This window comes from Melanerpes formicivorus, unplaced genomic scaffold, assembly GCF_026170545.1.
Source record: "Melanerpes formicivorus ecotype bairdi unplaced genomic scaffold, bMelFor1.0.p_v2 SCAF_316, whole genome shotgun sequence".
Classification (NCBI taxonomy): domain Eukaryota; kingdom Metazoa; phylum Chordata; class Aves; order Piciformes; family Picidae; genus Melanerpes; species Melanerpes formicivorus.
This window is the reverse complement of record NW_027142668.1, coordinates 92,175-163,717: the sequence shown is the minus strand read 5'-3', so window position 1 is coordinate 163,717 and position 71,543 is coordinate 92,175. Positions and strand designations below refer to the sequence as shown.

Below are 71,543 nucleotides of genomic sequence, written 5' to 3'. Positions count from 1 at the left end.
GTTGCACCTTTATTTTCTCTAGGATGGTCAAAAATCATAATTTGTTTAAGGGTAGCAAGATTTCTTTAATCTGTAAAGGTAGATCTGGCCAGGCTCTAGCTTCACAGACAGAAAACTTGCAGGCAATCAGCAAGAGCAAAAGAGCTTCATTGCTTTGCCCAATATAAAATTATCCATAATAATGTGTTTTTGCTCATCCTAGTAATACTGATCTCTTATTGGTACCATTTGTTGATGTTTTCAACCGAAAATGAAAATGCATGTTGTGTTGTTATGAATTTTGATTTTCCCTCTAGGTGTGTAAAATTATAGCGAACTGGTGAGATAACATATAAATCCCTTCTCCCTACATTCAGTGTGGTAAGGGTCAAAGCATCCACTTTCACACATGCTCAATTGTGCAGGCTTCTTATCTGAAGAAAACAAATTCCCAGTTCTGAATGTTTATCTTTAAGACAGCTCCTTCTCAGCCGTGATGTCTCCAATTAACCAGACAGTGTCCTTGCAAGTCTGCAAGAGAGGTTTCTTTCTCTTTACCCTCTAAACAGGCCTCACAAGATCCTGACCTTAATCCCAGTGCACTCTAAGTCTTACAATTTTAACACAAATCACCAGTATATTCATCACAATTCCCCTTTTTTTTTTTTTTTTTGGTCACCATTGATTTGTGTTAAAATTTCCAGATATTTCAGAACCTTCTTAATTGGATCATAATTAAGTTCATCTGTTCTGATCACATTCTGATCATAATTCTCAACTTGTAACTCGTTGACATGAGCAATCTTACTTAAAGGTCTTAGTATTTTGTAACAACAATTGCAGAGTATTATGCATAGCAATATTACAATTATTCCAACAATATTACAAACAAATGTTTAAGCCAATTTAGATTTGGTAACCAGAAAGTTAATTTATCCCATATTTCTTTAAATCCACAAGAAGTATCATCTAAAGAAATCTGATGAAACATCTGATTGTGGTTTACAATCGCCTGTAAATCTGTTTCCACTCGTTTATCTAGATTAACATAACTACAACAACTTACATTTATGACTACACATACACCCCCTTCCTTAACATATAAAAAATCCAAAGCTAATCTATTCTGAGTAGATATTTTCGAGAGACTATTGATTTCAATTTGCTGTGCTTTTATTGCATCTATGCTTGCATTTACTATGATTTCAACTGTAGCAGAAAAATTTACTATTGCTTTTTCAAGTTCAAGTCTTTTCTCTCCAGTCTGATCAAGATTCCACACATGGGAACGTGGTTTTTGATTTCAATTGGACTCCTTATGTGCAAATAGGGTTAGGATCAAAATTAGGCTCCACCAGTATATGTTAACTCTGCCTCCCCGGCCTGCTGGGGTGCAACCAGCAGCCGGGTGTATTTTCTTCTCGGCAGCAGTTACATTCTTCAGGAGCCCTACAGATTTTTTAACTCCTTAACCCACTTCAAAATTCCATTTGGAGTCTCTTCTCTACTTCCTTGGTTAGTTTGTTTACCATTTCCCATTGTGCTTTTGTTATTTCAATTCCTCTTCCTTCAAAATCTTATGTCTCTTACTTTTCCTTTTACTAATCCTTTTAATTATTCCTGATATTTCCCAACTAAAATTTCTCTAGTCTTTATTTCCCATTTATGCCAATCCCTTTCAATAATTTTCCATGGGGATTTAAATCCTCTTTCTCACCACAAAATAGGTTTTCTGTATTTACCAGCCCAAACTGCCTATTTTCAAATTCAGCATTCAGGACAAAATATTTTTTTGATTGATGCTTTTGACCCCAGATTATCATAACAGTTATTGTGATCGATGTTTGACTTCATGGGAAATGCTGTTTCCTCTCAGTCTTGGTTCTTCTGCACATTAGTGAAGGAATAATTGTTAAAATTAATACCTATTTACTACAAACCTTAACTTATGCTAATACCAAAAAATCCTTAAAACCTTAAAAAACTATGTTAAAATTAATCCATCAAATCAGTGTCTAAAAAGAAATAAAATTGTTACATTAACGAAAAAACACTTTCCAAAATTAAAACCTGTTTATACATTCCTTAACTATATTACATGGAGCTCCTTTGAAATGCCTAGGCAGACAACTAAGAGGGTTCGAACCAACAGAAAATCTTACAATTTGAACTCTTAACTAAGTGCATACACCTTACTGCAATTACTATGTACTAAATACCTGTAAATACCAAATGTTTACTTATTCATTATGCTTATTAGAAAAACTTAACAAAACTCTAAATAACAAATCTCTGAAAGACGTTACAATCAGAAATGACAAAATGAGTACTGTTGCTTTAAATCAAAACAGAGTGGTGCGGCTAAAGCCGCTGCGGGGGAAAGGGGTGGGGGCTGCTGCCGTGGCAGCTGCTCCGCTGCTACTGTCGGTGCTGTCGGTGTCGGTGGTGCGTCAGCCGGTACCGCCTTGGTCGAAGCCGTCGGTATCCGTGGGGGTCGGCAGGGCTCGCGGGAGGAGTGCGGTGGCAGGAACGCTGTAACCGCGAGCCTCCAAGCGCTCCATTTTTTCTAAGAGGGGCTGTAAAGCAAAGTCGGCGCTGTTTGAATTCCTCGCTGCCGGTATTGTCTTCCGAATCCGAGCCGTCGCTGGCGATGTCAGAGGAAGGTGTTGATAAAAGGGGTCAAACACACTGAGCTGCCTTTTTCTGGCTTTTTCCCCGCTGTGTGCAAACGGCAGTGGTGACGGCTGGTAAATGCGGTGTGGTCGCCGCAAGATGTATCGGGGGCGGCCCCGGTCGATCGGTCGACAGTTCTCAGACACATCTTTCAGCTGCAACTCAGATACACCTGGCGCTGCATCTCGTCCTGACAAAGTTGCTCTAACTGCAGCAGCCATTCGCTGTTTCAGTTCGTAGGTTTTAAGACAGTTCATGCATTCTCGCCACGACTTTTGCAGCTTTATAGCAGTTTTATCACCATCTATAACCAAGTCCCACAACTTGTTCCTGTATTTTCTCCAACAAGCTTCATCAAAATAACTATCTCCGCTAGGGAAATGCCCTAAAGCGGATCTATGGGCCAAAAGTCCAGGCATTACTTTAGATGATATCTCCGCCTTACGCTTTTCGATGACACTGTATTTCATCTGATGACTGCTTATAGGGTCGGCCTTGCCCTTTCGAGTCTGTGCGCAAAGGTACTAAGGCTGCCATAACCTGTTGACTATGCTCAAGCTGTTTTGTCATTGTCATTAACAACACCTCAGCCTGTTTTTGTAATCCCTTATCAATCACCTCCATCAACATGGCCATCGGATTGCTTGGCAAGTCCTGAGCCCTCTGCAACAATTCGGCTACCGTCCATCTAGGATCTGCTGATGTAATAAGCTGCTGCGTCTGCTGGTTCCCATTCTGCATTAAACACTGCCTTAAAATTGCCTCTCGGATACCTTCTCCTACGCTTGCTGCTCTAAGTGCGGCAAGCAACTTATCTACAAATTCACCAAGAGGTTCCTGTCTACCTTGCTTAATTCCCATATAGTGAGGATTTGCATTTCCATCCTTCTGCTTGTCAAAAGCCCTCCTTACTATCTGGGCTGATGCTTGCAAAACAGGCGGCTGTAAAAGTGCCTGTAACTCTGGTCTCTCATACTGTCCCGTTCCACACAACTGATCTACTGTTACATCAAATAGTGGGTCGCTTTGCTGTCTTTGTACTCCAGCTGATTGTCTAGCTAGGTGTTCCCACTCATTCAAAAATGTCATAAATTGAGATGCTGTTAGGATCAGCTTCGTAACATTATAAGAATCTCTAGGCAACATATTATAGTTCATGTAAATAAAATCAATCATCTGTCTAGCTGGTTCAGATTGAACCCCAAATTGACTCGCAGTTTGTCTTAATTGAGATAACAATTTCCATGGCAATTGAGTTACATCAGCCTGAACAACATTTTGCTCCCCAGGGACCTGTGTATACATCACTGGAAAAGCTTGATGTGAAGCAGCCAGCCGGCTAAGCCCTTCCTGATCTCCTTCGGCGTTTAAGTGCTCTGCAACCTTTCGCCAATACTCTGTGTGCTTTCTTGCATGATCTTTAACACCACCTCCAGGATCTACCGCCCTGTTTCTCTCCTCTCCCTCACCTACTTTCTTCTCCTGTACAATTTGCTCAGCTGAAAGAGACGGGGAAGGCTCCTCAGAAGAGTCCTGTGTTACAGATTGTAATTCGACTCTGCCACCTAACCCTTTTACACACGCAGCCTTCTCCTTTCTTAAATAATCCTGAACCTCTTCTGACAAAGGCAACCCAGCATGTGTAACACTTGCTCCATTTGGGTCCGTATAATCTAATCGTACCCTGGCTTGATAAACTGCCATTTGCTCAGCACGATGCTGATCCAATGCTGTCATAACCATCTTCCACCATTTTCCACACTCCTTTGCTCGTTTTTCATCACCTAAGCCATGCAGCCACAAGTCTTGTCCAGACTTTTTCCACTGCAATCTTTCAAACACCTCATTTGGGTCCTTAAAATATCCTAACTCTTCTGCATAGCTTAACAGCGGCACCAACTCCTTTGTAAAATTTAACTTACACTGTCGCTTTTCTAAAAAGCATATAAATAAATCATACGCTGCCTGCCTATCCATGTCCGTATTTAAACGTTAATACCTGTGCGCACAGACCTCGTTTAAGCAGTTTCCGGCTCTACAGCGTCTTCGGCTTCAAGGCTGTCTTCCCTTTTCTTGCAGCCTCCGGTACTGCTATCCCGGGCCGGCCTTCTTCTTGCCTCCCGGCTTACTGCGAATCTCCCAAGTCCTGAAGAACTTCTTAAACCCTAACGTTTGTCTTCATTAGGGTCCCGTGTTCGAGCGCCACTTACTGCAAGAAGGGGGCCGCTTTAACGACCAATTTGATCAGCGGAATCCAACTTTATTGAGCATCAGACACATCTTATATACAGTTTGCTATAATTATGCCCACTTGGCAACATACTATTGGTTGCTCTCTAAAAGGTTACATCATTGTTTTCACAACTCTGTGGAATTCTTCTATCCGGTCTAATTGCTCTCTTCCCCGGATCTCGCCTCCTCCTTATCTTGCTTGCCTCCCTTCTCAGGGGCAGCTGGACTTTAGCATACCAAGCAATCAGCACTTTCTCACATCTCCTACTCCGCCACTATATTATCAACAGAGAATTCTTCAAGGCCTGAATTGCACAGGTGTTCCTGGGACCCAAGGCCGCTCTTGTTCAAAACAATCCTCAACATCTGAGCTGGGTTAGGATCTGGCTGGAGGCTGAGCCCAGAGGGTGGTGGTGAATGGTGCCACATCCAGCTGGCAGCCAGGCACCAGTGGTGTGCCCCAGGGATCAGTGCTGGGCCCTGTGCTCTTTAACATCTTCATTGATGATCTGGAGGAGGGGATTGAGTCAGGCATCAGCACATTTGCAGATGACACCATGCTGGGAGCAGATGTTGGTCAGTTAGAGGACAGAAGGGCTCTGCAGAGGGACCTCGACCAACTGGACAGATGGGCAGAGGCCAACAGGATGGCATTCAACAAGTCCAAGTGCCAGGGGCTGCACTTTGGCCACAGTAACCCCAGGCAGAGCTACAGGCTGGGGTCAGAGTGGCTGAGAGCTGCCAAACAGAGAGGGACCTGGAGGTGCTGATTGACAGCTGCCTGAACATGAGCCAGCAGTGTGTCCAGGTGGCCAAGAAGGCCAAGGGCATCCTGGCCTGCATCAGGAAGAGTGTGGCCAGCAGGAGCAGGGAAGTCATTGTGCCCTTTGCTCAGCACTGCTTAGGCCACACCTTGAGTCCTGTGTCCAGTTCTGGGCCCCTCAGCTTAGGAAGGAGGTTGACTTGCTAGAAGGTGAGGAAGAAATTCTTCCCAGAAAGAGAGATTGGCCACTGGGATGAGCTGCCCAGGGAGGTGGTGGAGTCCCCATCCCTGGAGGTGTTCACAAAAGGCTTGGATGTGGCACTTGGAGCCATGGTTTAGTTGCCAGGAGGTGTTAAGGATTAGCTCATAGGTTGGACTTGATGACCTCTGAGGTCTTTTCCAGCCTGGTTGGTTCTGTGATTCCCTGCTTTCTACCCCATTTCCCTACCTGTTCTTGCCTTTTAAATCCCCTTTTGGAGTCTCACCCCCTGACAACCCCCAGTCTCTTTCCTTTCAAGGCTCAGGTGGAGATGCTGCTCTTGGAGTTCTTCTGTGGAAGCTCAGTTCAGCAGACACCAAGGGGAGGTGCTGAATTCTGGGCTGCTGTTAGGATCTAGTGGATGAGAGAAGCTGTTTACCTCTTAATGCCTCCTTACCCCCCAGAGTCCTTTCACAGCAATCTCTGTGACCACAGAAAGACTCTTTTTATATCTGGCTTCAGAGCTAAACCTCCCTCCACTGGCTCCTTCCAGCAGCTAATTGAACCAAAGCACATTGAAATGAGTCCCTGATGAGAGACCCAGGGCTCACTCTTTTATTCCCCACCACCCCTCTGCTTTTAATAGCCCTGTTAGTCCTCCTGCATGCTAAAATGCCAGCAGTGGCTCTTCTTCTGATGGCAGACAGCTATTATCTGGCAAGCAGGGGCATTCTCTTCCCTGCCTCTCCTTGGGGGATCCCCCAGTTGCCTCAGCACTGGCTGTGAGCTGAAAGGCAGCCTTTGGAAATGGGGTGTTCCTATTTCTGCAGTGGCTGGGGGTCCTGTCTCTGAGGAGCTTGTTTAAAGCAACAACCAAAAAGGGAGAAGAATCTTCCTTTCAACCAGGTTAATCTCCAAACCTCAAGGAATTCCAGGGAGAAGGCTTTGCAAGGGAAAATGGTTTCATGTTTGCATCCTATGACACAGCCCTGGGAAGTCCCAGGGCTGCTGCCTCCAGACACTCCTGCAGCTGCTGGAAATGAGGTTGGATCACAGAACAGAATCACAGAACTGTCAGGGTTGGAAGGGACCTCAAGGGTCAGCCAACTGCATGGCAGAGCTGGGCCCAAGCCAACCTCATGAGGTTCAGCAAGGCCAAGGGCAAGGTCCTGCAGCTGGGGCAGGGCAATGCCAGGCACTGATACAGGCTGGGCAGGGACTGGCTGGAGAGCAGCCCTGGAGAAAAGGCCTTGGGGGTGCTGGGGGAGGAGAAGCTCAACAGGAGCCAGCAGGCAGCACTTGCAGCCCAGAGAGCCAAGCAGAGCCTGGGCTGCAGCAAGAGAAGTGTGGCCAGCAGGGCCAGTGATCTAGTTTTAATAACAAACCACGGTCTGGATCCCTTCCTCTCCCGACGCAGAGAAATGAGCAGATACACGTTAATTATCACCCAGAGCAGGATTATACACATCAGGTAAATCACCTTTGCATCCCAGCCATCACTTAAAGTTACTCTTTCCTCTACTGGGATCTTAAACCCTTGTATCTCAATGGGGAGAGTGCTAGAGGTCACGTTCCTGTATCTGGCTGGCCACAAGGAATCCACACCTTTTCCATACCATAGTCTGACCCTGTACAGAAGCCACAGATAAATTGTCCGCACCAAATATTTACCCAGGGAATCCAGAATCAAACCCAAACAATATCTGCAGACCAGAGCCCCAAAACTTGAAAACAATAAATGCTCCATTATCCCCAGCACCTCCATGTTTGTTCATCTGGCTGTAAAACACTAAAGCAATAAAGCAGTAAAGCAATAAATTAAGCTAATTATCGGCTGCATGTTGGGAAGCCAAGAAAACAAAATGTCGAGGGTTGAGGGGAAGGCCTCAAGACTTCTTCCCCCCCTGTACGTAAAGGGAAGAAAATTGAAAGAAAGGGAAAAAAACCCACAGCTGGATTAGCAAGGGGATGTGCTATATTTGCAAGCAGGGCTGCAGGATATATATATGTGTACACAATTTACAGCATTTACAATATATACACAGAAATATACAACAAAGTAACACAGGAATGAGATTCCCCTCCCCCACCAGGAGGAAGGGTTTCCCCCTGTACCCCCTTCTCTTCCCTTTTTCCCCAAAGAGGGTTAGAAAGAGAGAAAAAGGAATAATTGTTAATGAAAAGCAGAGTATGGTTAGAGCAGATGTGTTAGCAGAGGCCTTATCTTTTTCAAGGTCAGTCTGGCCGAAAGCCCAGAAGCTGTGAGCTGCAGAAGGAGGGGGAGAAAGTGTGAGACTGAGTGAGACCAGTCTCACTGGGAATCAAAACTGAAGGCAGTGCTTCTGCTTCTCCACCAATGATATTAGTTTAGACCTGTCTTGTTTCTAAAACATTCGGCCATGGTGTCCCTTTGTTAAAGGCACAACCTCAAACGCTCACATTTTGTTCTGACTCTAAGGTCATGAGTTGCAGGATCTTGTTTCACCATACACTAGGAAGTTCAGGCTCTGTGGTCATTTGCATATGTGTTAACTAAAGGACAGGCCTCTGGAAGTAACATTTATTTTCATGTTTGCTGCTGATAAATAAGTTGTCTTGAAAGGATGCAGTCTGCTTGTATTGTTCTATGCACTACTGCTTGATTTAGACCCAGCATGGATTTTGCTCTTAAAATATGAGTATTCTCCTTCTCTATAAACAGAAGCAATGCCTCAAATAGAAACCAGAGTGGTTTTGGTTCAGGAAGCAGGGAGATGTGAGGAGCTTTTGAAGGCCTTGGAGGTGTGTGAGTCTCGGGTAAAAGAAATGAGATGGTGTGCTTTTAAATTTCCAATAACCAGTTTGGTTCTACACTAAAGCTCTCCTCTTCCACAGACCCTTAAGATAATGGAAGTACCAGTTATAAAGATAAAGACAACTAGTCCTGATAAATCAGAAGAAAAACTAATGACAAGTATTATTCATCTGGTGTGTCATGCAATTAAGCACAGGTGGTTGCGGGCAGCGCTGGGACTGAGATGTGCACATGCTTTAATATCTATTAATTGGGCATAACAGTCACAACATGTGCTAATGGTTCTTATGGTGTCACCTAAAGCTTGTGAAAACTGGCACTTACTTTTTCTTTTCAAACACTTTCTCCTCTATGGAAGTAATATCTGCAGCTCCTAATTCGTGGTGTTTTCTAACAGAGGAGTGGAAATAGCAATGCAGACATTCGACTGCATGCTTGTGTTCAGTCAGCACACACGGTTTTGCTAGGAACCAACCCTGATTGGTTAATTGACTTCCCTTTCAATTAAAAGTTGCATTGAAAATGAAATGTAAGAAGTGGTTTTCTGTTTCTTCATGTGATGAACATAGGAAATAAAATTTGGACCCAATCATTGAAATTGGAACAGACCAATATTTTAGAACCCTTACAGATATCAAGCAATGGACAGAAGCCACTCCTGTTCTTTACAGCTTATGCAACACTGCTGCAAGCTGGATACTACTTTCTAGTAGCATCCAGAAGTACCTTAAGCCATTCTGACAGTCTGAAATCTCATTTCTTTTTTTGTGCTTAGTTTGGGGTTTTCTCCTACCCAGATATTTCCAATACTATATTATCACTGTGAACTGCTCTGTAAACTGCTGAAGTCTCTAGAATTCTTATTCATCAGAAACAGACTTTTTTGGTAGGTGCAGTTCATAGCTATTCTTATGCTAGAGAGCAGTGCATCTCTTTCAGCTTTCCCAAATCCTAAGAGTCTGTCTGTCTCTGAAATCTGAATCATACATTTTGTTCCAAAGGTCCAGAATAAAAATCTGGATAAGTCTGTTGCCTGGATAATGCTTTCTCATTCATCTCCATCAAGGAAATTAAAGTGCCCTACCTAAAGACAGACACAGTAGAAGAGCTTGGAGAGTTTGATTCCCTGGAGTTTGAGACTGTCTTTGTTGTGTCAGAATTCCAGGATCCTCTCTTTAACAACCTCTGCAAAGCAGACCGCCGAGTCATTGGACCTCCAGTAGTGCTGCACTGTGCACAAAAGGGAGAGGTATGTGCCCTCTGAAAGCACCAGAGTAGTTCTCTGGTGCATTGAGTTGTAAATATTAAGCATTCAAAATAGAATCCATGTTCCTTTGGTCAATCATAAATACTCTCAGCAAGAGAATTTCAAGAGAGGCAAACTTCTAATAGCATTTTAGAATGTTGCATGTAGTAAGAAAGCACAGGCAAACAGGAATATGGATGCAGCTACTGCAGTAATTGTGACAGTTGTTGACCTGCTAGCTGGGATGGTGCCGTTAGGAAAGGCAGCACATAAATGATGCCCCAGCAGACACTCAGTATTTCCTGGGTTGACTTCTAGATGGGGAGGGATTGGGGAGGGAAAAAAAGATGGAATCCTACTTGTGAATGGTGTGCTTCAGTTGCTTTAGCAGAACACTGGCAGGTTAGGAACTGAGGTATAACTGAGTACATAGACTTGCACTAGTGCCTGGTGTGTTTTTAAACTAGTAACAATAGCACCATTACAGTTAAGGTTACAAATTGAGTGGAAGCAGTATTTTTCACTAATCACCTTACTTCTTACTTTCAGCCTTTACCTTTCTCTTGTCGTCCACTGTACTGTACAAATATGTTGAACTTGGTACTGTGCTTTACTGGATTCAGAAAGAAAGAGGAGTTGGTAAGACCTTTGCCCTTTGGATTTCAATATATTCTTCTGTCACCCATAGAGTTTAACCATGACTGAACTTGTATGAGGAGAATGAATTATTGTTCTGTTTTGTTGCAGTTCAGAGGCAGCAATATTTGAGGATGGGAGTAAAACTGTTTCCCTGGTCAAGTCATTTTGTGGATGATGCCATTTTTGGTCACTTTTTTTATCTGTTGAGTGACATCAAACATCTTTAATTCAGTAGGACTTAAAGATTTGCAGATTGAGGCTTCAGATAAGATGGTGTTTACCCAATAGTGTCCTCTTTCTTGCACAGGTGGTAGTGAAATCATGCAAAGCATTGTAGTCCTGTTCAGAGCACTTGCAGATATTATCTTGCTGCCATGCTATCCTGCTGTTGTGCTATTGGGACTTCATTCTTCACATGTGTAGGTCTGATGTGGTTTGATCCTCTAGCAATTCTCTTTTCCATGTCAGTGATGCAGCTGACATGCAGTTTCACTCTTGGACACTTGGGAATCAACAATCCACATCTTTATCTGGGAAAAAAAAATCTCAAACCTGAAGCCTTTGCCTAGTGTTAGGGATAGTTAAGTTTGATCTGCCAGTTTTGGCTTGGACAAATCACAATCCTATGTCAGTTCTGGCAATTTCCCCTTCAGATAAAATCGACTACATCAATGGGGAGAAATGTGCTTCAAATCTATGGTGTGTGGAAAAAGTGGAGGCATATGTATGGTGTTCACAAGAGTACTGGTGGCTTGGGTAGTCTTCCTCAAGCTACATAGTCAGGCTGGATTAAATGTTTAAAAACAAACAAAAACCCAAACACAAATAGTAAAGTTAATAGTTCTTCCCCTGTAGGAACTATTTCTTCTCCTGTAGATGTGTGAACAAGTTGTTTTAAGAACAAATTGGAGCATTTCTATTCCTAGGCACTGAATGTAACCTTTTGTAGCTTTGCTTTGTAAACTGTTTTTGTACTGCTCTCACTCTGCACTGTAAGCTTCACAAGATTCTAAAAACTGATTTCACCTTTCTTATTCAGGTGAAGCTGGTGACCCTGGTTCATCATATGGGTGGGACTATTGGAAAGGACTTTTGCTCAAAAGTTACCTATCTGGTGGCTATCTCAACACATGGAGACAGAGTCAGAGTATGTAAGCTGGAGCTGGTGCTTCATGGAAACTTACAGAATTTGGTTTTTTGTAGACCAAGTGTGTAAATTATACTTCAGCTTGTCAATTGCAGGGGTTTATTCCTGTACGAACAAAAGTGACTTGTAATGGTGAGTTCACCTCCATCTGGTGTTGAGGTTTGACATGTTTTTGTCTCTGTTAAAAGATCTAAATAATACAAATTGCCTGAATGCAGAGACTGTGAAACGGACAAGTAGAGTAAACGGCAAGAACCAAAATGTTGAAGTACTTAAGCTATTGATAAACATTGGTTCAGCCATGAACAAGTGTTTATGTATCAACACACCTAGTTGGAATTGTCTGTCCAAACAAACTTCAAGGTAACTTGAAAAAGCTTTAGTACTCAATTTGCCTGCATCTTCTTTTTTACAAATGATTTTTAGCTTGTCTTGTGTGAACTTTCAAATCTTCCTTTATGTGTAAATATTTGTTAGGGGTGGGAGTTTTTTGACCACACCAAAAAGGAATCTTTCAGGACATGTATGTCCAGTTGACACAAGTAGGAGTTTTACAGGTTTTTGTACAGTGGAACTTGACATAGAAATGCCTCTGTGCCTTGACTCCCCCCTGTTTGAATTGTTAGCTGGCTCTTGCTTTTTTCTTAGTCTGTCTTTCTAACCTTCCATTTGGAAGAGAAGACCTACTTTCTAACTCTGTTCAAACACTTTTCTGCCTACCCAAAGGGGAAAAAGTGGGAAAACTTTAACGTAGAAGTTACCTTTGGAACAGTTGATTTCTCTTTGGTAACCTCAGGCTGGAATGTTTGTCGTCTTAAGTTTCAAAAGCAGGAGGAGGATTCTGTATGCCACTGAAACAGAGCTTTGCTTCTACGTTGTTTTTCTGAGTGATGAGACTAAGAAGATGGTGCACTTTTGAGTAGGTGTTAAAATAGCTATTGAGCTATTGATCAGCTCTACTAGTCAGTGAAGAATTAATACGTTAACTTTTTGTAGTGTCTAAAAGCGAAAGCAAAGATAGAAATTTTTCTTGGTGTGGGAAAGACAAATGGAAATACTTTCTTGGTAGAACTTTGTGCTTTTTGTCTTTTGTAGGTTGCTGGAAGTCTTGGTAAGCCTATTGTGAAACCTGAATGGATTTATAAGGCTTGGGAGAAAAGGAATAAAACGCAGGTATTTATTTTCTTTCAGCCTTAACCTTGCACCCTGTTCACTTGCAGTGTGGGAAGATGTTTAAATAGTCCTGATAGTGACATTGTTGGGAATTGTTTTTCTTTTGTTTGTTTTCTTGCAGTGATTTCTGTGCAGCTGATGTTGACTTCAGGAATAGTATCACAGTATCATAGTATCATTCAGGGTTGGAAGGGACCACAAGGATCATCTGGTTCCAACCCCCCTGCCATGGGCAGGGACACCCCACACTAGATCAGGCTGCCCAGAGCCTCATCCAGCCTGGGCTTAAACACCCCCAGGGATGGGGCCCCAACCACCTCCCTGGACAACCCATTCCAGGGTTTCACCACTCTCATGGTGAAGAACCTCCTCCTCACATCTAGCCTGAATCTCCCCACCTCCAGCTTCATTCCGTTCCCCCTAGTCCTATCACTACCTGAGATCCTGAGAAGTCCTTTCCCAGCCTTCCTGTAGGCCCCCTTCAGATACTGGAAGGCCACAATTAGGTCACCTCGGAGCCTTCTCTTCTCCAGACTGAACAGCCCCAACTCCTTCAGTCTGTCCTCACAGGAGAGGTGCTTCAGCCCTCTGATCATCCTTGTGGCCCTTCTCTGGACCAGTTCAAGATTCCTCCCTTCCAGGATTGCATGTTAAGTTTCCTTGTATTCTCTGATGATGAGAAAGCTAACATGGAAGAAATGACAGAAATGCAAGGTTATTGTTTATGAAACCTGACTTGCAGAGAGAAGGGGGTTTATGGCTGATAAATTTATAGCTGAAGCTGAAATGCTGGACCATGAATCCTGAAGTATTGATGAAGACTCTTCAATTTAGAGCTATAAATTGATTTTCAGATACCAGTGTAAGCACAACTTCTGGTAGCTCTTGAAGACTTCACACTTCCTAGGCTGTTTGAAACCAGGCAATTAAATAAAATAAGATGCTTGAAGACATCCTGGCAAAGTTGCTACATAGTATATATGTTCTCCTTCAGTTTTCATAATCAGTTTTCTGTGTTTTATCTTTACATAATTCACATTGTACTATGTTTGCAACTTTGATACAAACCATCATAGGTAAAAGACTTGGAATTGTTAGCCCAGCATCTGGTCAGCTCACGGAAGGAGTTCATCTCTTGTTTGGCTCTACTCTTGGAGATAGGTGCTACAGAACTGTCACGTGAGCTATTGTTTTCTAATGATATTCTTCAGTCTTGCTAATTTGGCCTATTTTTAATCTAGGAGGACATTATTTACCAGTTGGTGATGAAAGATGTCCGCACTTAGTGGTTGAAGAAAATACAGTGAAAGATCTTCCGTTTGAACCTTTAAAAAAACCTCTCTGTTGTGAAGCAAGAGGCGAGTGCTAAGCAATTCTTGAGAGAATCTTGATATGTAGTGCTTGGTGTGTGAGATACATTTTGGGATAAGCCAAATGCTTGCATTTAGCATGCAAACTACCTTACTGTCATACATGTACTCTTTGAATAATTTTAATGTTGGGTAAAGCTCTGCAACGTGTTCTTCATGTGCATTTTCTGTTTTCCTGTAGTGGTTCTGGGGAAGCATTCACAGTATCACAGTATCACAGTATCGCTTAGGTTGGAAAGGACCTCGAGGATCATCGAGTCCAACCTATCAACACAGACCACATGACTAGACCATGGCATCAAGTGCCACGTCCAATCTCCACTTGAACACCTTCAGATATTGCCCTGCTGTCCCACAAGGGATAGGCAGGAGAAAATATGAATTAATAAGGGATGAAGCCTTGCAGTGGACTCCCTTGCTTTAGAAGAAATAAAATCTAGCATTCTGGCTCTACCCCAGTTCTCTGTAGAGATTTTCTTCCTTCCAACAATTGTTTTCAAATTCTAATGTTCTGTCTTCATTGTGATACAGCACTGCATCTCATTTATCATGAAAACACAAGTCCTGCACTTTTGTGTCTACCTCATAGAAAAATACTTTTTTCACAAAATGATAGGAACTTAGAGTGGTAAAAACTACTTTCCTGTTTCAAATCTTTCCCAGAATTCTCGGACCTTTAAGATAGTAAACTGTAGCTTGGCAGCAGATCCCGTGTTGTGTGAGATGGTGTGCAGGCTGTTTTTTTACCCATCTCACACACCAGTGAACTTGCACAAAGCCTTTTTAGTTGAATCATAAAGTTGAGGAGAAAAGAGGTTTGGCTGCCAGCCCCTCAAGTTGAGATACCAATGCAGTTCTGAAGTAGGAAGCTAAAGCTGCAGGAAACCTGAGTCCATTGAGAGAGTCAAAGCTGTTACTCAAAAGTGGTTTAATAAAATACAGTCCTGGCCTGTGCTTACCTGGGGATTTTTTTTTTTGGTGTAGAAAAGCTGTAGAGTAAAAATACCAAAAGGCTTGAATGCTGTGAGTAACCTGGCTGCTGGGAAGTCTTGAGCAGGTCCTTTTACCCATGATCTCCAGTTTCTATTGCCCTATCTGTAAATAGAAGAAAATATCCTGTATAAAATGCTTTGGAGTCTAATAAGAGCTGCTACATGAAGAGGAGTTGAGGATTTAGTTTTCAAATAGTACCCACGGCTGCACAGAGCAGATGTGCCATAAACAGGCATTAGACTTCATAGTGAAGTGGTATAAACTTACCTGCTCAACACAGCCCTATTTAAAAGGCTCTTGAAGCATGCAGGTGCAGCAAGCTGTCAGACTACCATGACCTGTGTGTATGCTAAAGAGCTTGGCTGTGCTCAAACAGAAGATTGCTTGTGAAAGTATCATGTGGTCTAGTGTAAAAAGAACATAACATTTCAGCTGACCCAAAGAGGTTAACTTCTAGTGCTGCCTATTGGTGTTGCTTTCACTGGAATTTTATGCCCCAGAAGCAGCCTGTGCTCCCAGCATGAGAAGAGGCAGCTTTTTGACTAGTTTGTGCCCATTCAGGCACAGCTGAAGCAATCTTTGACAAATCTTTGTGATACCTGTTGCCTTCTGCTGCCAAAGGCACGTGTTCAGCCTCTAACTTGGGACTGAGAGCTGATAAGAATACAGAAAGTCGTAGGATCTGCAGGGAGCTCTGTTTGTCTGAGAGCATCTGTGGTGGGTTAACACCTTTTTCTGAAAACAAAAGAAGAAAGCAGGGTGGAGGGCTTGCGGGTACTTTACACTCCCTGAAGGGCATCTCCCCCCTGGGAAAGCTGAGTCTGTTCCACTCCCCCCTCCCTGCCCAGCAAGGGTATAAAAAGCAGGACCTCATAGCTGTTGGATCTCCTTTTTGGCTCCTGCCTCTGCTGGATGAGAGCTACTGCAGCTGCTCTCCTGATCCTCAACCACGTGGCTGGACCTGATCCTTCTCCCTGCTGCCTCTGCGCCTCTTCAGAGACAGACTGGTTTTGTATTATTTTTTTTTCTATTCCCCTCCCATCCATTCTTGTTCCTTGCCCTTGTGAACCTTATTCCCTGTTATTGCTATATATATATATATATATTTGAAGAAAAAAAAAAATTATTTGCCTCTCTACTTCCAAGCTGACTCCAGATTGTTGATTAGTGGATTTGCTCCTTACCTTTTTTTTCCCTCCTCTCCCTGTTTGGAGGGAGGAGGTGGGGGGGAAGTGGGGAAGAGATTCTCAGCCTTTTCCCCATTTGAGCTTTTAACTCTCAGTTAAGGCTCAAACCACTACAATTTTTGGCGCCTCCAACGTGGGGTTTGGAAATTGATCTTGTATTGGGAAAGCAATACCTTTTTTTTTTTTTTTTTTTTTTTTTTTTCTGAAAAAGGAGCTTGAAGTAGAAATGGCAATTTTAAAGAACCTGATGGTCCAAGCCTTTTCATGGGCTTTTGGCTGGATCTTTTGGACCCACATCTACAAATTAATAACTTACCACGTGGTGTGGTTAATGATAGAGATGCTGATCAAGTGGATAAAAACTTTACCAATTAAGTTAGGCATGTATCTCTTGAATTCATTGAATTTCACTGTCAGTGGTAACTTTTCTAACATAGGAAACTTTCCTGAAGCAAGTTATGAAACCAATGGTGTAGATAAAAGTGCCTGTGATGGAAAATTGCTCTACGTTGCAATATGCTCCATATGCCTAAATGTAATCCTTATAGTGGCATTTGCTGGGACCGTGTTGGGTGGAGGACTAGCTAACCCATTAAGAGCTGTTTGGAGGGTGATAACACACTCCTTTGTGCTCTTTAATGACTGGGGGCGTGTCTGCTGTGGGCATTGTAAGCACTCTGTAGACACAAAGAGGGAGGGGTCGGGTTGTAATGACTGTGCCAGCTCTCAGCCTGAGCCCCAGGCACAAGGGTTTGCCCCACCACCAGCAGTCCCACAGCTGACCCCTGATGCTCCTGCCAATGCAGTCTCTCTAGCACCGGTCACCACACGCAGGAAAAGAAATCAAAAATCATCGCCAAGCACGGATGGTGAGGAAGGAACCTCAGCAGGCCCCAGCAGCTCACAGAACCCAGCGGTGGATGAAGATGATTCAGACCAGGAAATAACTGTTACATCGCTGCCCAGAAAGGAACTAAGGCAAACTCGTCTGGACTACGCCAGGAAAGAGGGTGAGCCAATACTAAGCTGGGCCCTGAGATGCTGGGACGAGGGGGTGGACACAGTGGACCTGGATAAGAGGGAGGCAAAGCTTTTAGGCTCCCTGACTCGTGATGCTGGTCTGGACAAGGAGTTAGCCAAACTTGATGGAATACACACTCTCTGGGCCTGGATTCTGAACGCCATCAAGAGCCGGTACCGCTCAAGAGATGACCTGCCCTGGGCCCCAGTTAGATGGACAACTATGGAACAGGGCATTCGGTATCTGAGGCAGATGGCCGTGATGCAAATAATTTATGGGGATGGCCAGCTCCCTTCGGACCCAGATGAGGTGCCCATGAGACGGCCCTTCGTAAAGAAACTCACCCAGGGTGCTCCTCAGAAATATGCTCACACATTAGGAGGGATACTCTTGACTGGACAGGATGGAAGTCCTAAAACTGTCTGTGAGTTTGCCAATGATTTAAGGGAATATGAGGACAGCGTAAATCAGAAACCCCTGATCTCAGCCATAGAAACTATGGCTAAAGACATTGTCAAAGAGATCAAGACCTCCATGTCAGAACTGAAAAAGGGGAGCGATGCCTCCTTTTCCCCTTCTCCTTCAGAATGGGTCCAGGTTTCAGCAATCAGGAACAGGCGACCTTCCCCTAGGAGATCACCCCAAGCCAATCGGGGAATGTCAAGGGGGTCTCTGTGGAGGTTCCTCTGTGACCATGGAGAGGACATGGACACCTGGCATGGCCAACCCACCTCTGCCCTCTGGAACAGGGTGCGGGAACTGCAAGGTGGGCACCACGGGGATAACTCATCTAGGAGAAGAGCTGCCCCAGTTTCCTGGAGTGGTCCCTCTCGCTCAAGAGACCCTTCCCCTAGTAACACAGGACCATGTGACAAGTGTGGACATTGCCGCCAGCATTAGAGGTGCCCTACCTCCAGCCAGGTGGAGGCCAGGGATAACAGAGTATACTGGGATGTGTACGTGAAATGGCCTGGCACTTCAGAAGCCCTGAAGTACCGAGCTCTGGTGGACACAGGGGCCCAATGCACCCTGATACCATCGGGGTACAAAGGGGCTGAGTCCATAAGCATTCAAGGAGTCACAGGAGGCACACAAGACTTGACTGTACTGCAAGCTGAGATAAGCCTGACCGGGAATGAATGGGGAAAGCACGACATAGTGACTGGTCCAGATGCACCTTGCATTCTTGGCATTGACTTTCTGTGGGAGGGATGCTTCAAGGACCCTAGGGGGCACAAGTGGGTGTTTGGGGTGGCAGCTGTGGAGACTGCAGGCAAAGAACAGCTGTCCACCATGCCCGAGCTTTCAGATGACCCCTCCGTAGTGGGCAGCCATAAGGTGCAGGACTTGAAGTTACCTATTGCCTCTCGCATAGTACATCGCAGGCAATACAGGACCAACAGAGACTCTCTGCACCCCATACACCAACTGATTTGACGACTGGAGAGCCAGAGCGTGATCAGCAAGGCTCACTCCCCCTTCAACAGCCCGATATGGCCAGTGCGGAAGGCAAATGGGGAATGGAGACTGACTGTGGTCTACCGTGGCCTGAATGAAGTGACTCCTCCAATCAGCGCTGCCGTGCCGGACATGCTGGAGCTCCAGTACGAGCTGGAATCGAAGGCGGCCAAGTGGTATGCCACAATTGACATTGCTAATGCCTTTTTCTCCATTCCCATTGCAGAAGAATGCCGGCCACAGTTTGCTTTCACCTGGAGGGGAGTACAGTATCAATGGAATCGGTTGCCTCAGGGCTGGGTCCATAGCTCAACCATCTGCCATGAGGTGATCCAGACTGCCTTGGAGAAAGGTGGAGCTCCTGAGCATCTGCAGTTCATCGATGACATCATTGTATGGGGTGAGACAGCAGAGGAAGTTTACCAGAAGGGTAAGAGGATAATTGACATCCTGCTGGAGGCTGGCTTTGCCATCAAGAGAAGCAAGGTGAAAGGGCCTGCCAGGGAGATCCAGTTCCTGGGTGTTCAATGGCAGGATGGCCGTCGCCACATCCCTCAGGAGGTGGTGAACAGGGTAGCCACTATGGTGCAGCCCACGAACAAGAAAGAGACACAGTCGTTTTTGGGGCTTGTGGGCTTCTGGAAAATGCACATTCCCGGGTACAGTCAAATTGTGAAGCCTCTCTTCCATGTAACAAGGAAGAAAAATGATTTTGTGTGGGGACCTGAGCAGCAGGTGGCGTTTGACCAGATCAAACGAGAGGTGGTCCATGCTATGGCTCTGGGACCTGTTTGAACTGGGCCAGAGATCAAGAATGTGCTGTACACTGCGGCTGGTGAGAATGGTCCTACATGGAGTTTGTGGCAGAAGGCTCCTGGTGAAACCAGGGGCAGGCCCCTAGGTTTCTGGAGTAAGGGGTACAAAGGCTCTGAGGCCAACTACACCGCGACAGAGAAGGAAATCCTAGCTGCCTATGAGGGTGTCCGGGCTGCCTCTGAGGTAATTGGGACTGAGTCACCTCTATTTCTAGCTCCGAGACTTCCAGTCCTGACCTGGATGTTCAAAGGGAGAGGCTCAACCCCACATCATGCCACAGATGCTACCTGGAGTAAGTGGATGGCCCTGATAACTCAGCGAGCTCGGATGGGGAACTTCGAACACCCTGGCATAGTGGAAGTGATCACCAACTGGCCAGAGGGTGCTGACTTTGGAATGCCAGCAGAGCAGACAGTGACCCGTGCTGAGGAGGCTCCCCCATATAACGATCTCCCTGACAACGAGAAGGGCTATGCTCTATTTACAGATGGGTCCTGCCGGCTTGTAGGAAGCAAGCGGAGATGGAAGGCAGCTGTCTGGAGCCCAACAAGGCAAGTGGCAGAAGCAAGGGATGGAGAAGGTGAATCCAGTCAGTACACAGAGGTAAAAGCTGTCCAGCTGGCCCTGGATATAGCAGAACGAGAGAACTGGCCAGTGCTGTACCTCTACACTGACTCCTGGATGGTAGCCAACGCCTTATGGGGGTGGCTGAAGGAATGGAGGAGGAACGGGTGGCAGAGAAAAGGGAAGCCTGTTTGGGCCGCTGACCTGTGGCAAGACATCGCCGCCCGCCTGGACAGGCTGCCAACCAAGGTACAGCACATCGATGCACACATCCCCAAGAGCAGAGCCACAGAGGAGCACAAGCACAACCACTAAGCAGACCTGGCTGCTAAGATCTCCCAAATAGACTTGGACTGGGAACACAAGGGTGAGCTGTTCTTAGCTCGCTGGGCCCATGACACTTCTGGCCACCAAGGGAGAGATGCCACATACCGGTGGGCTCGGGACAGAGCTGTGGACATCTCTATGGAGGCCATCTCACAGGTCATCCATGAGTGTGACATCTGTGCTGCCATCAAGCAGGCCAAGTGCATGAAGCCTCTGTGGTATGGGGGGAGATGGTCGAAATAGAAATATGGAGAGGCCTGGCAGATCGACTACATCACCCTTCCTCGGTCTCACAGTGGCAAGCAGTACGTACTGACCATGGTGGAGGCAAGTACAGGGTGGCTGGAGACCTATCCAGTTCCTCATGCCACTGCTCGCAACACCATCCTGGGCCTAGAGAGACATATCCTGTGGAGACACGGCACCCCTGGGAGGATTGAATCAGACAATGGAACCCACTTCAGGAACCATCTCATAAGGGACTGGGCAAAGGAACATGGGATTGAGTGGATTTACCACATCCCATACCATGCACCAGCTGCAGGGAAGGTCGAGCGCTACAATGGCTTGCTAAAGACCACCCTAAAAGCCATGGGGGGTGGAACCTTCAGGAACTGGGAAAAGCACCTAGCTCAAGCCACTTGGTTAGTGAACAGCAGAGGATCTGTGAACCGAGCTGGTCCTGCCCAGTCCGACCTGCTGCAAACAGTGGATGGAGATGGAGTTCCTGTGATTGCTGAGAAGAACCTGCTGGGGAAGTCAGTGTGGGTTTTTCCTGCTGCTGGTGGGGGCAAACCAACCCGAGGGGTGGTCTCGGCTGAGGGGCCTGGTCACACGTACTGGGTTATGTTAGAAACTGGGGACATTCAGTGTATCCCACAGCAGAACATGACTCTGGCTGAGAGAGGATGAACTCAGAGGAGGCAACCCTCATCAATGCAATTATGTGAATAGTTATAAGTTGTTCTAAGTTTCTCCATCCTAGTTTAATACCAGCCCAGCATCCAGGACCCAACGTACCCACTGCACACCAACCCAAAGAGCATCATCTCACCTGTACCCGTTCCTGATGTCCCTACAGCAACGGACTGTTCCCTATGTCCATACAGCAACAGACTGTTCCTGACCTTTTCCTCTCCCTTTCAAAGACAGACTGATTCCTGATTCTTCTCCACATGCCTGCCCAGTTCAAGCACCACCTACAGTGACCATCAGCAGAGAGAGAGACTGCCCTGGGAGAGAGCAAGCCGGGATAGCAAGAGACTTGCACCAAGGATTCAAATACCATGTGTCAAAATCACATGAAGGGGCTGTGGCAGGAGAGAGGAAGTGGAACAGAGGGGTGGATTGTGGTGGGTTAACACCTTTTTCTGAAAACAAAAGAAGAAAGCAGGGTGGAGGGCTTGCGGGTACTTTACACTCCCTGAAGGGCGTCTCCCCCCTGGGAAAGCTGAGTCTGTTCCACTTCCCCCTCCCTGCCCAGCAAGGGTATAAAAAAGCAGGACCTCATAGCTGTTGGATCTCCTTTTTGGCTCCTGCCTCTGCTGGATGAGAGCTACTGCAGCTGCTCTCCTGATCCTCAACCACGTGGCTGGACCTGATCCTTCTCCCTGCTGCCTCTGCGCCTCTTCAGAGACAGACTGGTTTTGTATTATTTTTTTTTTTCTATTCCCCTCCCATCCATTCTTGTTCCTTGCCCTTGTGAACCTTATTCCCTGTTATTGCTATATATATATATTTGAAGAAAAAAAAAATTATTTGCCTCTCTACTTCCAAGCTGACTCCAGATTGTTGATTAGTGGATTTGCTCCTTACCTTTTTTTTCCTCCTCTCCCTGTTTGGAGGGAGGAGGTGGGGGGGAAGTGGGGAAGAGATTCTCAGCCTTTTCCCCATTTGAGCTTTTAACTCTCAGTTAAGGCTCAAACCACTACAGCATCATAATGTATCAGGCCTCCAGTTTGGAGGGAGATGGTTAGGGCAAAAAGTGTGATGCAAGGTGTAGGTGAACACTTGGTTAACAGCTGCTCTTCAAAACCAGGTTGCATTCTGAATCTCTCAAGGCTGATAAGAAAGAGCTTTGATTTAATATGGCCATTCTTCTCCTTTGGTGCTGATTTAACTTCTCTGCTCAGAACCTGGGAATGGAGAATCAATTTCAAAAGCTGCAAATCTGAAATCTCTTGTCTGCTATTACATTCTTCATACAGTTTATTAAGGGGGTGAAATGACACTGCATTGTTGACACTGCCTAATGAATGATGAAATGACTTGTTTGTTTCTTTTCTTCCCCAACAGGGTATTTCTTCTCCTTCCCTGGTCAGTCTTCCCTCCATCTTTGAGAAGAGGAGTCATACGCTAAGTTGCTCAACAACCCCCTTGATATGAAGCAGAATTGAAATACAGTGCTGTGCTTGTAGTGACTGACAGCAGCTGGCTGCTCAGGTGACCTGCTCCTGACATTAATGGTACCTTAGTCGTTAGCACTTAGCAATGCTTAGCACAATGTTAGAAACCACTAAGATAATCACAAGGGGTTTTAGTTGTATTGACGCAGATCAGCCCATGGAAAAGACAATGGGCAATGGGTACAAGTTACTCCTGGGGAGATTCTGATTGGACTCCTGAGCAAAAACTTTTCATCAGGAGAACAGTCAGACACTGGACTCTTTCCCCAGGGGATGTAATGGATCCCCCTACACTGGACAGTTTTAAGACTCAGCTTGGCAGGGTGCTGGACCAGCTCATTTCAACTACACTTATCACCTACAAAGGTAGGACCAGATGATCCTTGAGGTCCCTTCCAAGCTGGCTTTCTGTGATTCTATGATAAGTGCTGTAACTACTGAAACTTTTCTCAAGAAAGCTAGGGCTGTGTGCTCCTGTGTTAATCTCTTTAGCATTCTGGTGGCTAATTTTGTGTCCATTCCACCTTCTCCTCCCCAGGTTAATGAGGTGGTTACCTGGGGAGCACAGGAATGGTTGGCCAATCACACCACAAAGCAAGCTGCAAATGTCACGGCACTGCACTGTATCCTTCATGGACTGTGCCTTGCTGAGCTGTCTCGGGTCTTCTCTTGATGAATTGCCACAAGGACAAGAAACACCCCAGTGTGAAACTGGCTCTTGTGACAGTGATTGTAGAACAATGTAGGACTGCGGCCTGCCGTGGTTCAGGGTTTGGAGGCTAAAGATGTGTGGTCACATCTCGCCTCTGAATGAGCAACAGGTTCCACTGTTGTGGCTTCTCAGCTGGGTAACACTGGGTATGGATGTAAATATTCTCCTAATTTTAGTCATGGACTGTTTTGGAAGTGCTGCCTGGTGCCTCATGGCCCTCCTGTGTCTTGTGTGTCAATAACCTCATGTTTAGCTCATAGCCTTCTCAGTATAAGCCTCCTTTTTAAGTGGTGTTTTGTTTAGGAGTATTAAGATGCTAATTGCTAAGAGACAGCCAGAGTGGCCTCTTTGTCCACAGGAGTTTGCAAACTGTGTAGCCACATTTGAGGGAAACTTGCTGTAACCATTGTTTTCTCCTTCCCCTGTGATGCGAAGCAGAGGTAGAGGGAGACACCTGCAGAATCAGGAGTGTGACTGAGGTGCTCCAGATTTTCTTCTGGGTACTGTCCTGCTGACTGACTCCAGAAGGGGATTAGTAACAGCAGACTACTGATTTCATCCCTAGCCATTAGTGCATGTCCTCATTTGGTCTCTACCACTGGGTGTCACGAGTGCAGCTCTTCTGCTGCCTTTAAATACTTCAGCTGTAGACCTGTTCTCCATCACTTTAAATCATCATCTTGTGTTTTTCAATGTTTTTACTATACCCCTTTGACAGAAGAGGCTTCACAAGTAGTGAAACTGAAGAATGTTTTAAGACCAACTGCTGTCTTAGCTACCTTCTCTGAGTTGCAATTAGTGTTGTAACCCACCAGGAAACATACACCTAACACCTGAAGGAGCTGACTCTGCTTGTGCTCATTGTACCTTCCAGGGCTTAGTACAGAAGTTCTGGCATTTACAAGGAAGCAAAGATTGCAACAGCAAGCAGAAGAGTTATGAGGCACTCTTAGGGCTGAGGGTATTTATACCTCTCTCTCTCTCCCCCCCCCCCCTTAAATTTGTATTTGCTTTTCATTGAGTGGTTTCAACTGACTTCAGGTGCCTGGGGCCAGTGAACTTCATTGTCAACAGATAAATCATTTCTGTGACCAAAAAAACCCTAAAAAAATAAATCTTTGCTGGAGAAAACAATCCCCCATCAGTCATTTGGAAACCAGTCTTTAAAAGAGAAATGACCTAGAAGTGGTACTCCTGGGGAGTGGGCTCAGATACGTCCTTGTGTGTGGGTCTAAAACAGACACAGCCACCAAGAGCCAGACTGTTTTTAATGTGCCCTTAACAAGTAAGAGGATGAGGAGTGAAGTACAACTTCTAGTAATGTTCCCTAAATAAGGGAGCCCGTGGTGTATGTCATCACCAAGAAAAAGGCTGGCTGAGGGGCCAGACATTCATTAGTCAGAAATTCCTTCCAAAGGCAGGTGGTGGGAGAATTTCTGTAAAGCTTGTGGTTTAGAAACTGCTGCATGGAGGAAGCATCAGAAATCCCAATCCTCCTCCCATCTCTTCCATGTTTAGCCAGCCAAATTATTCATGGATTAAAGCTGACTCTCAGAGAGACCTGAATGCAGGACTGAGTCTGCTCCATGGGCCTGGCAATCTATGCATTCCAGAAGGGTATGTTTGTAAAACAGCAACACCCCTTCCCGTGGCAGAGGCTCCTTTCATGTTTGCTTTGTTTCTGCAGCTGATTTCATCTCCTGACACCTGCTTTAGTCTGTGGCTTTCTGGAGGCTAAAGGACAGGTGCTGGCCTAGATGTTTCCAACACCTTGCAGATGGATTTGGGCTCTGGCCTCTCTCTCTTTCAGTGATGTATTGATCTGCAGCATAAGGCAGGTTTCCTGCCCTCCCTGTTATCTGCAAAGTGAAATGTCACATCTTGTCTCAGATCTGGGGCTCTCGCCAAGCTCCACAACAAGAACAGTTCATCTTCCTCGGTGTGCTTGGATCAGCTTGTTCATGTTACACAGCCAAGAGGTTTTCAATGGCAGTGCTGCTTTTTTGTTCAGATTCATAGAATGGTTTGGATTGGAAGGGACCTTGAAGATTATCTAGTTCCATCCCCCCTGCCATGGGCATGGACACCTTCCACTAGAGCAGGTTGCTCAAGACCCTGTTCAACCTGGCCTTGAATACTTCCAGGGAGGGGGCAGGTGATGTTCCTAAACATCACCTCTTCCCAGTGCACTTCATTCTTTTTTCATCATTCTAGGTAAAAAATACTTTGGTTTGCATTCAATGTTGCAGAATTGTAAGCCAGCTTGCATCAAATTCAGTGTATTTGCTTAAGAGCTTGATGATTTACCAAGCTGTGTGCTGACTGTGACTTGATGATCCGTGGGGAGCAGTCTGTCTGACTTAGTGTGTGTCTGCTCATCAAAGATGGATGATTGCCACTATGTGTCATAAAACTTCATCTGACAAAACCAACTCCCTAGCAAAATAATGCTGTCTCCAAAGGGCAATAATTCTTTGCTTTCCTGTCCCATATGTTTCAGGAGCTCAGAGCAGCTCAGATATTCTGGGAAAGATTTCTTTATACTTCTTCTGTTAACAATGAACAAAGGACCATCAAAGCTTTTGCCAGCTCACTCTTAGTTGTCAAAAGTCTTTTGTGAGAGCCTAGGAAAATGGTCTCTAACTGCATAAAATCTGTAGGATTTAGACTCCTATCTATGATCACTAATGGGAATTAAGGGGCCAAATACCTTTGGGGTCTTGGATTTTTTGAATGAAATCTTAGGTCTGGGGGATGAATTTTTCCTTTCCCTTTTTTGTTTTAAAGTCACCCTTGAGTGAGGAAAGGGAATGAACTAAATGTTGCTTTTATGGGGTGAAGTTATCTTCCTGCAAAGTAAACCCAGTGCAAAAAGGAGATGGCAGTCTTAGAAGAGACCATGGGTATCAGCTGGGGATGCCTGCCTCTGCTGAGGTGATCTCTGTTGAAAAGTTGGTGCTGCTTTGCTCATTGATGAAGGGTCTCAGGGGATCTGAGCACCTGTGCTTCCTGGAAGACCAAAGCAGTGTAAGATGTGCCTAGATGACAGACTGCTGCTGTGGGAGTGGAAGATGAGTTGTTCATCCTTAGCAGGTGGGTTTCCTGATGTGCCTTGTGGTGTGCTTCCTGGTGCTCTTCCTGGTGTGCTTTGTGGTGGGCTTCCAGATCTGCCCAGGAGAAGGCAGGGGCAAATCCTTTCCTCCCTGCAGTGTTTGTGCATCTTTAGAAAAAAACAACCCATGACTAGCTAGTAGAGGGAAAAAATCATAGGGAGCAGATGAGAGTGAAGGGCTTCAAAATCTTAACCATGGAGCAACAGTTGGGCTCCTTTCTCCTTTCTCTCTCTTTTGTCATAGCATCATGTTTCTCAGACTTGTCGTTACCACAGCCATAAGGTGCAGGATGCCACTTTGTACCTCTAGGTTGCACCAGTAGCCGAAGTGTAAGGCATGAAGCTGGACAGAAGGCACTATGAGGCTGAATTCCTCCTTACAGAGGATGGATGGATCCCTGTTCTTGGGCAATAATCAAGCCAAGGGGATTTTGTAGAGTTTGGATGCAGAATATTCTCAGAGCAGAAAATAAAGACCCTTCCTGCCAGGGTGTTCCTAGTTAAAGAAACAAGACAAATAAACCTGACCAAAACATTTATTCCAACCAGTTCAAACTAATGACAAGCAAAGTAACTTCCTAACTATATCCTAAGGGGGGGGGGGGGAACCTAAAGTGGGAAGGGGTTTTTCTTAACCTATCTACCTAATACCTATGGTTGGAATCCTCTTCATAACTCTATACCAATTTCCTAACTATATCCTACTGGCGGGGGGGGGGGGGGGGGGGGAGAACCTAAAGGGGGAAAGGGGGTTTTCATAACATTTCCCGGTCTCTCAGTTTGCTGTAAACGTTGAACCTTCTTTCTTCTGGCTTTGTTCTTGATGTTGTTGTCTTCCACTTCATGTCAGTAGCCTTCAGTGACTCCAATCTGCAGTTAGAAAGAAGTGGTGTCAGAAGCTCGTCCCTTCTCTCTAGTGAAGCTTCAAACATTTTGGCAATGAATTTCTTTCCAAACTAACTGTGACTAAAAATAAGCTGTCCTGGGTGGACAATTGCATTTCCATCTGGTTGCTCTTGTTTCCTTCACTCTCAGTCTGCCTGAATCAGGGCCACTAATACTATTTTCCTTTTGCACCTGCACTTTTCTGACTTCATTACACGTTAGATGTTACACATGAGACTTCCACCCCTGATCCAGCAAATTCCTGTTCCTTTCCCATCCTTTGCTTTCCTTTTTCACAACGGCTCCAGGCATTCATGAAGCACGTATCTGCATCACAGTCCCAGAAAGAGAACAAATTAGGAACCAGTGTCCTTCTAGTAATTCAGGAATAGCCAAGATCGATACAAGAGAGCACACCAAAACACAGCAACTTTTGAAGCCTGCATGCTCTGAGAACAAGAGCAGTTCCCAGTGGCTGTGGCATGGGCTTGGATGACTTTACAAGACATTACAAAGTCATTTACATCAAGTAACTGTTGTAGCAGCCAGCACAATACTACTCAGCAACACATCCACTTTCCAGCAACATCCTATGAATCTCCCTCCTTGCTCCTCTGGCTGACCCAAAGCCTAGCAAGTCTATGGCCCTTTTCCATGGCTTGGTTTTCAATGAAGAGATGTCAGTGGAAGAGCACAGTTCATCAGAGAGTGTTCCCCTGTCACTGCAGAAGGCAGAGATGTAGTAAGCAGAGGTGAACTGCCGGAAATCTATGTGCCTGGCTAAAAGATTATGTAATAGGTCAGGCTAATTTTACTTCATTTCATATTCACATATATTACTGCAGCTTTTGTTACATCCTTATCCTTATGTAAGTTACATCTGTTCTTTGATTCACTCATCCATGTTTGCTCTGCTTTCAGATTGATGAAACAGGCATTCCACTGAGCTCAGCAAAGGATGGGCATAATAACTTATCTAAATGCCAAAGTATGTGATGCCCTTGAGGTAAACTCCAATGTGAAGGCTTTATGAAGTGTTTCACATGTGGAAGTGTAGGGAAGTGTTTATTTGCCAGCTCCTGTCTTTCCTTTGGCTGTTCAGATGATGTTAAGAGGATCCTGTGAAACTGCCATGGAAGCCTTAGGGGCTAAGCAGAGGACAGAAGTAGAACCACATTATTGTCTGCATAGGGGCAGCAGAGCCATACTGGCACTTGCACTTACAGAGTCTCTCTATGGATGTCAAACATTTCTGGTTGATAGGCTCTAGACTATTTAGTTAATGAAATGCCTCTCACTATAACATTGTGAAGCTTTATTAATTAATTGATTCTTAGGAGATAGGAAAGTAGTCTCTTTTTTTTCTTTTACTGTTTCATTTTCTTCTCTTACAAGCTTGTAGAGAAGTAAAGGCCCTGTGGAGCAAAAGGGAAGCTTTCCTGCCCTGTTATGTATCTGAGGTACTCTAAACCCCTTTGCCTCTCTGCAGCTGCTATACAGTCCTGCAGTGGCCATGCAGAGACCTGGCTCCATGAGTTATTCAGGGTCAAGCTTTATTGCTAGTCCCAGCAGTCATGTTCATGCCAGATGTCATCACCATCACCTACAACTCTATCAATAAACCAGCTAGTCAATATGGCCAGGGCTAGCTGTTATGGTAGTGTCCCCATCTGCTTAAGACCCAGTGGCTGGACTGAGTTTTGTGGGATCAAGAAGAGTTACCAGATGAGCTCTTCTGAACCTCTCTTGCAAGTTTCCTGTTCATTGCTGCTGAGTTCTGTGCATCAGAGGTCACTGCTCAAACCACTGGGCTAAATCAGTCTCGCTAAGTAATTCACTGGTGTGAAGACTTAAGCCTTTCTAAAAGAAAGGCTCTGATGTACTTTCCTATAACATTATCTTCTGACTAACTCAGGAGGGTTTCCCATTCATAAGGGTCGTTTCAGAAAAGTCCATTCTCATTTAATGCTGCCTGTGTGATATTTAAGTACCCTTGTGGCTCAACAAGTAACACAACTTGGACAGGGTCAGTAGCTAAAAATGCTGTTCCTAAGCCCTAGTATGGTGCCTTGAATCCTCTGTGAGCCAAGCAGCCTGGCCACCAGCAAGTTCAGCTTGGGAATTAGGGACAATTACAAGCCTGTTTGTAGGAATGTCCATGTTTCTTAAGCAGACTGGGACTCAGTCCCTCTGTTACCTGCTTCATAGGTCTTGTACCCAGACATGTTTCCTCAACTTGCTAATGCCAAGCTCACATTTTATCCAGGGTACTGCAAGCAAAAGTGTCAGTAAAATCCTGCAGAAGAAGGATTTTGAGAGACTGACCTGGTACTTTTTTCCTGCCTCTGAGGTCTTCTTCAAGGATTTCTAGTACCCTGGATCTCCTTTGGGTACAACCTCTATAGAAGGGTATTTCTTAATCTCCCAAGGTAATCTAGGCTCTCCTTGGTCAGGTAATATTGAGAAAGACATCTCCTGTGCACTGATGTTCTCATTGCTCCAGCTAATTACAAGGTCATTTTTCATCTCTTTGTATTTAAAGCTTCCAGAAATAATTAGCCCCTCTGATGAACTACTTTGCTTCAAAACATACATTTGTCAGTGAATTGGATGAGCAGCACAGCACCCAAACCCATTGAAACTACACACATATTACTGCTTTGTCACTGCTGGAAATGCACAACGGCCCAGATTCATTTAAAACTAATTTGATAAGCCATCCACTGCAACACAAGGAAGTGTTTGTGTGTCAGGCCTTGTGCCTTTCTGTGGCAGAGCTCAGCCTGAATGAATTTTTTTCTGGCTGTCTCCAGAAAATACAACTCTGCCAACAGTGGCTTGCACTGCCAATTCTGACAGAGCCTTTAACCATGTGGAGAACAGGCACTGCTGTAATTCCACTGCATTCCAGTTAAAACTTGAGTGCTTTCATGCGGTGCAACAGCTGTTTTGATTGCAAAAGCCAAACTCCATTGGTGGTAGTGTAGCTGTCAGCTTTCTGGAGTTCTTCATTTACAGCTGCTTGTATAAACTCCTTTATGGTCTTTTGTTTTTTGCTTTCCAATATATGTAAATTAATTCAATAGCAAAATTACAAAGAACCACCTTGTAGCTAGGCCTGGGTGATGGTTCTTTGAGGGCTCCTACAATCAGCATTCTGTGCCGAGCGAACTGTGAAATCCTGAACTTACCCACATGGTTCTAGCACAAGGGACATGTGGTAATCCACACCACATCAGTTTTGAATCATCAGATTTAATCCTCTTTAGTACTATGTTAGAGCTCTTGAACCCAGTGTGACATTCTTAATTACAGCTGATTAAAAACCACCAAAACCCACAATGCAAACCAACAAGAAATCCAACAAAGAAACCCCAGAACTCCCTGAGTGTTTTCCTGTCTTCTCTATTTAAAAAGCCTTTGTTCCTAAGAACATGCTGACTGTGCTGAAATTAAGTGTTGGGGAAAAAAAGTAAAGTACAACAGAAATATTTGATGATGGTTTTCATTTCTTTGTTCTAATACAATAATAATAAGACTACAATTCTATTGTGAAACAAATGGGAGTGCTGTTGGGAACAGGATGCCTCAGCTCAAACGGTTGTCTGAAAGGCAAAACTATGTTCAGAATGCCAACAAATTTTGAAGCCCCAAATTGTGCAACAGAAGAGTATAGATTTCAATGCATTTCAGTAACTTTTAGTCCCAACTGTTTAATTCTGCAGAGATTCTGTCCATTTTTAAATGCTATTAGTCTTGATATCTATCAAGACTACATTGAAAGCATCTAGAGAAATTAATCCATGCAAATACACCAAAAGAAAATACTTCGTTCTACTGAATTTACAATGAAATATTAGCCACTGTTGAAACTGGGGGGAGCTTTTTGCATGTATCTGGTTATCAATGTTTGCTCTATCTGGCAGGAAATGTTTAGGTAATTGCATAAATATATCTCATTCATATCCTATGTAGTGTTTGTGTTGCAAAAGATTCTCATACGCTCTGTAGGCAGGTGTGAGAGATTTAGAGACTATCCTGGGCAATGTAAAAGAGGTGTGAATATTTATCCTGCCCTTCCCTCATGAGCATTTGAAAGAGCTGAAATGCTCTTTTGTCTATAATTTTGTGCACTTAGGTCTTGGTTACTTTCTGTACATCCTGTACTTGGCAAACTTTATTAAGAGCCACTGATCTCACAGCTAGCTGAGGCAAGACACCTACTCAGACTTTCTCTCAGAGGAGATGCCTTCTGGAAATTTAATTCAAATAACTTGGACACATAGACTCTGAAAGCACCTTGCCCCTCAACCTCTGTGACTTCTTTCAGACATACCCATCCTAGTTACACTGACTTAGTGCAGCTGGGATTTGGGTTTTCAGTATCTCTCTGTCAAACCGAAATCATAGTATCATAGTATCATTTAGGGTTGGAAGGAACCACAAGGATCAGCTAGTTCCAACCCCCCTGCCATGGGCAGGGACACCTCACACTAGATCAGGCTGCCCAAAGCGTCATCCAGCCTGCTCTTAAACACCCCCAGGGACGGGGCCTTGACCACCGCCCCGGACAACCCATTCCAGGGTTCTACCACTCTCATGGTGAAGAACCTCCTCCTCACATCCAGCCTGAATCTCCCCACCTCCAGCTTCATTCCATTCCCCCTAGTCCTATCACTACCTGAGATCCTCAGAAGTCCTTCCCCAGCCTTCCCGTAGGCCCCCTTCAGATACTGGAAGGCCACAATTAGGTCTCCTCGGAGCCTTCTCTTCTGCAGACTGAACAGCCCCAACTCCTTCAGTCTGTCCTCATAGGAGAGGTGCTCCAGCCCTCTGATCATCCTTGTGGCCCTTCTCTGGACACGTTCCAGCACCTCCACATCCCTCTTGTAATAGGGGCTCCAGAACTGGACACAGTACTCCAGGTGGGGTCTCACCAGAGCTGAGTAGAGGGGGAGGATCACCTCCCTCGACCTGCTGGCCACACTTCTTCTGATGCAGCCCAGGATCTGATTGGCTTTGCAGGCTGCAAGTGCACACTGAGAGCTCAAAGAGGGACAATTTCAAGTCCCACCAGTGCAAGAACTCAAGCCCTTTCTATTCTCCAGCCTCCCACTGCAGCCACAACTCAGAGTGAGTGTGTGTCATTCTGGATCTGATGGAGCCATAAGACACAGGGTAAGGCCAAGGCCTTGGACCATTAGTACCATTATCCCTTCCTGGGGATGCGTTGCTACCCCTTTCCTCTCCAGTAGCTGAATGTCGGTGGTGTGAGTGCCCAGAGCTGTGATTCATTCTGGTTTGGAAGCCTTTGTCCAAACCTAACACTGCTATTGCATCCCAGCCTGCCCCACTCTTCATTAGGTCGAGCCAGATTCACCAGCAGAGAGAACCAAAACAAGATGCCCTATGCTTCACAAATCCTTTAAGAAGTCAATTGCCCAGCTGCTGTGCAGAGACTCCAGAAAGGCATTTGCATGTCTTTTACCTCTCTCATCACCAAAGCCTCAGCTGAGCTCTACTAAGAGACTTCACTTGTTGGATTGAATTTTATTCCCTAACAACTCCCCCTCTCCCTGCAATTAGCACACTACCCCCTATGATAAAGATGGAAGAGAAATATGATTATCAACCACAAATTCAGCCTTTGAGGCTGGGGATATTTGTTGTATTAGATAACCACAGGAGACTATTAATATGAACAAAGATCAACCCTAGATGCTAAAGCAAATAGTAAGTATCTATCTGTGGCTAGTGCCTGAGCTCTAACAGAGTTGGAGGCACACAGTCAGCTTCCAAATGGCACCTGCTTTCTTTTCTACCTTTGAACAGGTATGACTCAGGGGGACATTTACTCCCCAAGGAACAATATACTCTTCTACCCTTTGCTGCAAGTTGTTACCTTCTGAATTTCCTTCCACACACGTTGGGTATCAGTGTTTCCTCTGAGGGTGTCCGTGGCCTCTGCCATCAGCAACTCCAGCTGCGGTACCAAGATAAAAATGATCACTGTGGAATTCACACCCAAATAACTTCTCTAAATACACAGATTAAAACCTCATTAAAAAATCATTTGTACACTGATGATTTTATTACTCATCTTTTACACAGTGAGCACTGCCACCTCATCTTTGCTTCAGCCATGACTGTGTTATTGTGGAGAGAAAATACTTAACAATGGGGGGAAAAATCCTCTGGAAATTCTGTATTTCAGCCTATATGTTTTTAATGCAGTAAATGTTTATACTTTGGAAAGGAAGGCTTGGCTTGTAAAGGACAAAGGGTCCATATTTCATTCTTTAGCTGTCTGGGATATTCTGTGTTGTACAGGAATGCTTTTTAGTATTTTCTCCCAAGGCTAATGTATCATAATTTAAAGCAGCATGTAAAACCTCACAAGAGGACAACACTAAAGCTGAGATGCTTTGGCTGTAGCTGGAAGTATCTAGCTCATTTTGCCTGCTTTTACTATCCCTTTTCTTTGGCAAACCATCTCTTTTCCCCATAATGCAGCATAACAGAGCATAAAAACAAGGCTGCCTGTTTCTAGTGTATACTGCAAAAAGCAGCTGTAGGAAAATCCTTGCTAATCAGTCCTCAGTGTTAGAAGGAAAGCTAAAATTCAGGTCATCTGTACCATTTCCTCACTCCAGTACCCTTCCAGGTCAGGCATAGCATTGCCTCACCCTGCACCATTCCCAGACACTTGAAAATGTTTCAGTTGCTCTTAATTCACTATCAGAAAGCCAAGGGTCAGGTCCAGCATATCCTCCTGCAAGCAGCCATCAGTCTCAGTGCTTTAAGAACTAACTAGGAGAAACTTGTCTTTAATCCCTGTAGCTGTGCTCTGTAAGGTCTATTCCAAAACATTTAGCTGGTTACAGTGAACCCAGATGATAGTTTTGGAATCTCTCCCCAAATTTGTTACTTATTACAAGTAATTGGACAGTATAAGCAAAAGCATCCATAGAGAAATTGTCTCTTCTTGCTGTCCCTAGATGGGCAGCAGTCTAAGATGAGTCCCTGAAGTGACAAATGCACTCATCTGTGCAAGATGCAAAACCACTGCCTTGAGCTTCACGGAGCAGATCTGTATTTCCTTGAGTTTACCTTTGCATTTAGGTTTCTGAAGCTCAAATTCTGTGTCCCAGCACTAGATAAAGGATGCAGGAGTCTTCTTTGGAATCTCTAAATCAATCTGCTGTGGTTGGTGCCAGCCTGCTTTCTGTGCTTGTGCAGCCAGTAAACTGAATCTTATTGGCTGGATGTTAGGAAGAAGTTCTTCATAGAAAGAGTGATTTGCCATTGGAATGGGCTGCCCAGGGAGGTGGTGGAGTCACCAGCACTGGAGGTGTTTAGGAAGAGGCTGGATGGGGTGCTTGTTGCCATGGTTTAGTTGATTAGATAGTGTTGGATGATAGGTTGGACTCGATGGTCTCAAAGATCTATTCCAACCTGGTCTGGTCTGGTCTGGTCTGGTCTATTCTATTCTATTCTATTCTATTCTATTCTATTCTATTCTATTCTATTCTATTCTATTCTATTCCTAATTGATAAAAACCTTTTTTTTTTAAAGTCATGAATCAGTATTCATAAAAAACCAAACCTGCAGCTTTCTGCCTCTGACTTTAGTGCAAAAGGAGTCAAGACAGATTTGTCAGAAATTTTCCATCACAACACTTTTCTGACAGATAATCTCCATCTATGAATCCAGAACAGACACAGCCCAGAGACTAAGGGTATTAAGGGCAGAACAGGCAAAGCACAGATTCTGTGTCAAACCAGGCAGAGGAGGAACTGGTCAGGGGAAGGAGAGGATTTCTCCATTGCTTTCCTTGGAGTGATTCTGTCTGAAGATCTGGTGGCACAACACCCGCCGGAGCAGGGAGCAGGACATGAATATGTCACCCCCAAAGGGGCTGCTCCCACAGCTCATTCAGGCTGGAGGTTTCACAGCTTTGGCCAAGAAGCTCAAGAAAAAAAAAAGACCTTTCCATTTTGAAGTTTCACTGATATGGATACATGCCAGTGAAAAGTGCCCAACCTGTGCTCTGGTTTTAATTTGAATCACCCACATTTTTTCACCAGCTCTGTTGGCAGCCAAAACGTGAACGCTACAAGAGCCCAGGCTTCAAAGTCAGGCAACCACCTCCTGCAGTTGCAGGCCGCTGCTCGCCTTCCCTAAAGCAAGCTGCTGTGAAGCTTTCATTCTGCAGAGCTTAGGAGCTTTGCAGGACTGCAAACAAATGTCAAGGGACCAGCTTGAGGAAAACCAAGAGTTTTGGGTGAGCTGAAGTTGGATCACACCAATTGGACTGCATTTAAATGCAGGGACTGCCGAGGGACTTTTTTTTCTGTCTGCAATGCTTCGAATTTGCATGTACGTGAGCTTCCTCCCTCCCTGCCCCAGCTGAAAACCCAGCAGCCTGGTGGAAGAAGAGCCATACAGGACTCTCTGATTGCAGCTTATTGATAGACTGGGAAGCTATTAATGACTTTAGTCTTGCAACAGCCCTGCTAGCATCATTGCCTTTGTTTTACACAGGGAAAACAAAGGCATAGCAGGTAGATGGGTTTATTCAGAGACAGGGAGTATGTTGTAGACAGAGCCAGGAAAGAAAAGCTTTCCTCTCCTTCCCCTCCTCTCCTCAGCTTTGTCTAGATTTGGCCTGTTTGCTGCAGGTGGCTTCTGATGTTAGGTATCCTAAAGTAGCATGATCTGAATAATTGCAATCATTCTTACAGACTGACTTGGGGACGTTTGGGGGGAAAGAAGAGGTTTTAAAAATGTGCCTACAGATGAGTCATGCTGGTTCTATACAAATCATCCTTGCAGGTGATTAGCACCTCCTCTGACAAGGCACTGCAGGAGGACTTTAAAACTACTTCAGGTCTGCACATGGGAAAAATGACTTCCAGAGCAAACTGCAGCACAGTGTTCTGCCCCATCCCTTCCCTGGCTCCCTGCCTCCGAAAGCCAAAACCAGGGTGAAGAAATCAATACTTACCAGTTGGGTATCCTCCTGACTGAGGTCCTGCAGGTAGGGGATGGTGGCTACCTCAGCCATCACTTGCTCAAGCAGCTGGGCCTGTTCCTCGAGGTGCTGCATGCGGCCAAAGAGGCTGGCCTGCTGCAGCTTCTCTACTGCTCGTGAGCATGGGCAGCGCTTGTCCTGTTTGGTCACAAACGCAAGTCAGTTAGAAGAGAGTCATGGAAAACACAATCATCCCTGGAGTCCCTAATGCCTTGAGGCTTATCATCATACATCTATTTGTGCTGGTAATACTACACACAATATGGCATTCAGCACCTGTAAGATAAATCTGCTGACAATTTTTAGAGGGGGAAAACAAAAATACTTTCTCGCCACAATCTCTCTAGTGGCACCAGAAAAATAAATACATAGTCATAATAGATGTGAAGGGGAGACAGGAGAGAACAAACAGGAATGCAATTGTTTCAGTTGGAAATGGCTTTTCCATAATCCCCTCTGTTCAATATTACCTGACTTTTATGGATTGCTTTGAAAGTTTCAGCCAAGAGGCTGAGGAGACAGTGCAGTGTGTCAGCTCATGGTTTGTTTGCAGACTAGGCAAATCCATAGTTTTCCAATACATAACCTCAGGGGACTAAAATCTGCAGAGGTGGTCTCTGATCCTCCAGGCAGCTAGGCACATGGAATCAACCAGGTCAGAAAAGGCCTCAGAGATCATCAAGTCCAACCTATTACCTAATACCTAACGCCTCATGACAGCTAAACCATGGCTTGAAGTGCCACATCCAATCCTATTTGAACACCTCCAGGGATGGTGACTCCACCACCTCCATGGGCAGCACATTCCAATGGCCAATTACTCTTTCTGTCAAGAACTTTCTCCTCACCTCGAGCTTAAACTTCCCCTGGCACAGCTTGAGACTGTGTCCTCTTATTCTGGTGCTGGTTGCCTGGGAGAAGAGACCAACCCCCTTCTGGCTACAACCTCCCTTCAGGTAGTTGTAGAGAGCAAGAAGGTCTCCCCTGAGCCTCCTCTTCTCCAGGCTAAACAACCCCAGCTCCCTCAGCCTCTCCTCACAGGGCTTGTGTTCAAGGCCTCTTCCCAGCCTCGTTGCCCTTCTCTGGACACGTTCAAGTGTCTCAGTGTCCTTCTTAAATTGAGGAGGCCAGAACTGGACACAGGACTCAAGGTGTGGCCTAACCCGTGCTGAGTACAGGGGCAGATTGACTTCCCTGCTCCTGCTGGCCACACTATTTCTGATGCAGGCCAGGATGCCACTGGCACTTGATTGTGCAGAAATTTGTACTAGGCAAGGATCAAGTGTTACCAAAATGACTATCAACATAGCTCTTGTATCAAGTCTAAGGATTCAATAACAATGCTGTTCCTCTTATATCTCTCTATATATAATAGAAGAAAACTAAACTCTAGAGAAACTACAAATACTCATGGTACAGTTAATGAATATAATATCTATTAGAATTGTAAAATAGTGTGAAAGGAAAGACCATGCACTAGAGACTGATGGCAGAAATGAAGCTAGAATCTGGGAGTTCCAGACATGAAAATAACCAGAAAAGAAAGAGCTGAACTGGTGTTTCCATCAGCTAAAGGAGAGAATCAGGCACTGCACAGGAAAAAGACCTCTGGTCAGCAGTTCTCTGGAGTATTGCTGATAGCTCCAGTCAGCTGTGTTTGGAGAGGTTAATTTAAACCCAAGCACCATGGAGCAGAGAAGCCAGCACGGTAGGAGATACCTCTTTGGAGAGAAGCGTTGTTTGATTTGTCTATTAATGAAAATGCCAAGAGCATATTATTCCTCTCAATAAACATAATGCAGGGCTCAAGTCCAAAGAGAGCAAGCAACTGAAAAGGGAAAAAGAGATAAAAGACAATGCTAACAGAAGGGTCATTGTGTATAGATAGGTAGGAATAAGAGTAGGCTGGCAATTAAGCTTCTGACAATTCAGGCTGAAGGTCTACAGTGTGTTTCACCAAACTGAGAACAGGCAGAAAGCCCAACTAGTTCTTAGATGGATTTTACTCCATTTATGATTAGGATATTGGGTGACACAAAGGTGGATAATAACATGTTACTTGACTTGAGGAGCCAGGAGAGGCCTGCCAAGCCTCCCTTCTCATGAATTACTGTTGAGCCACCTCTAAGAAGGGAGACTGGGACAACCTTCTTACAAACTAGTTTTATCACTTGAAGAGTCCTTTTCTGAGGAACTGACTTAGTATTAGTAGGAGACATCAGCAGGAAAAAAGGATTTCTGTGATCTCTGACACGTGAAATTGTATGTGTGACACAGTCTAGTTAGCATGGCACTAAAGCAAGGAACAAAATGGAGCCCCATCTCCACCTGATCATCAGTGTTTGAAAGCCAGAGAGCTGTGTCCCCAGGTAGAGCTGTGTGCATTAAAAGAAGAAGCAATCAGTTACTGAAAGAGAAAGAGAGCTCTGATCAACATGAAATAGGCTCACAACATTTTAGATGCAGCAAAAGGTTTTTCTTCGCTATTCTTGAAATCAGCCCCAAACCTTTCAGTGCAAGCACTAAGAAATGAGTATATTGAGTTATCAGCTAAGAAAGCAGGGAAAAATCCTCTCTCATCACCCTGTGTCTGTTGGGGGCTTCTCCAACCATGAAGAAAGTAAAGGCAAAAAGAAAACAATTGTTTCTCTGCTTGACTGTCCAGAAAAATATGAGGGCATGCTACGTAGCTATGGGAAACAAATTGGGCATCTGTGCCAACGTGCACTCTGTGGACAGAGCAATGCTAGTTAAGTTTATAGTAGGGTGGAAGTCAATAAATCAATAACCCACAGCAGACTTTTTTGGAAGGGATTAGAGGAGGCTGAACATTGTCGGAGGTGGCGTTTCAGTGACAATGGAAAATGCAGAAAGAGAAAGTAAAGAACTGCTGCTGGCAGGAGAAAAAATTCTGCAGGGAGCTGAACCACATGGTGAGAATTACATGAACTACAGCAGAATTCAAGAGGCTACTAAGCTGCAGTCAACAAACCAAACCATAATAAAGGGGCCAAGCAATCACATGAAGATGAAACAAACTCATGTAGGCAGAGTGAAGGTTAAGTAAAGAGCAAATTTAAATGGAGACTTCATTGTCAATGAGTTGGTAGCAAAGGAATCAACAAATTCAGGATATGGAGGCATAGCTGCATCCTGGTTAGATATGTAGTAACATATTAACCATAGAATCACAGAATGGTTTGGGCTGGAAGAGACCCTAAAGATCATCTAGTTCCAACCCTATGCCATGAGCACAGATAGCTCCTACTAGACTAGGTTGCTCAAGGCCCCTTCAACCTGGCTTTGACCCAGGTTGGAGCCTCCACAACTACTCCAGACAACCTGTTCCAGTGCCTCGCCACTCTGCGCAGCTTTGCACCAGTCCAGGCAGATGATGTCAATTGCTCTTCCCTTATCTGTCAACACTGCTACTCCACCCTAGAAGAGCACCAAATTTGTCAGTCATCGTTTGCCCAGGGTGGAGCCACCTTGGTTAACACAAATCACCTCCTCATTTTTCATATGACTAGCAGAGTATCCAGAAGGATTTGCTCCATGACCTGGCCAGGCACAGAGGTGAGACTGACTGGCCTGTGGCTCCCTGCCTGGTCTTTTCTTTTAACCTTTTTGAAAATGGGGGTTCTGTTTTTCCCTTTTTCAGTCCCTGGGTACTTCACTGACTTTTCAAATACGATGGAAAGTGGCTTAGCAACTTCATCTGCCAGTTCCCTCAGGAACTGCATAGAGATCTTGTCAGGTCTTACACACCTTCAGATTCTTAGGGTGGTCTCAAACCTGATCTTCACTTACAGTGGGTGGTTTTGAATTTCCTCACTTCCTGCTTTTACCTTTTGTAACTGTGGTTAGAGCCTTTTTTGGTGCAAACTACAGCAAGAGTTGTTGAGTACCTCAGCATTCTCCTTACCCCTGGGGAACAGGTCCCCTCTTTCCTTCTGGAGTGGGCTCACATCTTCCCTAGTCTTTCTTTTATCATCGACATGCTTTTCTTGTTGCCATTGATGTTCATACCCAGATTTAAATCAAGCTGGGCTTTAGCTTTCTTGACCTGATCTCTGTCTACTTGTCTACTCTGGCTCTTCTGATTGCCTCTTAAGACAATAAATGACTACATTTTGATACTGTCACTTTCTGGACAGGCTTCACTCCTGTGGTCTGGTATTGCAAAGAGAATTTTTGTTAAAAAGTGAGTAATTGGGTGTTCTCTTGAGGCCTAGATACATACTGGGGAGTCTCACCTGAAGTGGAGGTCCTCCTAAGAAAGAGCTTTCACCAGAAAACTATTTGCAACATGAATTCTCTTTAAACTAGAAAATAAAGGGAATGCTTATCCTCAGGCATCTTTGAAGACCTTCCTTCTAGGAGAGAAATAAGGTCCTGATGTCCAAGGTTCAGCCCTGTGACCTTGTCGCTCCTCTGACCTTGGGATGAAAAAGCAGCTACAAAAAGCAGGTCAGCCTGTTGTGGATGAAGCTCACCTGCTACTGCTAAATACCTAGCACTAACAATCAGAGCAAAGATAGGATGGGCTTTCACTGCAAAAAGGAGCTGGAGAGCATGTGAGAGGAGTGAATCATGTGTCCTTTCCTCAAGAATTTTGGGGTGATACCCCCACTTTTTGCTTTGCTCTGTACTCAAGAAAGCAGTTATCCCTTATGCCACTTCTATTTATAAATGAAGTTTAACTGATGAGTACTTCTTACAGTTTAAGCTTTACCCAGAGTAAAGATTTAGATTTCCTCCCCTTCCCCCTTTCTCCTGGTAGGGTAAAAGCAGGAGAAAGGTGAAGTAAAAATCACAAAAGAAATGGTCTGGAATTGGCTTGGAAGTAAAAAGGGAAGTTTAAACAAAATATATTTAGCATTTGAGTGAGAGGGAAAGTTACAAGGGTGTAAGGAAAAGGGTAGATACAAAAATAAATCAACCCAGGCTCAGCTGGCACTGGATTCCCTGGATGCAAATGGGTTGTTTGGATGCAGTCCTTAGAAGTGGTCTGGAAGCAACATGGGGATAGCCCTCACCACGGGGTGGCTGCAGGAAGGCAGCAAAGATAGCCTGTCCAGCAGGCAACGTGCAGGAAAAACAGGGGGAAGTAAGGCAATGGCCCCCTTTAAATAGGCTTGCTGGACACGAAGGAGGAGTGGAATAGACCTTTGACTCAGGGGACCCCTCCTCCTGGGAGGGGGAAAACTAAAGCTCTCTCTCTCTCTGCCCACCTGGCTCAGGTTCTTCTGTCTGCCTGGGGCCTGGGATTTTTGTCAACCCCCTCCAGGGATGGCTGTAACCTGGCATAGTACTAAAGAAAAAGTAAAGCAAAGTGGCTGGTCAGCCTGAATTCAAAGCAGAGTCTGCCATACCCAATGTGTGTGGTAAGTTTAACTCTCAGCTTTAAGAGCACCACTTTGCATGTCTGGAATGCCCCCAGTAGTTCTGCTTTTCTGTTGTCGAGGCTTTACGACTATTGTTTAGCTCTCAATCTGAATGAAGTTCTGCCTTGCAAGCAGCACTGTGATGTATTGCAATAACAAGCAGAAAAAAATCCATCATAATGTTTCTTTAATGCCCTTGGTGTCCTTCAGAAAGCCTGTGTGCTGAAATCTGTGTGCAGTAAACACTTTGCCTCTACTTAAAAAACAGACAGCAAACCACTGAGGTCTGTAAATGTGCACATCATGCTGTGAATCATATGGTGGGGGTTGTTCACCTTTACCATCTGAGCAGTCTAATACAGCCTCCTGGCCACTGTTTCTCCTGTTATGTAGCATCATGTGCCCTTGATATGGGACTGCAGCAGGAGAACAGCAAGCTTGGTGTGTACAAAGCAGTAGAAATGACCCCAGTGAAATGTCTTGATAGAATAATCACTTATTAGTGTGGGTAAGCTTCACTGGAATATGAGTAGCTGAAGGTTTGCCTGAGATTATATAGATGTATAATATTTATGTATATAGATAAGGCAAATAATCTTTGTGTCATGTATATCTGTATTTCTGGTTAGTGTTTCTGGGTAGATGAGGTCTGTGGCATTTCCCCACCCGCAGCAGATGATACTGTGCAGGGACCAGACTGTGACATTCTCCCTCAAATGCTTCCTGTGTCCCAATACACAAGTGTCCCCTTGATTCAAATGGGACTGGCTGTTCTTCACAAAGAAGGGGGTGGGGGGCAACAGAAAATGCTTTTTTAAGCTGCTTTTTTAATCTTTCACTTCACATCTTACCAAGGGGTGGGGGGCAACAGAAAATGCTTTTTTCATCTGCCTTTTTAATCTTTAGCTTCACATCTTACCCACAGTGGTATAAATCATATTATGAACACTAGGCTGTGTAGCTGCAAACCTGAGGTGGCAGAATTGACTACTACCAAGAGTTGCTATGGCTTAACAAACTCTGCTTTAGCACTGAGATTTTTTGGTGTTGGTTTGTAAAGGAAAAAAAATCTGCTTAGAAGAAGCACTTTTGATTGTGTGTTTGCATCTGCAAATGAAGAAAAGGGCAGAAAGGAATGTTTGTCCTGTTAAATCCCAAACATAGTCTATTATCATCTTCAAGCTGTAAAGCTAGAGTTTGTGTCTGAGGTTTGTCTCAGCAGAAGTTTTTCATTCAGTGTGTGTCTGAGGGCAATATGGTGGAATATTTCTAGCCTGAGGAAAATCTGGGAATACTTTCAAGGAAGCACAAGTGGCCAAATCTCTGTTAGGTCCATAAAGAGCTTTTAATCACCAGTAGCAGTGCAGTTCTGGCTCTGTGCCTATCTGTATTATCAGGTAGAATTGGCTTTGTCATTTGCTCTTTGGGTCAGAGGTTCTGTCTTGCCCAGATCATTCGATGCTATGAAAACTGTCAGGAAAGTGAAAATGTTTCCCCACATAATGGATGTGGAATTAGCAGCTGTTTGATCTAACCCAGTGATCATTTCTTCTGTCTTGGGGCTTTCCTCCTCTTCATTAAAGCTTCCATACTGACCCTCTGGTGACTGCTTTTTCATCTACAGGACTGTGGTTAAGACCTGTTTACCCATTCTTGCTGCTGCCGGAGGTGGCACTGGGGTAAACCTTGCCTGAAGCATGAGTCGAGTTTGCTGCTGTCTTCAGGGGTGCTGGGATTTCACCCTGTATCTTTGAGAGCTCTCTTCTGTTTCAGCAAGAATATTTCAATGTATGAGGTGAGGTCTAGAGCTGGTAGCAAATATGACTGTGTAGGAGCAGTGCAAATCCATACAACTAGTGGGGACTGGCTTGAGTGGTCCTAGCACACTACTCTGCTCTCATCTCTTCTATGGTGAGTTTGTTTGCTCTTCTCTCTTTGGGGATGACAGATACACTATGTATCAGATTGAATCCTGTGGTCCTATCCCTCTATATCCATTTACACAACAAGGTAGTTATGGGGAATCCAAAAGATACCTGATCTCAAAGTTTTTTCTCTTCTTGATCCTCTCTGTTACATCCAAAGAGAGTAAGGTCCAAATTTTGTTGTTGTTTGGTTTTGTTTTGTTTTTTCCAGAAATGAGTTTTGCCAGAGCTTTTAGAAAGACCAGGGTTTTATTCTGTACCCAACCCATGGTCAGGTCATACTTCTAGCCTCTTAAATGTTCAAAGTGCACACAGCAATACCAGATACTTCACCTTCCCAAAGATGCCACTGCTATTAGCCTGAACGTCAAGAATGGGCTTTTGGTCATCCAAAGCCAACAGCACATGTTTTAAGGAAAGAGCTGGAAAGAAGGAGCTGCTGTTCCCTCGGGGTTGTCTGCCCTCAGCCAGCTTCACCTGCCTCATTTTGATACAGATGCTTGATGAGAGTCCATTGTAGTGACACTCTAAGCACCTTTACCTCCCGCTAAGGATGTGAGTTCAAGCACTTCCTGTTGTTTCAGCAGCTGCTCTCTGAGAGGAAAGGAGACAGAGCTTCCCCAAATATCTAGCTAATGTTTCTCCCTTGCTAGGGGTTGCTAAGTAGCAGTTTTTGTCAACCTCCTGTCTGCTATCAAAACCTAAGAATATAAATCCTGTGATTTGCTAAGACACCTCTGAGGAGGAAATGGCTGATGCCTTCAACACACAGAAAACCAAAGAGCTGTTATTGCTAGGGAAAGAATGTTAGCATTAGCATTTACAATCTGGGGAGGAGAGGCTTCTTCCACTTATTTTCAAGAGAATCATTCAAGAATTGCATTCAAACAGTCTAGTCTACATGCAAATTTGAGCTTTGACCTTTTGTGCTAATCAAAAGCCACGGTGCTAAAAAGCTGTGTACATTATTGCAGGAAGTATGGAGCAGAATTAACTAATAGACCTTCAATATGGCTGTAACAGATTTGAAGGTTATGTCACATACTTCACTACACAGGGATCAGAATCTAAATAACTAGAAATGCTTCAAACAGCAATTATTAACTCTTGAAGGAGATTCTGGTGGTGTGTGTAGTGTACTTCAGGTATTGTATCTAGTGAGTAGCTTTGGTGGTTACGTGAAGTAGGGATTTAATATCAGAGGCCATAAAGACTTGAGAAAATTGCTTGCAAAGTGATCTCAAACACACTGGGTACACGGTTAAATAATTAGAACTGCTTTAAAAAGTATCTAAAATCCATTAGAACTCTACCTAATGAATTCACTGAGCACTTCTGGACAGAGAAGGAACACGTGCAGAATGAATTACCCACCCAAAAGTACACATCGCTCACACACGCACTGGCTTCTGCCACCACACACACTGCACCCCAGACACTGAGGTTTATACTCACAATTAACTTGGTGCTTCTTATGAAATCCATTGCTGACATGATCTTTTTCCCAACGATTTTCCAGTATCTCTCTGCCTCTTGGCCCTTGAGAGTATTGAAAAGTGCTTTCTGGTCTAGGAAATGAAATCACAGAATCACATCATTAACTAGGTTGGAAAAGACCTTTGAGATCATCAAGTCCAATCTGTTACCTAACACCATCTACTCAGCTAAGCCATGGCATCAAGTGTCTCATCCAGTCTTTTTTAAAACCACTTCCAGGGATGGTGACTCCACCACCTCCCTGGGCAGCTCGTAATGTCAGGCATTAGTGCCAGCTATTATTTCCTACACTTGAAAGAGCTTTTCAGAAAGTTTCTTCAGGATGGCAAGAATCACAAGCCCATAAACTGTGTTCATTCAGATATGTTTGCCATGATGGATCTAGCAAGGTGATGGGTAAACTGGAGGGGGAGAGAGGATGGTGGGGAGAGCTGTCTGGACAGTCAAGGCTGCTGGCACAGAGACATGGGACACGAGGACCCCCCTAGCCCCCTCATTTAGCAAGGCTCATGGAGGACACCTCTGAGCTATGCCAGCTCTTAAGCAAGTTGGAGTACCTGAGAGCAGTGACAGTCTTCTGCGTGTCCACTTTTCCACGCTTCTGCCAATGCCTTTGCTTTTGAAACCCAGTGTCAGTAAGTGCAGCCCAGGAGGTTCAGATGGCCACTTAGCTGACTGTGGCAAGATGTGAAATGCCTCAGGATCTGGAAGAGGGAAATGACAATAATTTCCACTGTTCTATTTCTTTTCAGTTGTAAGAGAAGTTACTTAATTTGAAGGGAAAAAGGAACTCTAAGGAGGAGTGAGATGTAATCCAGAAAGCTTGCCACAACAAAGATGCCTAAACCAACCCATCCAGCTAGAACTGGGGTTTGAAATTCCAGACTTTGCAACCTTTTAGATCAATGCCTTAAATTTCACAGATCCATAACAAAAAATGAGTTTCTTCTCTTTATGAATTTTTCAGTGCTGATCATCCAAAGCATTAAAACCACTTCAGGAATACAACATTCTGGTCTTTTAACTGCTGGTTCATTGTCCCCTGAATTTGTGAAGTTTGACTTCCTACAGATTTGTGCTTTTACCATCACCACCACAGCCCCCTAGGCTTCCTGTGTGTCTTTTCTGACCCACTCAGCTGGCATCTGACAGCCTGTGCTGTGCCTTGTCCAGAGTCTGTGACTGCTGTTGCCAAAAACCCTGTGGATCAGCTGAGTCGGACTGCCCTGACCTCAGTGAGGACAGATGCTCAGAACAATTGTCTACTTCACCTTTGCTTAGGGAACCAGACCAGTCCTTTCCTCCCTCCCACACAAAAAAAGTAAACCTAGATTGAATGTCAGTGTCACTTCTCACAAAGGAGTGCTCTGTTTTCAGTGTGCTCTGCTTTTAAGATGCCAGGCAGTGACAAATGGAGAACCCTGCTCAGAGCTCTCTGGACTTACCCCTATACAAATCAAAGAGAGTGGACCTGATATTTCCCTTGCAGCATATTCTGCCTCTGATGGATTCTCAACTTTGCAACAAACTGCATTGTACACTTGGATTTAAATGTGTATCTGCTCCTTTTCCTCGGCAATAAGGGAAGCTCTGAAATGGATTCAGTCCTTACACTCTAGCAGAGCTTGGGCTAGAATTGGGCAGATGATTGTTACAGAACAGGAAGGTTATTTCAAACCACCTGGTTGTGAGATGCCTGGTGTCTCACAGCCACTGCTAAAATGGGGCTTATCTTACATTTTTAATTTCACCTAGGTGAGATGCAGACCTGCAGGTTGAAAGTTCAGCGGTACCCCACCAACCACGTGCTAAACTCCTGACGTGGGATTGCTTGTTCAGGGGCAGTGTGATTTGAAGGTCATATCTGAATAGATCAGTAACCCCTACTGCTTCGGTTGACTTCACCTAACACTGACAACAGTTATCTCAGCATCAAGTCTAAGAAAAAGAGCCACATCTGCTCTGAGAGTTTCCAGGACAGAAAGGAGGTCATCTGGAAGCAGTCCCAACTGCATAAAGCTCTTCACAGCACTGTACTCTCAACCCCCTGATAGACAGAGTGTCTTTTCTTGGCTTTCTATCCCATTTCATTCCTAGAAAATTCAGTGATCCCTCAACCTGCTCTATTTAGTCTGTTTTGTAATTGAGTAATGGAATATAGGACTGGGCTGTTTTATCTCTCACTCCTTCTCCCCCTTCTTCCTTTCCCTTATTGGGAGGAGTAAGAAAGTGACTGGCGATGCTTTCAGAGTCACTCAGTAATTTATGGAGACAAACTGGGTTTCAGTGCACACCATGCCCCTTTTGCTGCTTATGTGCTCCTGAAAGTCTCACCCTTGTAAATTCAGAGTTGTATGTGAAATATGGATTTATCTTTCTAAAAATCAGGTTTGGGGAGCTTTATTTCATGCTCCTTTTAATGCCAATACTTTTGTCCCAGGAAATTCTCCACAGTCACCTAAGCAAGTAAATGGGAGAGTGGGATTTTACAACCTCTGTGTCAAACAAGTCCCCATTTTCCCTCTTCAAACAACCCCAAAGCTGCTGCCAGAAACTAAATACATGGGTGATCTGCAACTTGAAAATCATGACAGTTTCCTACAGCAAAATGAACCAAACAAGTTCACTTGTGTTAAGTATTTGTTTATAATGCTTGCTTCCCTAATGCCTATTTGTGGTTTTCAAACAGTTTTTCTTCTCCTTCCCAAGGATGCAATGTGTGTACTTTTGGAAGTCTTATGTATCTGTAGAATGAGCTCAGTAGAGGGGCAACAACTAAGCCACCATCTCTGACCTGAGTATGTAACTCTTGGCAAGAAGTGGGTGGCACCTCAACCCTTTAGACCACCCTGCTGGCAGGGTGAGATGCACATCTAGTTTATGTGATGAAGACAGAGGCTTGCCAGACTTTGACCTGAGAAATGCATTTTTCCCTTTATGTTTCTCAATCACCAACTCAAAGCCAGGTGTTTCCAGGGTCAACTATGTTCCAAGTTAACGGTAGTAAGGAATGCCTTTTATCCCCCTGCCTCTCTTTTGCCAAAATACCATTTCCATTTCTCTTGAAACATGGCTGTAGGCACCAGAATTTCAGTGTCTGCTCCAGGAGATGCTGTTTGAGTTCATGCTACCAGATGACAACAGGCTCTGCAACACCCTTGTTTGCGCTGGATCCTAGGATCCTACTTGTCTTTAATGGGCTAAAGGGAACCTGGCTATCTATTTCCATCCTTGCAGCTGAGATGCTCTCAAAGCTGGTGCTCAGTCCCTTATGTTTGTAGAGAAGAGGATATTTTTGTGAAGTAAGGCTGTGATGCAGGGATGACCATTGGTAACTGACGGAAGTCTACAGAGATTGGCATCAACTTGGATCTCACTGTCACCACAATACGATGCCAATCTACCTTTGAACAAAAGATTAGTTGCAACAATGAAATCCCACAATGGGAACATGAGGCTCCCTGGATCAAAAATCATCTTTATAGTGTGAAGTCTGTACTTCTCCTAAGGACTGAATTGATTACCTAAACCATGTACGCTTAGAGAGCAAATCCCAGAAGGGAACTACCCGTCCTCCAGAAGGTTAGAAATGCCTGGATTTCAAGCTCCAGACTCTCTCCAACTCTTTGGAAGTCAGCCACAGACACACAGGGCATACAGAATAGAAGAGAATTAACCAGGTTGGAAAAGACCTTTGAGATCATCGAGTCCAACCTCTCATCCAACACTATCTAATCAACTAAACCATGGCAACAAGCACCCCATCCAGTCTCTTCCTAAACACCTCCAGAGATGGTGACTCCACCACTGCCCTGGGCAGCCCATTCCAATGGCCAATCACCCTTTCTGTGAGGAACTTCTTCCTAACATCCAGCCTAAACCTCCCCAGTGCTTCTGAACAGGTGAACCTGTTACCTGTATACTGGTGCTGCAAGTACTCAGGGTTCCTTTTAGCAAAGGCGCGCTGGATCTTGTTTATGTCTTGATGCTTTTCTTCTGTCTCCAGTGGTGTGTACATAACGGTAAAGGACGTCTCTGCAGTGATGGCTTCTTCAAGCATAGCCTAAGAATAAGGCAAAGGGATCATACATTTCATGTCACTTGCTGGCCAGGGTGTTTTTAAGAAAAGAATACTTACTTTCACAGATGATATTTTCCCTTTAATAATTGCACAGTCATGTAGAGATAACATATTTTGGTCTTGAATATTAATTAGAGGGGAATTTAAATTATTTCCAGAAAGCACTGCCTATCTATACTCAGAAAATTCATTTAATGGAGAAAGCACATTTGTAAACAGTCTTCAGTGCAGCAAGCCTATGTCTTCAATAAGGAGCAAAGTATTAGATACATTATCTTTTAGATGAAAAGGAAAAAGTGATTCCACGTTCTCTGAAGGTCACATCTTTCATAGGAGGGTTTTATTCAGTCCTTGGGAGCTTGTTAAACAATGCTAAGCATTCCTATTACCCCTTGGGTTGGCATGAATCAGACACTATGCCTATACGGAATATTAGTCTTAAAATATTGCATTTAAACCCTATTTGCATTAAGAGTAAAATTCACTCCTGTGCAGAGGGCAACACGAAGCTTATGAACCTTCTCATCCCTTAAACATGACTCAAATGATGCATTGCGCTGCTTTGATGTGGAGAGGTGGAGTTCACACTCAGTGGACCCCAATGAACCGGTGCTGGAACTGCCAGGATGAGCTACCAGCCTGGAAACAGTCTTGCTAGGTACTCTTATCAGTCAGAGTAAGTGAGGTGGAGCTCATTTTCTCCTGTGTTGGGCTCTGGGTAAGACTATGTTCAGCACTGCTTTAGCTACAGCTGTTGCTAACAAAGCCTTGTCTCCTTAACAAGGGCTGTCCTTTTGGGGGAACTCTAAGGCTTCATTGCTGTATGTTGGCAAATGTGTAGACGTGGTTAATAGTGGCAATGCCAACACAAAGTTACCAGAGATGGTCAGAAAAGCATAGGAGGAAAAGATACTAGTTTTTACCAGGGTGTATCAACCTTCCAGATGGCCTTATACACTGAAGTGATTCACAGAAGGTATCATTATGGGACTAGCTTTGTGTTTTATTGACAAGTCCTCACTTTGGTTCTCCAGTCTAGCCTCCACTTATGCAAAATTATCCAAGACACACTGTGCCTCTGTGGGTTGCTTGTTGAGCTGACATCTGCTCCCACCAACTTGGAGTGGAGGGTTGAGTGTGCCAATTTGTTATGTATCTGTGTCCTTCTCTTTAATGGCTTTAGACAACAGGTCCTCTGACAGGGTCCTACAGCAGTTGATTTCCATCCTGATTATTGGTATGGGGTGTGCAGAAATAGCATCGAAACACTGTAATTGTTTTGAGCAGATACTGGGATAGACTGCCATGCATGCACCCTGAGTGCTCTCACACTGAATGCTCTGCCTGGATGTCAAGGGTGTCACTGGGGGTTTGCTTAGGTAACAGATTATCTGTTCAGCCCATTCTCCTGCATCTACTGGAACGGGAGCAGTCTGGAGTGACCAGCATTTAGCCCTGAAAAATTAACAAGCTTCAAATGTATGCAATAGTATCCTGACCACCTGGGGCAGTGATAACATTTCCCACTGGTGAGAAGGAGTTCCAGCTTTCCATGGGCACAGCCATGCTATCCATGGTTAGTGCCACAGGCCTGGAGGTATCAGACCTGAAAGGAGCAAGTGTGTCCTCCTGCCAAGAGCTCAGGGGCCCATGAATGGATGTGTTCTTGTTCCTCCCTGTGGGAATTCTTACCAGTCTGCACTGCTTTATAGGAGAGTGATTTTTGGATTTCATATTTCCATGGACATTAATGATTTAGTTGTTCAGGGCCCTTAGAGGATGAGTAGTAGCAACACAAGGGTACCAGTCTAGCTTTCCAAGTGGAGTGAGACAGTGAGACCAAAACAGGAGTGGCTGCACCAGCTCATGACAACCTGCAAAGTTCACTTTTTGGCTTTATCATCTTCAAGAACAGTTCAAAGTCACCCCTATAGTATCTCTGCACTGCCATGATGTACCCATGACCACTCTGCACAGCATGCAAATAGTGACTAGCTCAGAGGGCAATAACAGCAAAATGTCAGCCAACAGGGAAAATAATAGATCTGTAGTTTCTGGTCAATACTGCTACTGAAGGTACTGTTATTATTATTACCCAAGAGCATTTCCCTCCCCCCAAGCTACTGACCCGGAACACAGATGCTATTTGTTTTATTATCCTCATGGATTTTTATGGGGGAAAGTCTTTAAGGATATAAAACTTCAGCCCATAAAAACTTTGGAGGAGAAAACTTTATAGGATTTAAATCTCTAGGAATTTTTCTGCTTAAGCCTTTATGCACTGAAGTCCACATCTGTGGATGAATATATGGCAACGTGTCCAGGAAAGAGAGGTGCCTGCAGAGCATGTGTCATGCTACCCAAGATGCAGTCACACAATGGAGAGGATTGCAAGGGCTCCAATGGACTTGCAAGAGAGCTCTTGCAGAGAGGCCATGACCACTGCTTTTTCCTTTTTTAGCCCATTTGCAAGTGTTATGCTGTCTTTCTATCTGAAAGGTCCTCTCTGCAATGTCCTCTGAGATACATCAGAGGGAGTGTTGCTGTTCTGGCCTTGCAGCTGAAGAATGTCTGGCTCTTTCATGAGTATGGCGGTAGATGCTAAACTGGTTAAGATGATAAAGAAAAAAGTATTCATTCAGTATATTCAGTAGCCCAAATACAGTTCTGGTTCATTCCTGCCTTAGCCCAACCACAGCTTGTGATTTAGAATCTACAAGGATGCACCATGATGAATCTTGTCCTTCGTGCCACTTTTCCAGCCCTCTTACATAGCAGGACAGTCTGAACCCCTGGGGGAGAGGGCAGCTATGACAGCTCCTCCTTGAAAGGGTTATTCTTTGAAGCTTCATGTCTATGACATCAAGAAGGGAAGTCAATGGATACCAGTGTTAAGGGACAGAAAAACAAAAGGCATTTCATTCAAAGAAATGACCCCTGCACAACACCTGTTTGTGAACTCAAGAGTTTAAATGAGTCTGACCCAGTGGGTAAAAAAATCAAACTGCTCTGTACAGACAAAAATCCTCTGCTGGAAAGCATCTAAGAAAGTTCACAGGCACTGCAAACACTAGCCCAGTGGGTAATTCTCTGAATGAGGTGCTATCAATTTTTTACCTGCCAATAGTATCTGATGTAGTTGCTTGTACGCTTCCTGGTGCCTCCCATCAGCCAGTACATGTAGTCGGCAATCATGGCGCTCCTGGTGACAAAAGCAGAATAAATGAGTGTGTGGGGAGAGAAGAATGGATACAGCAAAATGCAAAGCAGGTAATAGTAAAAGAGTGTAACAGGAGGTTTGTGTCAAAAGATTACACATAACTCTTCAGTCTTTGTCCAACTTTAAGACAAGCATTAGCAAACATTTTTTAGTTAGCAAAACTATCTGTGAACACACAGCCCTGTATTTTCTTTTAACAGCTTTATCACCTTTCACTCTCAGCAAATATTTAATGACTGGAACAGAATACTTTAACTTTTCTTTTGTTTTTATGCTTTACAGTATTTGTGAGGGAAGTGTCTGATATACATTTCTGCTATCACAGCAGCAACATGTAAACACCCTGTAGCGTGCAGTCTGAGAACATCACTTGTCTGTGGCAAACTCAGACACAGTTCACCTTTGATTAAACTATATCTCATAAATAAAAAGTCCCCAAATGGAAAGCAATCAGCTGTCTTGCTACATAATGGAGTATGCTTTAGCACTCCCACTGTCTGTGACAATCATTGCATTACTCTTTCTAGACTGAGGGATATTAAAGAACCGTTGTGCAATGGACATTAATGCAGAGTTTTAACAGACTTTAGAACATCAGTTTGCTTTTATGGATGCCTCTCCACACTGCTCTCCGTTTCCTTTCCTCTAGAGGTTCCAAATCCAATTAAATGTGACTAGATGTAATTCCAAATTGTCACTTTAGTCAATTAAACATATAATAATCTTGTGTATCTAATTACTAGCACCAAAAGTTTATTTGTTGATGTAGTGCTATCACTGTGTACTTCTGCATGTTCCCCTTATCATTGCCTATATATTAATTGTGCTTTGACATTACTGTAAATTGAATTTGAAATTTCCCCCTAGTTAAAAGTGTCTCACAAACAGTAATCCCAATCCTGTTGTGATACCCTTTCAGAATGTACTTTCCAAGGCTGTACTATTCTCTTAATGAGATATAACCAAAAATACATGGATTTAACAATAAACATTCCAAAGCAGGCCCAGTATCAGGGGGTAACATGTTGTTACAAACAGGAACTAAATCTTCCCTTAGATATGTGCAGTCTGTTCCTACTCTGACACAACCACTTCACTGATATTCAAACCTACTGGCCTCACATTTACAGAGCTATCCACCAGTTCTGAGTTATTAATTCAAAGTACTTAAAACATGCCCAAGTTTCAGGTGTGCAGCCCATCAAAGAGCTCTATCAGACAGGAGAGATGAAGTACTTCTGATAACCTTCGGACACACCTTTAGCAGATGCCAGAGGACATACGACTTCCTTCTTTCAAAACATGAGGCTTAATATTCAAAGACTATTTTTCCTAGTTGCTAGTCAGGGCCAGTACAAACTTCCACAAGATAGCCAAACCCATCTGGGGTAACGTAGTCAGCCTGGATCCAAAGATGTCTTGCTGTACCTGCTCCATCTGGCCACTTGGTGGTGCAGAACAGTAAGACAGATTTCTACACGTGGAGGCCAGGAGCACACCACCGTCTCTCTCAGCCTATCTCCAGGCATGCTTAGGACTTGTAAGAAATGAGTCCAAGGCAGCTTTTGCTGCCTGACAGCTGCTGACACTAACAGCCTGGCTACAACGAAATCATTCGCTGCAGCCACACAAGCCTGTGATAAGAAAACCCAGGAGGTGTGGGAGGCCCCAGTGCCTGTGTTAGCTTCCCAGCTGAGCTGACTGGGAAGAGATGGGATGCTGGAATGAACTGCTCACAACAGTGGTGCCATGCAGCTTCCAGAGGTATGTGCTCTGTGCTTCATCTGGGCTCTAGCTGGTGCCTGTTGTGCTCTTTGGACCTCATGCTCCCAAGTCTGGGAGATAACCTCCTGGTGTCGATGTTTGGATTTAATTCTGGTAGGGGCTGTGGAAGAAAACATTCCTGAAGGCTTTCTTTTGCCTCTGCCATGGCCCTGTCTGAGCCAGCTCCTGTTTGACACTGGGGCAGTCTTGACTCTAAAGACTAATGTGTGTGGCACAGCACTAAGGGCCGGTCATTGTAGCTATGGACTAACAGCATATGTGGATGTCAAATTAAGTAACAGGCCACGTGGACCCTCTTTTGGACTTTGGTTGATCCCAGCACTTGTCAGAGCTCGTTTCCTAGATCCAATGTGTGAAACACTCCTTTCAGAGTGGTACACTGGAGAGACAGAGAGAGAGGGAGAGAGGGTCACAAGACCAGCAAAGGTTCTCAGCCCCTTTGCATGTGTGAGGGCCCGCAATGGATCCCGTTCCTTCCCTTGCCCCGGGCAGCGCGCCGGCCCCCGTCAATGCGTCTGCCGTCGGAGGCGGGGCCCTGCCCCGTGCCCGCGCGGGCCTGGCCGCCACGGAGGAGCCGCGCGGGGCCGGGCGGGGCTTGGCGCGGGCCGCAGCGCGGGGCAGCCGCGAGGCTCTCAGCTTGGCGGCTCCCGACGGAACGGCACAAAATAGCCGTCCCGAGGAACCGCAGCGCTCCAGAGGCGTTCTCGGTGTCCATGGGGGTGGGAGGGCAGTTGCTGCGGCAACAGAGCTGAACATGTTGATATAGAAATTGATCTTTTTTGTTTAGTTCAGTTTTGGAAAACGGAAACAAATAGAATAGAGAATTGATATAAACATCTCTCGCTCTCTCGCTCTCTCTCTCTCTCTCTCTCTCTCTCTCTCTCTCGCTCTCTCTCTCGCTCTCTCTCGCTCTCTCGCTCTCTCGCTCTCTCTCTCTCTCTGTTTCCCCCCCTAGAGAAGATCTCGCAGGTGCCAGGGCAGGTGGCAGACATGACGATGGGTGCAAGAGGCAGGCTCCCTGAGCTTGTATTTCCCACCCCAGTTCTGCATAACTCTTACCTTGGTACAGCTGTGTGCTTTGTAGAACAAAACTGGACACACGTGCTAACACAAATTAATAGCCTAGCTCTCCCTACATTTTCAAGTGTGACTTGAAGGGAACACAGAGCTGACCTCTCAGAGCCATAGACTCACTGAGATTGGGAAGAACCTCTAAGATCATTGAGCCCAACCATCAGCCCAACACTCACATGCCTGATAAACCGTGTCCTGAAAAGCCATGGCTACATGTGCTGTGGAATATTGCCAGGCATGGGGATTCAGCCACCTCCCTGGACAGCCTGTTCCAATGCCTGACCACTCTCTCAGTCAAGAAGTTTTTTCTTCTGTCTGGTCTAAACCTCTGCTGGCACAACCTGAGGCCATTTCTTCTCTTTCTGTTGCTACTTAACTTGGGAGAAGAGACCAACCCCTACCTCACTGCAATCTCCTTTCATGTAGTTCTAGAGAGTAGGTGGTCTCCCCTCAGCCTCCTCCAGCCTGAACAACCCCAGTACCCTCAGCTGCTCCTCATAAGCCTTGTTCTCTGAACCCTTCACCATCTCTGAACATGATCCAGCACCTCAGTGTCCTTCCTGCAGTGAAGGGCCCCAAACTGAACCTAATGTTCAAGACGTGGCCTGATCCGTGCCAAGTACAGGGCTAAGGTTTACTGGCAGATTTAGTTTGCCTTTCAGCTGATGGGAATATTTAGAGTATTTTATATCTATATAAATAAGAATGTAAAAAAGCTGAGTCAGCTGTACTACAGCTATTAAGATTCTTAAACTTCTTTCTCTGTGAGGATTGCTTACCCTTCCTCTGTGCAGTCAGATGAGTAGGAGTTGTTTGTTCTGGCAGAGGGACAGACAGTCTGTTTTCCCTTACATGTATACAACTAATTTCAAGTCACTAGTGTTCTAAGTGGTGATAAAAGAGCTATCTTAAGCTTTTCACAGAACACAGTGACACTGTTAAATCAGCACAGCATTTTGATTAGCAGGAAGATGAGAGCTATACAGCTTAATGAGTAAAAGAAGCAAAATCCCCTCTGTACTTCAAACTCTAGTTTTCAAACAAATGGGTAGCCAGCCTTATTTTTTTGTAAGTTACATAAAATTGTCACCTTCTTACTGACTCAGGGCTGTTCAGTGTCCACAAGAGCCTGCACTACATGAGGAAAGAAGAAAAATTGCTTTCATGCCTTATTGCTCATCTGGTTAGACCTTCTCCTGCAGACGTGTAACAGGCAGCTGTGGGGGCACAGCCCATGGGCTTGGTGACTTCAAGGACACATTGGCTCTGCTAACTCTTCTGTTAGGAACCTTGAGGCTCACTCTTGGGTGCATGTTCCCTTCATAGCACTTGTGTCCTTGAAAGTAAAGAGCTGGTGGGTTTTCTGCTCTGTCCTAGAGTTAGTATGGTCCTCTGAGCTGCTTCTGCAGCTTGTGGTTACCCTTGCACATCCATATCTCTTCTTTCATCTTTCCCTAAGGTAGCAGTCCTTATACTGCCAGGAAGATTGAGGTTTTTCTTGGCCTTCTCCAAAGGCATTTTCTTGGTTTTGGGACAGATGGGAGCTGAAGGCCCCTTCCTCAGTTTTCCATTCTGATTATTAAATGATCTTTTAATCATCTGTGCCCATGTGTCCTTTGGAGGGTATTTCCAGTACCTGCTATTGGAGGCTGATCCTAAGCCTAAATACCTTCTAATACATCCTGATAACTTCCTGACTGAATTTACATATAATGCATTTATGTCCATTTGTTGAAGGGGCAAGATGGTCTCTCAACTGAAACAGGTTTTCTCCCTTCTGAGGTTTAAATATTCATTTGTCAAGAGCAATCTTCTGACATCAGAGATACCAGCTGGAGAGAAAAATATTTACTAGCTGACATTGTAGTGACAGTGGTTGCAGCACTTTGGAATTCCCCATTTGCAGATGCTGTGACCCCCACAGTGGTGTTTCTGGGATTGCTTTACAATGCCAGATGGCCTTAGGCTGCACTCTGCATAGTGGCATCCTATCACAGTGCTATCCCAAAGGAATCACTATGCAGCTGACACAATTCAGAAGTCATGTAGATATGGGCATGTCAGACTCCTTCAATGAATTCAGATGTCCTTGTAGTCAGACTGCTTCATATGCTGCTTCTCCTGAAACTGGGCTGTACTAGTGAAAATTACACAGAGGGGAACCTAAATGCCAACTGCCCCTACTCTAACCTGTGACTTTCTCTGAATCAAGACTTCAGTCTGGTGTGCCCTCAGAGACAAAATCTGAGGGGAATCTCAGCTTGATAAGTAGGCTGAGTTAAAGGTGATTATCCATGCTGCTCATGCCCCTCCTGTTCATGTATCCAGTACAGGGTTCTGGATGTATTGAATGGACTAGGGAGTGGAAAGGCCCAGGATACTTGAAAGCAGAAAAAGAGAGTTGAGTGACCTTGTTCTTGGGCAAAAAGCAAGCAGAAATAAATGATGGCTTGAAGTCATTTTAACAAAATGTAAACAAATGACAAGTTTGTATTTCCATAAACTGCAGCTGAACATCTGTGTGCCATGGTCTGTCTGCACTGAGCAGAGTACATTCTGCACCATCAGTGGGCTTTGACTAAGACCAGTGACTCCAGTGAGCTGACAGAAGTAGCGCTAAGCTTAGTTTAACACACTCTGCAGAAGCAGCTCTGCACAGTTGCTATAACACTATGTTAAACTAGGCTAAACTCTGAATACTGCTAGAGTCACTGCTTTTGGAACCACTCTGGATTCAGTCTGTCAGAATGTTCCTCTGCTCTACAAAATACATAATCTCATTTAAAATCATCTGGTTTCCTGAAAGCTACTCAGTGTGGGGAAAAAAGGCTGAGGCAGTTCCCTCTTGCCTGCTGCTGGAGTAAATGCACTGATTGCTGATCTGCAGTAACACCAACCACTGGTGTTTTGGGTTTTTTTGGGGGGGATTCATATTTATGAACATCCCCTTGCTCCATACTGTCTTCTCAAGTATAGGCATTTATATGTATTGCTGCTTAGGAAATATCAATGTATTGTAAAAAACCAAACCCTCTATTATTGAGATTAGTTAAAAAAATATCTTCAGCCTGGCTTCAAGAAGAAAGTCTTCCTTACCCATCCTCCCCACCCCAGCACCCAAACCAATTCATAGAATCAACAAGGTTGGAAAAGACCTCAAAGGTCATCAACTCCAACCTGTCACCCACGACTTCATGACTACTAGACCATGGCACCAAGTCTCACATCCAGTCCCCTCCTTGACCACCTCCAGGGACAGTGACTCCATGCCACTCAGATCACTTCAGCTGTTGGGGAAAGTGGTGGATTTTGGGGTTTGAAATCCTAGGCAGAATTCCCTCCCTGTCACACATTCTCCTAGCACAGCTCTAAAATGTCTGTCTGATCAGTGCACCTCAACTGTTGATGATTATTCAGCAGGTGACAATTTCTATTTCAATCAACACACCAACAGGATAAATGAGAGACTGTTATCAGTGAGATGTAAAAGGAGATCTGGGAAATACCACACCACTTCCCTGTTCTTCAATGAAATGTTTCATTTTCTTAATTCAGACCAGTTTGTTTTTGGAAAGTGGGTGGGGTTATGGTCAAGTGGAATATTTCAGGTTTATCTGAAATCATATTTCTAAAGCAATACAGAAAAGCTGTTTCTGTGCCTCGAGGAACTGATTTCTTCTCCCTGACCTGATGTCTGTAAACTAGTGGGGATTCCTTTGACATAATCTCAATGTATGTCCTGCAGAAGAAGAGCTTGTCCTGAAGTTTTTGGCTGAAGTCCAGCACAGAAAATTGAAGTTCATCTTCCCAAATCCTCTCTGCAACTCTGCTTGGATACAGTCGTCTTCCTCTCCCTGTGCAAATTGTTTTGCTGCTATTTTAATAGCTCCAGAGCTCTACCACTAGCATCCATCTTAAATGATGAGCAAAGTGACCCTCTCAGTCTCTTGCCTAATTCACACTGACTGTTCTGCCATTAGTTAGCTAATGAGTTGTGAAATACTTTGCGATGTACCTTGTGGTCTTCAGCTGAACTGTCCTTTGTGAGTGTCTAATGTTAGTGTAGTAGTGGTGGTGATAAGTCACAGTTGCATTTCCTCCTGCATTTCTTTCATTTAAGCATTTTAAGTAGTTACAAACTTCTGCTGCATGATGAACCTTAAAGATTTTGGCAGCATTAATGCAGGCATACAAGCAGAGCTTGCAGACTTTCTTCTGCCAGCAGTTCCCATTCACACCAGCAATCTCATCAGCTGCACACAGGCTATATGTTGCAGCATACCACAGTGTACCCTGAGACTGTGGGGTTTGGTGGGGCTTGCTTTGGTTGTTTTAAACTGTTATTCCTCCCTCTCCCCCCACCCTTGGAGCACACCTGAGCTTCTGCCCAGGGTTATGGGGAAATCAGGGAGTGGCAGATGCTTGTGTGCATGTAGCTTTTAACCCCAGACCACCCCCGGAACCTGATCAGGGCTCAGCCCTGTGCCCAAGACCAAGTAAATGCTCCTACAGGCATTAGCCTAAACTGCAGCTGGGGACATCATTGGAATGATTCCTGTTACAGCAACTGGGAGGATTGGAGCTCTGCTGCATGTGAGATCGTATACACAAAGCCAATGCAGAGCTCCCACTGATTTTGGACAAGCCTGGATATAAGATGCTGTCTTTACTACTGAGAGCTGGAATGAAAGGGATGTAGAGAAACCATTGGAAATCCACAAGCACCACCATACCTTGCAGCTTCGGAGTATCTCCCTAAGCGCCAAAATGCAGCAGCTTGGCGCATGTGGCTCCGGAAGTGAGTCGGGTTCTTGCTAATGCTCCTTTAAAAGAGAAGAGAGATGGAGAAGTTGAGATTTCTCTCTCTTGCATTGTTAAAAGCTGCTAATAATCAAGCTGTGGTTTGGCACATGCTGTGTACACTACTCCTATACAACTCAGCACTGCATGTCTCAAATGTAATATGAACTCTCTCTCTTTTGACAGCTGTGATATGTGAACAAGCATTAGTAACTTTTTTAATTGAGGTTATATCATAAATGCAGTTTCATTAGGGATTTGTGTGTTGTTCTAGAAAATAGTTCCTGTGGTAATATTCTATGTTGTAGATAACCTAAGGAAGAATGCTGCAGTACAACTTCTTCTTAACCCCTAGCTCCACACACGTGAGTGAGAGTTGTCCGACTCATCTCCCTGGACAAACTGTGCATCTAGAATGTGTTCTAACATTAACTTGGAAGACTTTGAAATGCTTTCTGTAGAAATGATAGGTTCTACTTGGGTGGACCTTGGCATGTTTCTTAGCCCCTTAACTTCAGCAGATGCAATTCCAGCTGTAACAAATTACAGGCTTCAAGTCAATATCAGAAAAAGATGGAAGGCTAAAACTAGCATAAGCTAAGTAGTTAGAGTGCCAGTCAGGGTAGGGTAGCCTTCTGATGAGAGCGGAGGGAGGGGAAGAGTGAGAGCTCCTTCTGCATCTAGTTAGTTCCACTTGTGAGATCTGCAGCCAGTGACAGGCATCTCTGGTCAGCACTTCTTCCATTGTCTGGAGAAAAGTTAGACCTAGTGTCTTCTAGGATGCAGAGTTTAATGTTTATCATTTTATGCTATATAAATATTTATCGTGGCATGTTTCATAGAGTATTTAAAGCTAGTTCCAACCGTAGCAGAGAGGTTAACACTACATTCTGTTACAGAGGAAACTTGCAAACTGGCTTGTGTTTCCTCATTGAAAGTTTTGAATATCATGTTCACTTTAAAACTCCTGCCCTTGTGATTTCAGTCCACTAATCACCACGAAACTGATTTCATAACCAAATAATTAGCTTATTGATAACCCTGAGTCTATGACATATTTATAGAGACATTCAGCTATAAATTCACATTTGTGGAACCCCCCAGTGTATTTCAGCAGCCCAGTGACTCCCTTTGCTGTATGCATCAGCACCCATTGACTGTCTGTCTGTGGCCTTCAGAAGGAGCTTTCAGAATAAGTGTAAAGCTCAAAGTCTCTCTGAGATGCTGTAGACTTGTGAATTAAATTAACTCTGCAGGCACTCTCTCCAAGGCTCACAGAGAAGGCCTAAAGCTTTAAATGGTTACATCTACATTTGCAAGTGATTAGATATAGAAGCAGAGCATCAGTAGACCAGAAAAGCTAATGCTGAGGCCCCTACATCTGTGTTGTAGGTGGTTGGAGCTTTTATTTCACACTGGATTTAATTTCTTTCCTCAAAGAAAATGTCCCTGTACATCTTGCTCAAAGCTATCTTGAAGGTCGACCACAGTGCCTTCATTAGGTGCTGCTTGTGTTTTGTGCAGAGATCAAGCAGAAGACGCAGGTAGTTTTCTCTGAAATTTGTCTAGTTTGTAAGTGCTAAAATAGATAAATGTTTTTGCAATATTGCATGATCAAAGTCCAGGGGAATGTGGTCTTTGCCCTCAGGGGAGGAAGTCTTGGACCACAAAATAGGAGCTGTCACTGATACCCCAACTTGGAAATAACATATGATTCCAAACTGAGAATCAAGAGTCCAAAGAAAATGCTTCTCATTTACAAAGTAATAAAAAGTTGAAGTATGTAGAAGGGTTTGAAATGCTGCATGAGAAGGAATTATTTTGTAAGAGTACTTCTGGTTTCTATTATCCAGAGAATCTGAGTGAAATAGCTTTGTATTAATAATATCTCATCTGTTATGTATATTGCAATATACCTAGCACAATTGCTAAAGTAATTAGGTGCTGCTAATTCTTTCTCTTTTTCTTCCTTTTTCTGAGGAGGTAAAGAGATGAGGAGAGGAGTTTAGAGCAAAGTATGCATTGCACTACAGGCTTCCCACAGATTAGCAGCATCAGCCATTATGTTTCTCATTTTTTTCCCCACTTCTGCCTAAAACAATTCTGTGCTTTTCTTAAGCTCTTCTTCTAGACTGTCTCCATTGTAATGCTGACTGGCTGCACGGTGTCATAGCATCATTGCATTCTTTATTCCTGATTATTTAATATTTCACTGCAATTCCATTCATCAGCTTGCTTTAATATAGTCCTATTTTAAAGGTGCAAAATAAGGAAGCTGGGGAATGAGGAAATAGCTGAATATTGAATTTTTGTTTGGAAAGCTCTGAATTGATCTCGAGTTAAAGAATCCTGACTGCTCCTGACTATAAAACACTGATCAAGTTGTGATATGCCCTTTCCTGACAGATACTGCATAAAGCTTGGTCATTAACAATTATTTTAAACCTTTTGTAAGTATTTGAAAAGTTGCTGGGAAAGATGCAGAGGATTTAGAATTAAATCTCTAAGATTTCAGCTGGTTTAGATGTTTTCCCCCCCTGTGCCTCCCTACGAGATTCTCTCTGTTAAGTCATCACTAAAGCAATCGTACACTACTTAACAGAGGTGCTATTTTCTACTTCATGTGTCTGCCTAGGAATTCTGCAAGAGGCATTTGAGAGCCCTGCCTTCCACCAAACACATAAAGAGGCATAGCAGAGAAAGCTTTACAGATTTATTCCATTCTCTATGCATTGCCTTTCTGGGAGGGAGGGAGGGAGGGAATTGGTGTCAGGTCATGTTGCAGAGCAGAGCCTGCAAGGACACAGAAAAACCTTTTGCTAACCCTCAAAGATTTTGAATAGCTCCATACAGCAGTGCTCATTATCATGAGTATTTTTCAGGCATCACATAGGGATAGAAAGTTAAAGAAACATGCCACAATATCCACTTTCTCTTTGTCCTGGCCCTTACACCACCATTTCCAGATCTAGGGAAGAAGAGCAGGGAGAAGGAGGCAGGTCACAGGCATCCTCAAGATGGTACTTATACAGAATTAACCATGTTGGAAAAGATCTTAGAGATCATCAAGTCCAACCTATCAGCCAACACCATCTAATCAACTAACCCATGGCACTAACTGCCTCATCCAGTCTCTTTGTAAGCACCTCCAGTGATGGTGACTGCACCACCTCCCTGGGCAGCCCATTCCAATGGCCAATCTCTCTTTCTGTGAAGAACTTCCTAATATCCAGCCTAAACCTCCCCTGGCACAGCTTGAGATTGTGTCCTCTTGTTCTGTTGGTGGTTGCCTGGGAGAAGAGACCAACCCCCACCTGTCTACAACCTCCCTTCAGGTAGTTGTAGAGAGCAAGAAGGTCTCCCCTGAGCCCCTCCTAGGCTAAGAGTGCACATCCTAGGACCAGCTGTGGACTTCCTGTATCATGATGGTAATCCCATTGGGAAGAGGTGTCACTTTCCACCTGTGATGGGCAGCTCTGTTCCCATGCTTAGAAAGTTATTGGCAGAGGATTCCCACGGCACCAGCAGCCAAATGACAGCTGGGCAGGAATGATCAAAAGCAGTCAGAAACAAAAAACAAGATACTTTCTTGTCACTTGCTGCCAGGTAGGTGGTGTTAACCTCATATCACACTTTCTAGTGCTTGACCCATGGACAGGATCTGCATGAACAGCAGTCTCTTCAGGCAACTGGATCAAGCCATATCACTGGATCAGACCTTGTGTGCCACAAGGAGCAAAACAGCTGAGGAAGTGTAAGTGCAGCACCAAAACTACATTTCTAACAGAAAGGTTCTGTGTTATTTTCCCATGGGCAAACAGCAAGGCACATGGTGTCAATACAGATTCATTTTAGCTTGCTTGGAGGGGAAAAATGGAAAATAAAGAAACTGTAAGGGGATATAGTGTCTCATTGAGAAAGTTGTGTATATCATGCTTTGAAGGATCCTCCATTTTCAGTTGTCATGGAGTTCAGCATTGCTCCCTCTGATGTCAGAAACAATGAAACTTAACAGTTGGTGAGCTGAGTATGTGATGCACTGGGGATTGCATTTCCATATGCAGCTGCAGCAGCTTTATGGATTTCTCTGTTGGGCCTGGCCCTCTGAATAACAGGCATAATTGAGGGGCTGCTTTGCTGAAATTCTATGCTCTGATTCAAGATTGTTTTCATTTGGGGCAAAAATTCAACTCCTGACAATATTAGGCTGAGCAACATAAGGCCTAAGTACTAATCTGAGGTTTCTTAGTCAGTTCTTGACTTCTCAGACCTTCACTGTTTTGCCATCTGCTATGATTGAAAATTGCCTTCTGCAACCAAAGGGAAAAATCTAATTGCTCAGCAAGCCATATGGGGTTATTAAGATCCTTAAACCCTGGTATGCCATAATGCCTGGGCCAAAAGGACCCCAGGGCATGTAAATATTGTGTGATTCATTTTATAGCTTCAGACTGCAAGCTAGGGATTATTTTGCTGGCTATCTTATGATGAAAAGTGGTGGTCAAGTAGGTTACTGCAGATGTTGCTTGGTGAGGCCAATCCATGGCACGTTTGTTCAGAGCTGTGACAGATGAGAAGTGGTTTTAATGGTGTTTGATTGCAAGGGGTAAATGTTTTGTATTGGTCTGACAAATGATCAGAACCCAGCCAGTGTCCTCAATTGTGCCAGGGATGCTAAAGGCAGCCTCAAATGTTGATATTAGGAAGCCAGAGAATACAATTACTCCTATTCAGAATGCCCCAGACTTGGCTTCTCGTCCACGATCTAAAGTTGATGATCTCAATTGTACTCCCTTTTCTTTCTTAAGGATGGAACAGCTATTCCTCTAAAGATGCCTGCTCTTTAAAATGAGCTGCTGGCCTTGTTCTCTGTTTTCTCTCTTTCTCTAGTTGTGACGTCTTGGAAAGATTCCTTTCTAGCAAACCCCACTTCCATAGATTTGATACAGCTGTGGGTGAGAATATTAAAGCTGATTTTTGGCTGATAAAGTTTCAGAAATGAATGCAGGAGCTGTGAACTTTACATGAAATTAAAGAAAGAATAGTTCAGTAAATGCAAATAAATGCAGAAATGGATATTTTAATTTGGATTCATGATTCATGCCAAAGGATTACCAGCAAACCATTCAAATGTGGTGATGACATAAAAACTCAATGAGAATAAAAATTCCATAGGCACTAGCTAACTGCTGCCAGTGAGCTAATTTCAGTAGGGGAGGTCAGCATAATGTCTTTGTTCTTTTTGAACAATGACTATTTCAAGGTTTGTCTTTCTTAATTATGCCTCAGAAAGTTGTTTTTCTTGTAACTGGTGTGCTGTTGTATCAGTTCTTGCATCTTACAACGTGACAACCGTGGTCAGTAGATGTATTCCCATTCTGCAAGTCATGGAATGAATTGTATTGAAAATTGACATTACTGATTGCCATTTTGCTTTGTGCTAGGAAAGAGGAGTGAAGATTTTCACAGTATCACAGTATCACTTAGGTTGGAAAGGACCTCGAGGATCATCGAGTCCAACCTATCAACACAGACCCCATGCCTAGACCATGGCACCAAGTGCCACGTCCAATCTCATCTTGAATGCCTCCAGGGTCGATGACTCCTCCACCTCCCTGGGCAACCCGTTCCAATGACGAATGACTCGCTCGGTGAAGAACTTCCTCCTCACCTCAAGTCTAAACCTCCCCAGGCGCAGCTTGAGACTGTGTCCCCTTGTTCTGGTGCTGGTTGCCTGGGAGAAGAGGCCAACCCCTTCCTGGCTACAACCACCCCTCAGGTAGTTGTAGAGGGCAATGAGGTCACCCCTGAGCCTCCTCTTCTCCAGGCTAAGCAATTCCAGCTCCCTCAGCCTCTCCTCATAGGCCTTGTGTTCAAGGCCTCTCCCCAGCCTTGTTGCCCTTCTCTGGACACCTTCAAGTGTTTCAATGTCCTTCTTAAACTGAGGGGCCCAGAACTGGACACAGGACTCAAAGTGCGGCCTAACAAAAGCAGAGTACAGGGGCAGAATGACTTCCCTGCTCCTGCTGGCTACACTATTCCTAATGCAGGCCAGGATGCCATTGGCCCTCCTGGCCACCTGGGCACACTGCTGGCTCATATTCAGGTGGCTGTCAATCAGCACGCCCAGGTCCCTCTCTGTTTTGGCCAGCCACTCTGACCCCAGCCTGTAGCTCTGCATGGGATTGCCGTAGCCAAAGTGCAGCACTCGGCACTCGGACTTCAGTGATTTCAGTCTAACTCCATTTATTTCTCTGTAGGTCATTGTTCCTGTTTGAAGACAATTGAATCCAAAGCATGTCTGAATAAGCTTTCGTTTCTGTAGCCCTGGAGTCAACACATCTTAGCATTTTGAAAGTGAGATAATTTAAAGGAGGTAAAGAAAAGTCTTTCCTGTTCTAGTTATATTTATACTGTCCAAACAGCTTCCTTATTTTAGTGTTCTTGGAAATCCCCGTTAGAAAGAGAGTGATCATTACCATCTCTCTGACAGTTGAGAGTACAGTCAAACTTGACATAGTTATTTTTTTTTTCTTACATTAACAGGTTCTTTGAGAAGCCCTGAACAAATGTGGTTGGGTTAGGGTTTGTATGAGATGTGCAGGTTTTGTGGTGGTGGTGATTTATTTTTTTGTATAAGCATCTCATGGTCTTCCCTACTTCGTTTGCTTAGGCTCAGCTAACAGAATCCTCAAGCTGAAAGGAGTGTGTGCCTACTGGATGTGCTCTGGGAAAGCAGATGCTGTTCTCTAACCACTCATGGGCATTCAGACCCCCAGCCCAGATGGTGCTTGGAACTCATCTGAAGGATGGACGCCCCCACGACGTGGACTCAAGGTAGGCATAGCTCTGCAAACAAGGGGTGTGGGAAAACAAAGGAAAGGGGTGTGGATGAATGGGGACAGGAGCTGAAGAGCTTGTCATTAAGTCAGACTTCTCATGACTTTGCATGTAGGTGAATGAACCTGCTGCCATGATGGCATCACATTTCTTTACCCACATGTTATTCTTCACCACTGCCTGCTGTGCGTTAGGCAGAAGCGTGTGCCACCTCCTTTTGTTGTAACTCCTCTTTTGTAGTTCTATTTGAGATGATGGTATGAAAAACTTCTTACCCTGTGCTAATTGCAATGTCCATCCTAATGCATCTCATACAAGGGAAAAAAGTTAACAGAGCCCTCAGTTCATGAAGTGTTGCTGGCAGGACATGCATGCCCTTAACAAACTATCGTTATGCCTGAGTGGTAATTAAAGGCAGCACAAACCCAGCCAAATCCTAACTCATCTGAAACTAATGGGAATTTCATCTCCACCATGCCCAAGTTTTGTTTCTGGCTTCTTTATGCATTGCTGGTGGTGCTGGTCTTTGATGTGTATCTGAAGTGAGCCCATGAGGAATTCTATAATGAAACTAATTTGAAGCCATCCCTGACCTAATCTGGCTTGAAAAAGATCAAGAGCTTCTGATATCATTACTGTTGTATAAGGCTGAGCATGTTTATATTTGTCTGGCTTCAATCTGAAGGGTGCTCTGAACTATGTCTGTGACTTCCCTGCACATCCTTACCTACTGAGTTATGCAAGCAGTAAATGCATAGGTGGCTATTGTAACTCAATGTTAGACTGATCCTTCCTGCACAAGATTTTTCATAGTTTTTGTTTAATTTTTGTTATCTCAGTCTCAGAAGGGTATCTAATCAATATTTGTTCTTACCTGTGTGCATGAGTCAGAGCATCACTAGGCCTCTTCATTTTCAAGCAGCACATGGCGAGCTTTGTCTCAATAAAACTGGCAATGCTGGAAATATCATCTGCAGATGTCTCCAAGGGATTGTCTACAGAAGCACCATTACTGCAAAGCTGTACAAGAAACAAAAATCTGATTTACTACTGTTACATTACACCTTTTGTTAGATAGAAATGTGTTTTGTAACTGATGAATGGAGAAAACTGACTTCTAAGTAAAATATTCCCTGCCTTTAACTAGCACCACAGATGCATGTGATCATGAGATAAAGTGCAGTGTCGTCTCCCCAGAAGGGGTAGCCAAGAGAGCAGATAATAAGCTAAAATGTAAAAAGCACTGTTAGGAATGGAACTGTTTTTCCCCAGTTTCAAAGGTAAAGGCTCAACTTCAGGCTCCCCAAATCTGTGGCTGGCTGAGAGCATGGTTGAAGGAGGAGTCTCAGACAGCTATTTACTTATTTTAGTGAGCCAGTGGTGAATTCTGCTGCAGGCTCTGCTGCCCTTGTCCCACAGGTAGGACAGCAGAGAGTGACACAAGGCAAGGAAACCAGAAACTCTTCTCCTCATTTAATGGGACTTGTCCTTCCAGAAGACTGGTAGAGGAAATCAAAAGGATAAGATCACCAAGCTTTCCCATTTCCTTGAGCTGTATAGAATTTAACACAGAGAAACAGCATGTTTTCTATCTAAAAAAATACTTTCTTCCTGATAGATAAATTGCCTGCTGATCTTCACAGCCAGTGACTTTCTCATTAAATAACATTCTGTCTCCTAATGTGCATCATTAGAATTGGATAACCCACAACTCCTTGAAGTTTTGGAGAGTCCTTGGTACTGACAGAGCTCCAGTACTGGGCAGGACCACCTTCAATCCTCAAATCTTTTGATTCATCTGCAGGCAACCTGATCTTGTACTACCTAAGTGCAGTGAAAAAGAGCTTCCAGTTCTTAGCAAAACTCAACTGTAAGCAATTAGATACAACTGCAAGCAAATAGATTAAGTCTAAGAGCCTTGTCTTTAAGGACAATAACCATATACTGCTACTAATGAAAATGCAATTGAATGTCTTTTCCTTGGCTAAACAGGATGTTTAGTGTGCAGTGATTTCATCTGACTCAGTGACTTCACTGTGAATCATCTAGAAAGGCAGATTTCTAATGAAGATTAATAAATTAATATTTATCTAGGCTGTGTGCTTAAGCTCCTGATTCACACTGAGATCAGTGCTGAGGGCTGTTACAGCACTGACACACACCTGCAGCCTATTGTGGATTAACACAGCCTCTGTTTTAAATGGGTTATAACCAAGTGACTCTTACTGTGTCCAGTGTTGCTGGCCACCAAAGAAAATGGAAGGAGAAGGATCTGGCTTGTTTGTCCAGCTCCTCATCACTAATGAGTTTAGTTATAGCAGTTTCTTGTGCCTACCTAAGTGTTTTTTCTATAGGAGGTGCACTGTCAACTCAGCATTTTGAGATGTCTTTAGAAGATTAAATCTGTCAAGAAAAAAAGCTCTTCCCTCTCTCTCTCTCTCTCTCTCTATCTTTCTTTCCATGTGTGATCCTTAAAAGCAAGAAGGATTACAGACCCACATCCACACTTAGCACCTCCAAAGCTAGCCCTACCTTCAATGTTTTTGTGCACTGGTTAGAGGTCAGCTCAATTCTTTACAGGCAACAAGGGTCACTCAAAGAAGTCTCCCCCCAGTTCAGGCATGAGAAATACTTTTTTTCCCTTTCCCAACCCTTCTCTGCTGAGTAAAGTTACACAGGGTATATAATAACACCCATACATTTAAGATGTTCTATCATCTTGTTCTCAGTAGAAGTTATAAATCAGAGAATTCATCACTTCTAACTTTGCTCATGGTACTGTATATGTCTGCTGAAGTGTCTCTGCGGATAAGGCATGCTCTGTGTGGCTAAAAGACCCAGAGAATGATGTTGACATCAGTGAACATAAATGTATCATCAAGTTTTTCTGTAATAACACTTTTCAGCTGAATTGGCCATGCTGTGACCTCTGTTAAATTTATGGGAATGAGAGATTTGAGGCTACTCCTTGGACTTTCAAGTTCTTGAATGATTGTGAGAAGAGAAGAATCCTTTAGGGATCCCTTCACTATAAAGTGCTGCAATTAAGAGTTTCCTTGAGTCTTACTACTGATAGGAAGAGTTATGTTTGGACCTGCGTAACCCCGCTGTTATCTCTGACAAAAACCAAGATGTGAGCCTCTGTAAACCACACCTGACCAGATAAGGATTCAGCAAAGATGTTTAAGTACAGTGGAGATTGGATTCTGCCAGGTCTTAGATATCGCAGAGTAAGAGTTCAAAGCAACGAAAAATAACTCGATCTTTAATCTGGCAAAATCAGAGCAGTAGTGTAAAAGGATGTGCCTGTGCCATCTAGGTTCTGTGTTTAGTGCATCCCAACCTCTCTCCTGATTTTTGTGTAGCATTTCTGCAGTGGATTAAGATTTTGTTTGTTTGAGACTAAACACTTCTACACTAACTCTGTACAAACAACAGCATGGTGCACCAAAAGCAAGAGTCAATTGAATTGTACAGAAACAACTCCTTCTGTACAGAGCAAAGAAGTTAGGACCGTTCCAAATAGCCCTGGTGTCTGGCATTAGTGAGATGTGGAGTTAATTGTAGTCACTGGCCAAAGGGATTTTTCTGGCAGCAGTATGGTCACTACCACAAACAAATCTCTGTTGGGCGAACTGCCTTGGCAGCTCTGATGGATTTGATCCCTTCTGTGTCCATTTCATCCCCCTTAACTGTATTTTGCTGGCCTTTCTTCTCAAAGAACTTGGCTATGCAGCGGGAAAAGGACTGTTTCCTTGTGTTGTCCTATCTGCCACTGAATATTGAGTCTGACAGTGGCTTTCGAGGGTGAGGCAAAGACAGTGCCAGAAAGCACCTGAGCAAGCTGATTTGGGGAAGATCCTAGGGGAGGAATTAGGCAGGCAGGAGACAGTGAGCTGAGATTTTGCAGCACAGGTGAGGATGTGGAGAAGAGTTGTAGAAAGCCTCACGTCTGAGTTTCAAAGGTGATGAGAAAAAGGAACATTTCCTAGGGATCCAAAGAAGCCTCTGTAGCTACAGATCGTAGTAAGTTTGGGAAAGCCTGCTGGCCTGAGAGTAAGGGAAGGAAGAAAGGCTGTGCCATGCACAGGCATAACGAGCAGGGAGGAGAATTGTTTGCAATTTTCATGTTTCCCATAGGAGAACCAAGCTTTCTGCAGTCCGATAACACAACCTTTGAAGATCAAAAGGCTGTTGGTGGTTT

General features: G+C 44.3%; 1 protein-coding gene and 1 long non-coding RNA gene across 3 annotated transcripts; one reads left to right on the top strand and one right to left on the bottom strand.

Moving 5' to 3' along the window:
• Window positions 1-27,614: 27,614 nt before the first annotated feature.
• Window positions 27,615-60,610, bottom strand: LOC137459071 (spermatogenesis-associated protein 16-like). 2 transcript variants are annotated; one of them, XM_068170298.1, is made up of 8 exons: window positions 60,433-60,610; window positions 52,738-52,822; window positions 49,455-49,602; window positions 46,097-46,243; window positions 45,498-45,610; window positions 36,704-36,868; window positions 33,598-33,678; window positions 27,615-27,680 (listed from the first exon to the last, which is right to left on the bottom strand). In XM_068170298.1, the coding sequence occupies exons 1-8, from the start codon at window positions 60,483-60,485 to the stop codon at window positions 27,657-27,659; spliced, it is 816 nt and encodes a 271-aa protein (XP_068026399.1). In that variant the 5' UTR covers window positions 60,486-60,610; the 3' UTR covers window positions 27,615-27,656. The 2 variants fall into 2 exon arrangements, with proteins under 2 accessions (XP_068026399.1, XP_068026400.1); XM_068170299.1 differs by lacking the exon at window positions 33,598-33,678 and having other exon boundaries at window positions 27,622-27,680.
• Window positions 60,611-63,973: 3,363 nt separating this feature from the next.
• Window positions 63,974-67,357, top strand: LOC137459072 (uncharacterized). The gene is made up of 3 exons (XR_010992078.1): window positions 63,974-64,253; window positions 66,760-66,875; window positions 67,173-67,357. It is a non-coding gene; the product is annotated as an uncharacterized lncRNA (long non-coding RNA).
• Window positions 67,358-71,543: the final 4,186 nt, after the last annotated feature.

Coding starts and splice junctions, on each gene's coding strand:
- LOC137459071 (XM_068170298.1), bottom strand. CDS start 60,485: ATGCGCCAAGCTGCTGCATTTTGGCGCTTAGGGAGATACTCCGAAGCT. Junction 45,611..46,096: donor AAGACTGTCACTGCTCTCAG/GTACTCCAACTT, acceptor TTCATTTCCTAG/ACCAGAAAGCACTTTTCAAT. Junction 33,679..36,703: donor GTCAGGAGGATACCCAACTG/GTAAGTATTGAT, acceptor TTGGTACCGCAG/CTGGAGTTGCTGATGGCAGA.